The following is a 69,419-nucleotide window of genomic DNA, read 5'->3' on the forward strand; positions in this document are numbered from 1 at the left end:
CCAGGTTTCTCTAATGTGGGGACTAAAAGACTAAAGTTCCTAAGGAATGATCCTGCTGGGCCATTCTTTTTTTTTTTTTTTTTTTTTTTTTTGAGATGGAGTCTCACTCTGTCACCCAGGCTGGAGTGCAGTGGTGCAATCTCGGCTCACTGCAACCTCTGCCTCCCGGGTTCAAGCAATTCTCCTGCCTTAGCCTCCTGAGTAGCTGGAATTATAGGTGCATGCCATGATGCCTGGCTAATTTTTGTATTTTTAGTAGAGACAGGGTTTCACCATGTTGATCAGGCTGGTCTCGATCTCCTGACCTCAGCTGATTCACCCGCCTCGGCCTCCCAAAGTGCTGGGATTACAGGCGTGTGCCACCATGCCCAGCCAACCTGCCCGCCCATTCTTATCTCACTTGGATAACACATATAGTAAGGCCCCCTTCAGTGCAGCCCACAGACAGAGCCCTGCACTTGGAAGGGCCCAACCAAGCTTGGTTGAATGCACTAGGACCAAGCAGTACTTTGAAATTCTTCGTAATTTAACTTTGAATTTGTCTTTTTTTTTTTTTTTTGAGACAGAGTCTTGCTCTGTCACCCAGGCTGGAGTGCAGTGGCGCAATCTTGGCTCACTGCAACCTCTGCCTCCTGGGTTCAAACGATTATCCTGCCTCAGCCTCTGAGTAGCTGGAGCTGGGATTACAGGCACGTGCCACCATGCCCGGCTAATTTTTGTATTTTCAGTAGAAACGGGGTTTCACCATCTTGGCCAGGCTGGTCTTGAACTCCTGACCTCAGGTGATCCACCTGTCTCGGCCTCCCAGAGTGCTGGGATTACAAGTGTAAGCCATCATGCCCGGCCAAATTTGTCTTTTGTAAGTGAAGTCCAATGGGGTCATGTAGCACGTGCTGAGGGCTTGGAACCTTGGCCTGAAGCATGGTCATGCCTCCTGCCACCTCCATGCTTCCCTGGAATGAGTTCTTGGCTATCCACTCCCTCAACCTCTGGTGCCCCAGTGCCACCCAGCCCCCTTGTCACCCCTGCCCTGCAACACTGCCACCCTTTGCTCCCTTGAGGGCCTGGGTGGGGGTGGGTGCGCCAGGGCCGAGTACATGCACCCCACAGTGTCAGAGCGGACAGGTGGTGGCCGTCCTGTCCCAGGCTGGCAGCAATATGCCATGTTCAGTGGGTGGCTTAGGGAGGGTGAGCCTCTCTCCACTCCCATCCCAGTCCCTAGTGCCTCCTGGCTATGAGGTTGGGACATAGTTGGGACTGTGGGCCTTTAGGAAGGGAAGATGCCTGCTTCTACTTCCCAATAAGTCTGGTGGCTGCTGGAAGGGGGAGCCTGGTAGTTACTAGGTTCCACATGTGCCACCTCCCCGATCTGTGAAGGTCCGCTCTTGCCCTGTGCGTGTCCCGAGCTGGAGGGAGTAAGAACATTAAGTGTAAATTACCAAAAAACGCAACACCATGACAGGTTGTGAGAGGCATCATGGAAAAAAGGGAAGACATTCCCCCATGCATTTTGAACAGGGAACCTGCAATTTCATTTTGTATTGGGCCCTGCAAATTATGTAGCAAATCCCACAGGCAGTGCTGTGTTGTGGCCTGCCAGCTCTCACTAGGTCACAGTTCACTTTCTGTGATGTCATGTTGGTAGCTTTGAAATGGCCATGGTGGGCCGGGCGCGGTAGCTCACGTCTATAATTCCAGCACTTTGGGAGGCCGAGGCTGGTGGATCATCTGATGTCAGGAGTTCGAGACCAGCCTGGCCAATGTGGCGAACCCGTCTCTACTAAAATACAAAAATTAGCTGGGTGTGGTGGTGGACGCTTGTAGTCCCAGCTACTCAGCAGGCTGAGGCAGGAGAATAGCTTGAACCCGGGAGGTTGAGGTTGGAGTAAGCCAAGATCTTGCCATTGCACTCCGGCCTAGGCAACAAGAGCGAAACTTGTCTCAAAAAAAAAAAAAAAGAAAAAAAGAAAAAAAGAAATGGCCATGGTGAGTATTAACAGCACGGAAATAGGGCAAACACTTCAAAACAGAACTTTTATTTTATTTTATTTTATTTTAGATGTAGCCTCACTCTATTGCCCAGGCTGGAGTGCAGTGGTGTGATCTCAGCTCACTGCAACCTCTGCCTCTCAGATTCAAGTGATTCTCCTGTCTCAGCCTTTTGAGTAGCTAGGACTACAGGTGCGTGCCACCTTGAACACCCAGCTAATTTTTGTATTTTTAGTAGAGATGGGGTTTCACCATATTGGTCAGACTAGTCTCGAACTCCTGACCTCAGGTGATCCACCTGCCTCGGCCTCCCAGAATGCTGGGATTACAGGCATGAGCCACTGCGCCTGGCCTAGAACTTTAAAAAAATGTATGTAGAGCTGGTTTTTAACATTTACCAGCATAGCACTGTATAGAGTACCCAATAAAAGTCGGAAACTTCTTATCCTTGTTAATTTAATTGGTTAAATAGGGCAGGCCCAAACTTCTAGGAAGACAGTGCAGAGGCATGGAAGGAAGGCTAAGGAAGAAAACAGCTTAGTAAGTGCCAGGCACTGGTCCAAACCATTTCACCACCTTTTCAGGAATGAGGAAATAAGCTCAGAAAAGTAGTGGGACTCAACCAAAACCACACATCAGGCCAGCTACTGAGCTAATATTCGGACCCAATGTCCTAGCTCTTCTCACAGCAAAAGGAGAGGTTTTCTTTTTAAAACTAGAGATAGGGTCTCACTATGTTGCCCAGGTTGTTCTCAAACTCCTGGGCTTAAGCAATCCTCCTATCTTGGGCTCCCAAAGTGCTGGGATTACAGGCATGAGCCACCATGCCCAGAGAGGTTCTTTAGAGTCACATGTCTCTCTCTCTCTTCCTTTCCTTTCTTTCTTTTTTTCTTTCTTTCTTTCTTTCTTTTTTTTTTTTTTGAAACGGAGTCTCACTCTGTTGCCCAGGCTGGAGTGCAATGGCACAATCTCGGCTCACTGGCAACCTCCACCTCCCAGGTTCAAGCAATTCTCCTGCCTCGCCCTCCCAAGTAGCTGGGACTATGACTATAGGCACATGCCACCACGCCTGGCTAATTTTTGTATTTTTAGTAGAGATGGGGTTTCACCACGTTGGCCAGGCTGGTCTCGAACTCCTGACCTCAGGTGATCCACCTGCCTCAGCCTCCCAAAGTGCACAGGGCCTAGCACAGGGTTCTGAACTCCAGGAATAAACTGGGGCTCAGAAGGAGTAGGCAGGAGGGGGGCTGGCGAAGGACCTAGAAGTTCCCACCCTGGGCTCTTGATCTCTTGCAGTAACTTCGCAGCCTGAGGCAGAAGCCTAGATGAATGAGAAGCAGGACAGAATGTTCCAGCAGCCACCAACTAGAGCAGAGACACAAATATTTACTAAGCCTAGGGGCCTCCCCAACATGCCGGCAGAGTTGGAGGGAACAAGTGTATGAGGCCTCTCTCTGTAAGGGCAGGGAATACATGGCAGGGAGAAGCCCCATGGAGAGGTCTCCCCTGACTCCAGCCTATCCGTCACATTGGTATATGAGTCCCTCACACCCTCAAGTATGTAAAGCCAGTCACAAAGCACCTTCTCAGCCATGGGCAGCGTGGGGAGCTGATCTCCATCTTATAAATGAGGAAACTGAGGCCCACAGAGGGAAGATAACATACCCAAAGCCAGAGGGCTGGGAAATGCTAGAGTCTGCAGTGGAAGGCTGGACTGGAAATGCTGCCCCCAATACCAGTAGTCTCCAATCCTGCATCTGCCCAGCACACCCCCTCCCCAGGAACTTCTCTTGACCCTGGCTGGCCTCCTCCCTGACTGACCCCCAGACCCTCTTCTTTGGCGAGATCTTTTGCCCCCTTACTTCCTGCAGCTCCCGGGCTGTTCTCTTCCCAGGTTAACCTCCCCTTTCTTCTTTTTTTTGAGACAAGGTCTCACTCTGTCACCCAGACAGGAGTGCAGTGGCACGATCATGGCTCATTACAGCCTTGACCTCCAGGGCCCAAGCAATCCTCCCATGTCAGCCTCTCAGGTAGCTGGGACCACAGGCACGTGCCACATTTTTTATTTTTGGTAGAGATGGTGGTCTCACTATATTGCCCAAACTGGTCTGAAACAATCCCCTTCCCCAGCCTCCCAAAGTGCTGGGATTACAGGTGAGTGCTATCCCACCCAGCCCATCCCCTTTCTTCCTATTTCCCACCTCAGAGAAGCCTTCTCACCTCACACCTCTCTCTCCAAATCGTGCCCCTCCTCCCTCATCTAGCTGAGGCCTGGCCTCTCATCCAGAAAGCCCTCCTGGACTGCTCCCAGTCACAGGGCTCTTGGGCTCTCAAGATTGCATGAAGTATGTTCATATTGTACTGTCCATTAAAAAAAAAAAAAGCGCGTGAGAGACTAGCACACAGGGGTTTAGGTCCTAGTTGCAGCTGTCGCCAACTTCCTAGGGTGACCTCAGGCTCCCCTACTCTCTCTGAGCCTCAGCTCCCTCATCTGTAGGCAGCCTGCCTGCCTCACCAGGGAATGGAGAGTCTAGATGAGAAAACCCTGGCAGTGGGCACAGGTCACAGCTGTTGGGGTTTTTGCTGGCATCAGCATTGCACCCTCTAGATCTGTTCCCATCCATTACCATCTGGCCACACACTGCCTTGTTCTTGCTCTCCCCTAGGGGTGGGAGGCCTGTGTCTGGCTGGAGAGCCCAGTTCGAGAGGGTGCTGTGTGTGCAGGGAGCCCTGCTTTTCCCCACTGGCCCCAGTGAGCCAGGCCTTGGCTTGGGGCTGGAAAGAGCCCAGTACTGGGAATCGCTGCCCTAAGTGAGGAGCCCCAACCCCTAAGCAGTTCTGCCCTTCAGCCCTCCAGGGTGTTAAATTTGCCTAGCCAAGAGCAAACTCTCTTTCTCTGTGCCAGGAGTAGTAGAGCCCCTGGGAAATGCTGTTTTTGTCCCCTGAGGCAGACTTTTGGGGAGTCCAAAAAAGGGCTCCCCACGGTGCCGGCTATCACAGAACAGGAGACAGGAGCAGGAGACAGGCCGGGAAGATGCGGCGACTGGGGGACCGGATAGGAGGGCCCTTGTCCTGAGGCTGCGTAGGCATAGCAAGCTCCGGGATTTTACTTCGTTGGAATGTTCTTTTGAGCTACTTTGGGGGCCGTGACTGAGAGAGCTCGTGGGGGACTCAGGCCCTTTCAGAGTCACCCGTGTGGCTCGGCCACTGCGCCAGGTCTTGGAACATCTAAGGCAGAAACAAGACCAACACCCGCAAGCCTCCAACAGCCCCTGGGGCTCCGCCCAGCCGTTGGGGTGGAGGGGTTGGGGGGAGGTGCAGGGGCGGGCACTGTGGGGGGTGGGGCGGGGCCGGTGGCCGCGACTCCACCCCGCGCCCCTAGTCGAGTAAACAAGCCACGGGCGGCGCCTGGGGGCCGCTCCTGCAAGCCGGGGCGCTGGGTTACATCACGGTTCCCTGGAGACTCCCGCCCCAGCGGCCGGGTCCCTGAGGCCCGCGCCCGCCCGCCGCCTGTGTCCGAGAAGCAGAGAGCTGGCAAGGGCCCGCCAGGGCGGGAAGGCTCCCACGTTTTCTCCGGAGGCCCCTGGGACTTTGTTGCAATTGGGTTCAGCCCGCGCATGGGCTGAACGTGGACGCGCGGGAACCGCGCCTCGGTTTCCCCATCTGTGAAACCTGGAGGCTGTATTAGGATTCTGTGCCTCCTATTAGGATTCAGCTGGGGGAAGGAGAGCGGCAGCCAGGGCCAGGGCCAGTCCCAGGCAGGCTGTGACTGGAGCCGGGCTTTCTACGTTAGGGTTTTGGTGGGTACCCGCTCAGCCACGTGCCAGAATGCACCCTCCCTCTGAGGGGACATGGAGACCACTCGCTGGGCCAAGGCACAGCAAGGACGACCTTGTATCCTAGCATTCTCCTGTCCCCACTTGCTGCTGGACACGGACCCTCTAGGTAAAATTCAACAATAGTTCCTGCCAGCCACCCTCACGGCGGGTTTGTGCCAGTGCTTTGGGAAAGATGTTGGGTTGCCCACTTAGGCGGGAGGGAGATTTCTGCTCAACATCAACAACTCAATCTACCACGGAGCCTGAGCCACTGGTCTGGAGGAAGCTGCGGGGGAGGCAGGGGTCGTGGGCACCCAGCTTGGGAGACACTCAAGCAGAGTACGGGCTAGGCACGGGGAAGAAGGTGGCAGAGGGCATGCTTGCCAGCGTCTCCAGGAGCTGTCCTGCCCTGGGGTTCCATTATTTAATGATTCTGCACCTGCACCATCTGATAAGGTAGCCGCATATGACTGTTGAGCACTTGAAATGTGTGGGAACCCACTAGGAGCCCCAGAGTTGGCATAAATATTATTTTAAGCTGAAGACATTTGAGATTCAACAGACACAGAAAAAAGCCTCCTAGGAGCTTCCTTTATCTGACAAAAAGCAGTAACTTCTGGGAAGTAAGTCTACCATAAACTCTGTCATAGGGGTAGTTTCATGGCCCCAAGAAGACAGAGCGACCATTCATACCTATATAGACAAATATTTCACAAACTTTATCACCTGTCGGTTCTCTTAAAACCCCATTTGTCTTTGCTAAAGAAACCTATTTGTTTTTCCCACAGAAGCCCTTTCTTTCCCCTCCCTTTGCCCTACTAAGTTAGGTATATAAGCCTTCAACTCTATGTAACCAGCCAGCTACGTCCTTTGTTGGTACGGTATGCAGACATAATAAACTTCTTCTCCTGTTAATCTGTCTTTTGTCAGTTTAATTCGAAAGCTGCAATCACAGAACAAGAGAGTGTAGAGGAAAAGTTTTTTCCTCTCCTGCAGGGGCTAGTACACATTGATATGGGCGGTAAGTGTAACATATACACAGGATTTAGGAGACTTAGCATGAAACAAAAGAATGTGAAATATCTTAATAATTTTGTATATGATTAAATATTGAAATGGTAACACAGGGTTCCATTAGATAAATTGGGTTCTCTTAAATATATTGCTAAAATTGATTTCATCTGTTTCTCCTTACTGTCTGCTAGAAAATTTCAGATAACATATGGCTCCTATTTTATTTCCATTGAATAGCATTGCTAAATGTCAGGTGACCTTGTGTCTTTGGGTTGGCTTTTCCCAAGCAACACCACCACATCGAGATTAACTGAATGCTCTTGTGTCGAGTCCTGAGCAGCGTGGGCAGTGGGGAGTGGAAGAGGAGGGGGCGCAGTGCCAGCCCTTGGGGAGCTGCCAAGCCCCTCTTGGCTTCCAACTTGGTCTGGCCACATCCTCCTGCAGTCCTGCTTCCCCTCCTCCACAGGACAGTCAGGCCAGCAGAAAGCTGGGCAGAGGGTTCTGGGGCTGGCCAGGGCTCTGAGAACTCAAGGAGGGAGCTCGGTGTGGGCCAAGGATTCAGAAGACAGTGTGGCCAGCAGCCAGGAACTATGACTGCACCGAGTGCTGTTCCCATGCCCAGGACCAAGATGCATCCCGGGCCTCACTGCCGAGCACCTCCCGGCTTAGTGGCCACAGAGTCCTCTTCCTGCTCTGCCAAGCACCATCTGGCTGTGGTGGAACAGGCTCCCCTGCTCTCCCATCCTCTCTGCCATCTCCCATTCCCTAGGCCTTGCTGGATTAAAACATTTTCCTGATAATCATTCAGGGATATAGGCTGAGGTCTGAGAAAGTAAGCTACCCTAAGGCCCCTGAAAAAATAAAACAAAATAACAAACTGTAGGTGGTATTTCTGATGAACAGCCCACACCTGGCAATTTAGAGGGATGGTCCTGGTTGGTGTGACCCAGGTTTAACCCCTGCAGCTGATATGAATGTGACAGCTTTACAGCCCTGTAAAGCTAACCAGACCTGTACATAGTTAAACAACCTTATCTAACATTCCTCCTCCTTCTCCTATATAAACTTGCTCATAACAGCCAACACTCACATCATGCTTATTGTGTGCTAGGCACTGCTTTGGGGATCTTACATGCTTTTTTGTGTGTGTGTTTTTTTTTTTTTTTTTTTGAGACGGAGTCTCGCTCTGTCCCCCAGGCTGGAGTGCAGTGGCCCGATCTCGACTCACTGCAAGCTCCACCTCCCAGGTTCACGCCATTGTCCTGCCTCAGCCTCCCGAGTAGCTGGGACTACAGGCGCCCGCCACCACGCCTGGCTAATTTTTTGTATTTTTAGTAGAGAGGGGGTTTCACCGTGTTAGCCAGGATGGTCTCCATCTCCTGACCTCGTGATCTGCCCGTCTCGGCCTCCCAAAGTGCTGGGATTACAGGCATGAGCCACCGTGCCTGGCCGGGATCTTACATGTATTAATTCATTTAAGGCTGGGTGCGGTGCCTCACGTCTGTAATCCCAGCTACTCAGGAGGCTGAGGATGGAAGAATTGCTTGAGCCCAGGAGTTTGAGACCAGCCTGGGCAACATAATGAGACCCTGTCTCTACAAAACATAAAACATTTACCTGGGTGTGGTTGAGTGCATCTGTAATCCCAGCTACTTGGGAGGCTGAGGTGGGAGGATCTTTTGAAGCTGGGAGTTTAAGACCAGCCTGGGCAACACAGCAAGACACTCCCCCTACAAAAATTAAAATTAAAATTAATACATGTAGTTTGGATTAAATTGGATTTCAGGCACAACAAAACCGTGAAGTGAGTGCTATTATTATCTGCTGTTCACAAGTGAGAAGCTGAGGCACGGAGAGGTTAAGTAAACTTGCTCAAGGTCACACAGCTACAAAGAGGCAAAACCAGGATTGCAACCCAGGCCATCTGGCTCAGTATCCGTGCTCCAAATCACTGCATGACACAGCTTTTCCCGCAATGCTGGAGGACTCGATTGTGTTTTGTTTTCCTAAACTTGTTCCCTTTTGTTTTCCTAAACTTGTTCCCAACTTATGATAAACCTGTGACAGGTGTTCATGATCCAAAATGTGTCTGAGATTGGCTTTAACAAATTAAACATGAGATGGGAAAGTGACCAAATGCATGAGGAAGAAGAAAAAAATTCCAGAAGAATAAATCTTTCTACCATCCTTTGTCCATGTGTCTGTGTGGGTGGACAAGGGAATACTGTGTAAGAATGGTTGCAGCTTGTTCAAAGATAAACTGTAGTTGAAAGTTGCAGTCTGCATTGATAGTTGCCCCTAGTTTAGCAAGCTGCCTGAGTGGGCTCCGAAATGGAGACATATCTGATTTGCAGAGGCAGGGCAGGAGGGCTAAATTGCCACAAATAAGAATAAAAGAACAGGCGTTTCAAACAGGAATGGGGGTGGGTAGAAACCCAAGAAGGCGTCAGCAAGCTGTGACCTGAGTGGGGTGTAGCAGCACAGGAAACAGCTCTGATGGGTTTTCAAACAAGGACGGCTACTGTTTAATCGTCCCCGTTGCTTGTGCTGAGCTGCGATGTCATTCTTCTCAATCTCCTGACCTTTGGTCAAAGCCTGACATCAACCCTGCTTTATGACCATCCGTGCTGAGACAGTCAGTGCTAAGGGGTGAGGGGGCATGAAGCCTGGGGAGGACCGGGCCTGGAGGCCATGAGCACTGGGCAAGTTGCTGAGTGGGGAGTTGGCCTGGAGAAACATAAGCCCCTTTGCCATCCTCAGAGTCACTAGGGGCGCCGGATTCCTGCCAGGCACAGGATGTCCAGCCAGAGTAGCATCTAGCTCCTGAAATCCAGCACATGCTCTCCTCCCAAGTCAGGTGTCCTGGCCCAGGGCTCTGTCTGCAGAGAGTGGTGCCTTTGGGCTGGCAGTGGTCCTGCCTGGATCCTCTGCTGAAAGCTAAGGACCTTGGGTCCCAGGCACAGGGCAGGCCCTGGGCTACTGCTCTAGACTTCCTGAGTCAGAGAAAGCCCCGCTGGACCTCCCAAGGCCTCATCCTGGCACCTGAGTCAGCCTCCTCCCTCTTTCTGAGCCACCCTCGGCTGACCTCCCCCAGCCAGCCTGCCTCTAAAAGTGGGGCTTCATAGGGACATTGTAATGGGGGAGCAGACTCCAGATCTAGTTCATTTATTTATCCATCCTTTCCTGTTGTTTATATTGACCTGTATGCCAGATACATAGGTTTTCTTTTTCTTTTTTTCATTGCACTCAGGCTGGGGTGCAATGTCATGATCTTGGCTCACTGCAACCTCCGCCTCCTGGATTCAAGAGATTCTCCTGCCTCAGCCTCCTGAGTAGTTGGGATTACAGGCACCTGCCACCACACCCAGCTAATTTTTGTATTTTTAGTAGAGAGGGGGTTTCACCATGTTGGTCAGGCTGGTCTCAATCTCCTGACCTCAGGTGATCCACTCACCTTGGCCTCCCAAAGTGCTGAGATTATAGGTACGAACCACTGCACCTGACTGATACATAGGTTTTCTAATTTAGTCCTACAATGCACCATTATAGGTTGTGTTTTTGTTTTTTTGAGACAGGGTCTTGCCGTGTCGCTTAGACTGGAGTACAGTAGCATGATCACAGCTCACTGCAGCCTTGACCTCCCAGGCTCAAGTGATCCTCCAACCTCAGCCTCCTGAATAGCTGGGACCATAGGTGTGTGCCACCGCACCCAGGTAATTTTTAAAATTTTTGTACAGATAGGGTCTCACTATATTGCCCGGGCTGGTCTCAAACTCCTGGGCTCAAGAAGTCCTCCTGTCTCCCAAAGTGCTGGAATTATAGGCATGAACCACTGCACCTGAATGGTATTTTTATTCTTTTCTTTTTTTTTTTTGAGACAGAGTCTTGCTCTGTCGCCCAGGTTGGAGTGCAGTGGCATGATCTCGGCTCACTGCAACCTCTACCTCCTGGGTTCACGCCATTCTCTTGCCTCAGCCTCCGGAGTAGCTGGGACTACAGGCGCCCGCAACCACGCCCGGCTAATTTTTTTCTATTTTTTTCTAGTAGAGATGGGGTTTCACCATGTTAGCCAGGATGGTCTTGATCTCCTGACCTCGTGATCCACCCGCCTCAGCCTCCCAAAGTGCTGGGATTACAGGCGTGAGCCACCGCGCCCAGCCGGCATTTTTATTCTTAAATTACAGATGAGGAAACTGAGGGGCCAGGGGTAGCTGGGACACAAGTCCTGTCTGAATTGTGCTGGTCTTCCAGCTTGGTGGGGTGGGATGGAGGCAGCCTGGGCTGGGGACCTGAAAGCAGAAGAGGGGATGAAGGGAACTGGGTAGGCTTGTGGACCACAGGCCCACATGGGAGCCACACCCTGGCAAGAGAGGGGATTGTGAAAGAGAAGGCAGGTGGGGTTCAGGACAAAGATGGGAAAATGGGGGCAGGGAGCAAGAGACCCTCCAGGCCTTGCAGATGCAGGAGTTGAGCAGGTAGAGGATAGATGGGGTGGAAGGGAGGTGGGTGCCCAACAGGGATGACCCTGCAGGTGAGGTCCCAGGCAGTAAGCGATGAAACTACTTTGAGTGGGGGCAGCCCACCCAATACCTCCTCCTCTGGGCTAAAGAGGAGGGAGGGGAACTAGCTGGGCTATCTGTGCATTCAGCCATCCCTAGGGGCTGTCCAGGGGCACTTGTCCCCAGAGAGGAAGGCCAGCTCTGTCCTTGGAGGATGAGAGTGAGTAAGCAGACAAGCACCGTGCTAGTTGCGTTTCATTCAAGATCTTCCCACCACACCCAGTAAGAAAGGCATGACACTAGGAGTTTGAAACCAGCCTGGGCAACAGAGCGAGACCTTGTCTCTACAAAAAATTTTTAAAAATTAGCCAGGTGTGGTGGCACATGCCTATAGTTTCTTTTTTTTTTTTTCGAGACGGAGTCTCGCTCTGTCACCCAGGCTGGAATGCAGTGGCGCGATCTTGGCTCACTGCAAGGTCTGCCTCCAGGGTTCACGCCATTCTTCCACTTCAGCCTCCCGAGTAGCTGGGACTACAGGCACGCGCCACCACGGCTGGCTAATTTTTTGTATTTTTAGTAGAGACGGGGTTTCACCATGTTAGCCAGGATGGTCTCGATCTCCTGACCTCGTGATCTGCCCACCTCGGCCTCCCAAAGTGCTGGGATTACAGGCGTAAGCCACCGCGCCTGGCCAATGCCTATAGTTTCAGTTACTTGGGAGGCTGAAGTGGGAGGATCACTTGAGCCCAGGAGTTCAAGGCTGCAGTGAGCCATGGTGGCACCACCACCTCCAGCCTGGGTGACAGAATGAGACCCTGTCTCTAAAGAAAAAAAAAAGGCATGACAGCCCCATTTTAGAGATGAGAAAACTTTGGCCAGCCATGTCCAATGGCCTGCCTGAGGTCACAGAGTTAGGCTGGAGTGCAGCCAGGATGCAAACTTGCCTTTGCTAGTCTGGTGAAAGAGCTAGGTATAAATAGAAACCCCAAAGCAGTGGGTGCCAGGCACAGGACTGGAGGCTATGAGGGGAGCAGGGGTGACTGAATACCCCCACCCCAATACTACCCCCAAGGCATCTGCTTATTCTGGACCCAGAAGGAGAGGCTGGGGGCATTTCTAGGTATCCTGTGGATACCACAGAGGTTATGCACACTCTGGCATAGTAAGCCAGGCAGAGTAGTCTGAGGGAAGGGAGTGGGGATGGGGGAGGGGGTAGAAGAGAAGGTAGGGAAGGAAGTGGGAGGAGGGACTGAGGGGGAGATGGAGAAAGGGCGGGGGAAGGAGGGAAGGGAGGGAGGGAGAGGGGGAGGGGAAGGGAGGAAGAGGGGGAGGGGAGGGAGGGAAGTAAGAAAGGAAGGAAAGGGGGAGGGAGGGAAAGAAGGAAGTGGGGAGGGAGGGAGGGAGGGAGGGAAGGTTGGTTGCCGGCCATGGTTGCACGTGTGTGCCTGGCTGGTTCTGTGTCCCTCTGTGTGTGTGCATGCATGTGTTCGCATGTGCATGTGTACATGAGTGCAACAGTTTTTTCTCCTTGGTCCTCTAAGCTCCTGTGAGTCCTGCTGGGCCAGGAAGTCTCCATTTGGGGCATGGCATTGGGATCCCAGTCAATAGCCCTAGACTTGTCCACTGGCATTGGGGGTGGGCAGGAGGGTTGGACAGGCAATGGGGAGGGGTAGGAGCCGTGAAGCCTTCAGGCTTGGGGTGGCTGGGAGGGGCAGTGAATGCCCCAGGCAGGCCTATACTCTGGGGGGCTTTCTTGGTTGTTCCAGGCCAGACAGTCCCCAACACGCATGTGTATTCCAGGCTGCACGGACCAGCTGGGATCCTTCCCCACCCCTTAGGCTTACTTTCTCCAGAAGCACTGGGCATTGCTGTGCCCATTCTACACTGGGTTCTTCATATTCACAGTCAGTTGATCTGCCTGATTATCCCTTGATGTGGTTAATGGTTATCCTCATTTTTTTTTTTAAAGAATATCACTGTATTTATTTTCCTACAGGTAATTTTTCTATGGCTTCAGCATTTTCTCTTCAAATCAAAAGAAAAATTTCCCAAAGTTTAGAACTGGATCACTTGGCCCTTTCTCTTATCTCCTTCCAGTTCAAAATGCTTGCATCTCTTAATGGCCAGCATCCTCTTGGATCTGCAGTTAGGCTCAACACATTCCAGCCTTAGCACAACCTTCTTTGTGGTCTTAGCCTTCTTCCAGAAAATTGGCTTTGTCTGCCCACCATGGCTACTCTGCTTCCGATCATAGCACCTCTTTCCCTGGGCATACAAGGAATCCTTGCTCTTCTTATACTGTGTCACTTTGTGAGGCTGATGCTTGCCACACTTCTTACAGAAGGCTCTTCAGGTCTTAGGTACATTGACCATCTTTGCAGCACGGCTGTTCTGTCTATATGATGAAAACAAGAAACGGCGTCTGAGACCCTTACCTTGCACAGCTCTCCCCTAACAGGAAAGGGCCCTCTTTTTTTTTTTTTTTTTTTTTTTGAGACAGTCTCCCTCTGTTACCCAGGCTTGAGTGCAGTGGCACAATCTCAGCTCACTGCAACCTCCACCTCCTGGCTTCAAATGATTCTCCTGCCTTAGCCTCCAGAGTAGCTGGGACTACAGGCACGCACCATCATGCCCTGCTAAGTTTTATATTTTTAGTAGAGACGGGCACTCCATGTTGGCCAGGCTGGTCTCGAACTCCTACCTCAGGTAATCCACCCACCTTGGCCTCCCAAAGTGCTAGGATTACAGGTGTGAGCCACCACGCCCGGCCATCCTCATTTTTTTTTTTTTTTGAGACAGTGTCTTGCTCTGTTGCCCTAGCTGGAGTACAGTGGTGTGATCATGGCTCACTGCAGCCTTGACTTCCTGGGCTCAATGATCCTCCCATCTCAGTCTCCTGAGCTGGGACCACAGGCACATGCCACTACCATGCCCAGTTAATTTTTTTTTTTTTTTTTTTTTGCCAGGGGGAGATGGGGGTCTTGCTATGTTGCCTAGGCTGGCCTTGAACTCCTAGGCTCAAGCAATCCTTCCACCTCGACCTCCCAAAGTGCTAGGATTACAGGCGAAAGCCATCTTGCCTGGCCTTATCCTTTTTCTTTTTTTTTTTGAGACGGAGTCTTGCTCTGTCGCCCAGGCTGGAGTGCAGTAGTGCAATCTTGGCTCTCCACAAGCTCTGCCTCCCGAGTTCACGCCATTCTCCTGCCTCAGCCTACCAAGTAGCTGGGACTACAGGCGCGAGCCAACACACCCGGCTAATTTTTTGTATTTTTAGTAGAGACGGGGTTTCACTGTGTTAGCCAGGATGGTCTCCATCTCCTGACCTCGCCTGATCTGCCTGCCTCGGCCTCCCAAAGTGCTAGGATTACAGGGGTGAGCCACCGTGCCTGGCCCTCATTTTTTATATCTGTGTAAACTGAGCCCCAGAGAGATGAAGTGACTTGCCTATGGCAGCACAGCTAAGAAGTAGCAGAAGCAGGATTTGAACCCAGGAAGACAGGGCACCAATCTCAGCCCCCAGTCCCTTCAGCATAGAGTGAGGGTCCCCTGCCTTCTACTCCACCCTACCCTCCCAGCCTCAGGAGCACATTCACAAGTACAGGTTGGGCCCCTCTTCTGTTCTGTGAGGCCTGTATCAATTTGTCATGGGGTGGAGAGCCCAGCTCCCTGGTGGAATCACATCAGGTCATAGTGACAGAGTCCCGGCTCCCCAGGGACTGACTCCCAGCCACAGCACTGGGAGCTGGGATAGCACTCTACCCCACTGAACCTGCAGCACAGGGCCAGCCAGTCATGGAGCCCCTCAAATCCATTGGTGCACTGGGGGCCAGAGGGCTTGCAGGAGTGGATGAGAGGTGGCTCAGCCTTCAGTAGGCCCTGGCTGAGAAATAAAGAGGCTGTTCATAAGCGCAGATGTGGTTCTGGTCGGCTGGGCCCCAGGGATCCTGAGCAGGCCTTTCTTGTCTGAACCCAGATCTACTTCTTGGGTTTGTCAGCATTCCCTACCACCACCCTCAGCCCCACAGCCTGGCCGAGCAGTGGGCGCAGTCTCTCAACTTGCCCTGAATGCCTTCGCAGGCCTCTTGCCTTCAGGAGTTGCATGCTGCACCTTCTGGAAACAAACAGGGACCATGATACCAGGTGGGGCTAGGCTGCCACTCCTGCCCTCCCACTGGCTGCAGTCAGATGTCAGCACACGGCGCTGGGGGTGTGGGTCACAGGAAGGCCCTGTGGGCCTCTGGAAGGTTCTGCTCAGAAGAAACATCATGGGCAAGGAGGTCTGTGCAGGGGCTGCAGGGCCTGCAGTCACCCCTCCGATTGCCTGTTACAGATGGGGAGCTGTGGAGGTTTCTGTGTCCCTTCCTTTTAACTGAACAACCCCAGCTGGACACAGTGGCTCACACCTGTAATCCCAGTACTTTGGGAGGCAGAGGCGGGTGGATCACCTGAGATCAGGAGTTCGAGGCAAGCCTGACCAATATGGTGAAACCCTGTCTCTACTAAAAATACAAAAAAATTAGCCGGGCAGCTACTTGGGAGGCTGAGACAGGAGAATTGCTTGAACCTGGGAGACAAAGGTTGCAGTGAGCCGAGATCTCACCACTGCACTCCAAGATGGGAGACAGAGTGAGACTCTCTCTCAAAAAAAAAAAAAAAAAATTTGAACAACCCCTTTCCAGGCCTTTTGTCCCCATTAGGAGTGTCCTGTTGTGGTCCCTGGCTACTGCCCCAGACTTAGGAATGGGGACAGAACTGGGCCTGGGAGCTGGGATTAGAATGGGCTGGGATTGGGATGAAGATGGGCTAGTCTGGGCTGGGCAGAGCTTGGGATGGGGGTGGGAGGCTTGAAAGCAGAGGGCTTTACTGGAATGACTGTTTATCCCCTGCCCACTCTGCATTGAGCCTGTCAACCTGAATGATGAGATTCAGGCAATATGATTAAATACTGAGTTTATTGGAGTGCAAAGTTTGAGGAAGGCACAGTCTCCAAAAAAATGGGGTCCAAGGTGCTCTGAAGTAGAGAGATTTGAGGATCATTTATATAGGCAAGGATGTAAACAGGATTACATCATTTTTCATACATAGTTACAGCAATTGATTGGTTAAAGGCAGTGTTTCTTTTTTGGGAAAAGTATATTTGACATTCCACATAAGGATGTAATAGTTAAGGGGTCTTTCATCTCAGTCAAGAGGTCTTCTATCTTAGGGCCATCTGGTCTAAGCCAGGAACAAGGAAGGAAATTAATTTATAACAAAAGTTCAGTAATTAAGAGGTCAAGTTCTGTGACTCAGTCTCCAAAGGCAACCTTCCTCAGAGCCTAGTAACTGTTATTTTTGTTCTTGTTGTTTTGTTTGTTTTGTTTTTGTTTTTGAGACAAGGTCTTGCTCTGTCTCCCAGGCTGGGGTGCAGTGGCGCAATCACAGCTCACTGAAACCCCGACCTCCTGGGCTGGGCTCAAGCAATCCTCCCACCTCAGCCTCCTGAGTAGCTGGAACTACAGGTGTGCATCATCACCCCTGGCTTTTTTTTCTTTCTTTCTTTTTTTGGTATAGAGAAGGTCACATTATGTTACCCAGGCTGGTCTCAAACTCCTGGGCCTGAGCAATCCTCTAGGTTTGGTCTCCCAAAGTGCTAGGATTATAGGTGTGAGCCACTGCACCTGGCCCCTAATAACTTTTAGAAGCCCTAAACAGATGATCCAGTTCCTTTCACAAGCCTGTGGAAAAATGGCAGACTGAGGAGGTGGTTTTGGCTCTCTGGCCTTCACAGAACTTCTTCCTAGAGAAGGGAAAGCAGACTTCAGCCCCATGTTGTTGGGAACAGGCCCCCAAATCTGGCCATAAACAGGCCCCAAAACTGGCCATAAACAAAATATCTGCAGCACTGTGACATGCTCATGACAGCCACGATGCCCATGTTGAAGGTTATTGTTTTACCGGAATGAGGGCAAGGAATACCTGGCCCACCCAGAGCGGAAAACCGCTTAAGGCATTACTGAACCACAAACAATAGCATGAGCGATCTGTGCCTTAAGGACACGCTCCTGCTGCAGATAACTAGCTAGACCCATCCCTTTGTTACAGCCCATCCCTTTGTTTCCCATATGGGATACTTTTAGTTAATCTATAATCTATAGAAACAATGCTTATCACTCGCTTGCTGTCAATAAATATGTGGGTAAATCTCTGTTCATGGCTCTCAGCTCTGAAGGCTGTGAGTCCCCTGATTTCCCACTCTGCACTCTATATTTTTGTGTGTGAGTCTTTAATTCCTCTAGCGCTGCTGGGTTAGGGTCTCCACGACCAAGCTGGTCTCAGCACCACATCTTCTCAGAGTCCTGCCTGCTTCCTAGGAATTGGCCTGAGGAAGGAGGAACACGGGTTCACTGAGGCTCACTGCCTGCCGGGACTGATCCAGTGGCATTAGAACACTGGGCACCTGACCCTACCACAAACCCGGGGGCACAATTCATCATCCCACAGTCAAAGACCCTGGAGCTCAGAGAGGTTAAGAAGCTTGCTTCAAGTCCCACAGCCAAGAGTGGCAAGTTGGGATCTGGGCCTGGATTAGGTGGCTGGTGCTGGTTTTGTCACCAGAGTATCCCTAAGAAGGCAATACTAATCCAAGCAAAGAGACACTAACAGGGGGTGTCAGCACCAGGAAAGTGATGCAGCAGTTTCCCAGCAGTGGGACTTTTCTGGAAGGAGCTGGAGGCCCATTCTGGGGTCAAATGCTGCTGCAGCCAAGCCTCCTCCACAGCTGCAGGGCATTTGCCTGGCTCCTGCTGCTGGGGTTCTAATTTCATGCCTGGCCTCGGCTCAGGGTCAGCCCAAGGACACCTCTCAGTCTGGGGGCTGAGGTCAAGGCTGACTTCTGGCCTGTCTGGGTAACCTGCACCTCTCACCTGCACCGTTCACACTGGTTCCCTGGGCCTGACCTGTGTTCCCTTCACCAAGCCCGAGTTATACACTATGGACTCCCACCCCCCATCAAGACCCCTCTCCCTGGCCAGTGCTGCTCTATGTCAGGGAGGGAGACAACAGGGGGCTTCCCTGGAATGCTCACCTTCTGCCCTGTGCCACCGCTGCTGGCTTCCCACCACGTTGCTCCATTGCTCACCACACTACCCACCTCTTGCCATCATCTCCGGAAGCTGGGGGCTGTGACCATTCTTGTTCCAATGTTAAAGATGGGGAATCTGAGCTCAGCAAGAGGAAGCCTTGACCTCCCCTTACTCCTGAGCCACTCCACTGTGACACGGTGCCCACACGTCCCCTGGCAGCACCTCACCTCTCCTTTCCTTTCTTGGCTGGAGGCTCTCTCTGACCCCACCACATAGGCTGTCCCCTACTCCCCACTCTCAGCTCTGGCAGCCTTTCTAGCCAGAGCCCATAGTCCGGCCACTTGCAGCCTGACCGTGGGCTGGGCTGGGGGGCATTCTACTCTCTTCAAGAGCTGAGGGACTGTCAGGTGAAAGATGGATGCCAGGGACTGAGGGGTCATCAGGGGGTGATGCCCGAGAGAGCCAGGAGGCCCCGGATGGAGGCCTGAAGGGATAAGCCAAGCTTCTTTCTAAATCCCTGGCTGTGCCAAAGCCACCCATGGAGACTTTCCCTTACTGACCTGACCTCAGCTGGATTTTGGCATCCTCCTGGCTTCCCCAGCCAGCCAGGGCACACTGACTAGACAGAGATGGCTGAGGAAGGTGTGTGTGGAGCTGACACAGGGGCCCCGGAAGTGCTGGAGAAGGCTTGTTCTGGGTGTGGACCCTCTTCTCCCTGCCCCTTACCCAATTCCCTGGGGGATTCTTTGGTTCCCCTGCCCTATGCTGGGGTGCAGGGAGGCCACCTGGGGCCTTGCCAGCCTGGACTTGCCTGAGCTCTGGGCCCTGAGGTCATGGAGACCTCCTGAAACCCTCCCCAGGGGAGCTGTTCACAGGCAGACAGGCCCAATGAGGTGCTAATTACTAAACTCATTGGAGCCTGAGCTACAGATGACCTGGTTGACAGGAGGTGGGGACTGCTGGAGCAGAGGGGGCTGCGGAATAGGGTCTGGAGGGACCCCAGAGCTGGTGCAGGGTGGGCTGTGTTTGTTCAGGAATTGTTGATTTATTAGCAATGATCAGCTCTTTGAAATGCGTTCTGGTCTTCTCCATATCTCTCCTGACCCTGGGTTTCTCTCTGGGAAAAGATTGGTGTTCTGAAGCCACTGCTTGTTTGGAGGGGTTCATCAAGAACTTGGGGGCAGAACGTTCTGCTCTGGGGAGTGACTCGAGCCGGAGGGAGGCCCACAGCCTGTCCTGAGGATTCCAGGCCTGCTGCAGCCAGCAGACGTGGCACTGGGTGGTCTTGGAGATGGCCTGCAAGAACAGAGTGACACCACTGAGCCGGGTCACCTTGGCGGGTTCTGGGGCTCACCCCACGCCTGGCTCTTTTGGACCTTGGCCTGCTCCTGCCCCTCTGTGAATAGCTGGTAAGGGGCCAGTGACTCTAGAGGCCTCACAAATTGGAGATGACACTGTCTGCTCCCTGGAATGAGGGCAGGGGAGCTAAGGAGTCTACCTTGCTGCATCCAGAAAGGAAAAGCCTAGTACCCTCTCCCCTCCCCGAGACTCCCTTCTTCACAGCCCACCCTTCTGGCACAAGTCAATCTCAGCACCCTGGACCCAGGGAAGACTTTGGCCACATTGGGCCAGACCCCAACTCTCAGCAGGGTAGCATGTGGCTGTCACTCACCCATCTCTAGCCCCATTGTCTCCCCAGGGCTTCTGGCACACTCTGCACTTTATCTGGTCTTCAGACCTTTGTCTGGCTGCCTCCAGCTCTGCCCCCTGGGCTGCTTTCTGCCTAGTCAAGTCCTCTCCACTCCACAGGCAGGCTCCAGGTCCATCTGCATAGCAGGCTGAGCAGTGACCTTCTGCCTGATCCTCTGCAGCATCCCCTGCCCCCGCCCCTCCACACTCCACACGCGGCCCAGGACCCAGACTGTTGGTTATGAAAGCTGGGAGGCTAACCCCCTACCTGCTCTGAAGGCTTGTCCTCCTCACTCCCAGAATGCTCTGAGAACTGAATGAAATGACGGATAAGAGAGGACCGTGGCAGTAACTGTGACAATTGCTCCAATTGTCTGAGTGCCTATTTCTGAGCCAGGCATGGTGCTATGTACTTTCTGCACAGGTCTCATAGCAACCCTCCAGGGCTGGAAGTTTTCCTATCCCCACTTCTCAATGAGGAAACTGAGGCTCAGAGAGGCCAAGCAACTGATTCAAAGTCACACAGTTCCTAAGTGACAGTTTGGGGACTCCAAAGTCACCATCTCTCACAATGGGAAGGGGGTTGTTGTTATTTTTTGGCCAGCCTGCTTCCTTCCCCCTTTCCCCTCCCTCCCTGCCTGCCATCATCTGCCTGGTGAGTTTGCATCACTCCTAGGGCCCAGGGGTCCAATTAGGGGACTCCCCCAGGGAAGCTGACTGAGGCAATCCATGCCCCAAGGGGGCCTCCCTGAGCTGAAGTTTTAATTAGCCATCACTGCTCTCCCTGAAACTCTGACCTGCCCATGGCTCTACCATCCCAGGCTGGCCTTGTGGCAGGAGGCAGGAGGCAGGACTGGCGTTCAACCCAGCTGCGCAGCAGAAGCTGCCCTGGCAGAGCAGAGAGATGTGGCCAGGCTTTCCTCCCACACAGCTCTCTGCATCCACCTCAGCATCACCTCATTTAGTCCAGTAAATGGATTACAAAATAAATGGACTAAGCGACTTCATCCATTAAATAGATTAAATACATTAAATGAGCTAATATTTGTGAAGCATTTTAAACAGTGCCAGGTACATAGTAAAGACTAGGAGTGTTTGTTAAATTAAAAAAACAAGTCAGCAAGGATGAGGGGAACAAGGTACCACATAGGGCCCAGAACTATTCTTGGACATAAAGATGGCACATTCCTGGGTCACTTGGCAATGGTGGGTGGCCCATGTGTGGGCGGTCAGCATCTGTAATCCTGCCCCCTGCAATGTGGGAAGCTTGGGGTGTGGAGGGAGGGAATGGATGGGTATGTGCCAGGCACTGCACTGAGCATTCATGCCCTGCAAGCCATCTTAAGAGATGGGTTACCATCCCATTTTTCAGAGAAGGTGGTCAAGGTTCACAGAAGCAATCAACATGTCCACAGCTGGCACGGTGGCTCATGCCTGTAATCCTAGCACTTTGGGGGGCCAAGTCAGGAGGTTTGCTTGAGGCCAGGAATTTGAGACTGGCCTGGTCAACATGGCAAAACCGCATCTCTACAAAAAAACAGAAAAATTAGGTGGGTGTGGTGATGCACACCTGTAGTTCCAGCTACTTGGGAGGCTGAGGTGGGAGGATCACTTGAGCCCAGGAGGTGGAGGTTGCAGTGAGCTGAGATCGCACATTGCACTCCAGCCTGAGTGACAGAGCCAGACTCCATCTCAAAAAACAAAAAACAAAAACAAAAAAAACCATGTCCAAGAAAGCACAACCATGAGAGGCAGGGCAGGATTTATTGTTTATTATCATTATTATTTTTGGTTTTCTTTCTGTTTATTTGTTTTTGTTTAGGGCAGGATTTAGATCCAAAACCTAAGCCCTGCACACCAGAAAATCCGACTCCTTGTGCCCCTCCCACCCCTACTCAGGGTAAGAAGGCCACAGGGCCACACCCCCAGATGCAAAAGGGAGAAGGGTGCCCTTCTCTGCTCCCACTCAGCTTCCCCTCAACCTCCAGGAAACCTGAGGGCTCTGAGTATGGCTGTTTGTGTTGAGGACCCAAAACCCCTTTTCTGGGGCCAGGCTGTGAGTCTAAGGTGAGATGATAACAGGGAGTTTCTGAAGCACTGTACCCCTACTCTGGGGAGCAGGAGGCCTCCTGACCGTGACCCCAGTCTCCCACCCTGCTTGGCTGCTCACCTCCCACCTCAGCAGCAGCGCCGCTGTGCCAGCCCTGAGCCAGAGCCAAGCCCTCCTTGGACGCGGTTGCCTGGTAACCAGCCCTAAGTGACGGCAACCCCAGCGGGCCGCTAATGAAGGGGCAGCAGCCAACCACCTGGCCAGACCCAGCCGCCTCGGCCAGCCTTAGAAAGGCTTCCATGATAGTCCACCTGGCCTGCCCACGGTAGGAGGGGAGGGTGCCCCAGCACTGGGGGAGGGGACATGGTGGGGCAAGGAGGAGCTGGGTTGGCAGCCCCCCAAAACCTTTGAACTGGGGATCTGGGGGAAGGTGACTCCCGATGAAGGCCAAGGCTCGATCAAAGCGAGGGGCGGGCACTGGGCTGGAGTCAGGGCTGTGGGTAGGGCCCGCCCAGGCCCAGGCCCAGGCCTAGGCCCCAACCACCACCCTGGAAACAGCTGTGATGGCTCTGCCCAGGGCGCCGAGGCCGGGGGAGGGGATCTCCAGGGAGAGGCCCTGGATGGGGAGAGGAGGTGATGAGGGTGGCTGGCAGGAGTCCAGGCTCTGGGTAGGGGAGCAGCTCCTGCAGCACAGGGGGAAATGCATCAGCCCCTCCCCTCTTTGCAGGGGTCCCCCTCCTCTTCTCCTCACACCCCTACCCCAGGCTGATGGCCTCCAAGGAGGGGGCTGCAGGCAGCATGAGGCAGGCAGGTGGAGCTCGGCCAGGTGTTTTTCCATCCTAGGTCTGAGAGGGGAGGAGGGGATAGAGAGGCAGTGGCAGAACCAGGAGGAGGCCTGGTGTATGGACTGGACAGGCCTTCAGGAGACCTGGGTTCTGGAGCTGCCTGCCTGAGACCCCAGGCAGGTAGCTGGCCCTCTCTGCGTCTCATTTGCCCCATGTTGAAATAGGGGCTAGAAACAGGCTACTGCTGGTGTCATGGGTCCTAAGAGGCTGAGAGGGGGAGTCCAGGGGCTTTAGGGGAGCTCTGGGCAGCAGAGGTTCCTTCAGGCTCTCATCTCTGGGCCTGGGTAGGTTTTTCTGCCTTTCTTCCCTTTCAGATGTGCATAGCCCTCCTTCACCATTAAACCTTCACTCCATAACTACAGCCTGACTCAGCCCTGTGGTGGGCACTAGAGTCACAGCCCAAGGGCAGACCCAGGCCCCACCCTGGAGGAGGTCCCTCCCCAGTATAAGAGAGAAGCCAGGCTTATAGCCAGGCAATTTCAGCACAGGGAGCTGAGGCTAAAATGGAGGTGAGTTCAAAATGCTCTGGGACCTCAGAAGAGATGACCAAACCCAGCCTGGAGCTCAGGGAAGGCTTCCTGGAGGAGGGATCCCAAGCTGATTTTTTTTTTTTTTTGACGGGGGCTGTGTCGGGTCTTGGTTTGCTGCCCAGCCTGAAGTGCAGTGACCTGATCACAGCTTAGTGCAGCCTGAACCTCCTGGGCTCAAGTCATCCTCCCACCTCAGCCTCCCGAGTAGCTGGGACCACAGGTGTGTGCCACCATGCCTGGAAATTTTTTTTATTTGTCCTGCTCTGTTGCCCAGGCCAGTCTTGAACTCCTGGGCTCAAGTGATCCTCCAGCCTCTGCCTTCCAAAGTGTGGGAGGATTTCAGGCATGAGCTACCGTGCCCAGCCTCTGAGCTGAGTCTGAAAGGCCAACAGGAATTAGCAAGGAAAGCCAGACAAGCAGCCAAGGCAGACGGAGAGCATATTCCAAAGTGTGGAGGTGTGACCTGAAAGGAACCTTGGCTGGCTGGGGAGACAATCGGGACAATCAGGAGACATGCCAAAGCCAGACTGGGGAACTGGAACCTGAGGCCACTGAGGAACCACAGGAGACTCCAAGCTAGGAGTGACCAGTTAGACACAGGCATTAGAAAGCTCTCTGTGGAGGCAGGCAGGGAATATTTCCTGCTGCCTCCAGCACCAAGCCTCCAATGGCTGGGCTTTGGCACAGCCAGAGTGAGACATCACAGTCCCACCCTCCCTGAGTCCAAGGCCCAGCAGTCCTGTTCCTGAGGCCTGTCTCCCACTGTGGCAGACCCACCTCCACACAAGCACCCATCTCACTGGAGGCAATGGTCTGTTTGAAGTCTGGGAGACAGCACTGGGACCCATCTACTGCTGTACCCTCAATGCCAGCATAAAACCTGGAGATCCTCAATATGTGACAGAAGGAAGGATGGGAAGGAGAGAAGGAAAATCAGCCCATCCTAGCTGTTAATTAAAGAATGTTCCCCTCCTCTGCAGGAGTCCCTAAATTTTTTTTTTTTTTTTTTTTTTTTTTTTGAGATACAGTCTCACTCTGTTGCCCAGGCTAGAGTGCAGAGGCACGATCTCAGCTCACTGCAACCTCTGCCTCCCGGGTTCAAGTGCCTCTGCCTCCTGAGTAGCTGGGATTACAGGCTTGTGCACCACGCCGGCTAATTTTTGTTTTTTAGTAGACATGGGGTTTCCCCATGTTGGCCAGGCTGATCTCAAACTCCTGACCTTAAGTGATCTGTCTGCCTCAGCCTCCCCAAGTGCTGGGATTAAAGGTGTGAGCCACTGCACCTGGCCAGGGTCCCTAAATTGTTGTGCATGGTTTTTGGTTGTTGTTGTTGTTGTTGTTTTCCTAGCCAACAGGCCAGCAGATGCAGTCTTCCAGAGGTGCCCAGTGAAAGCCTGCCCCACTTCTCAGTCTTAGGGCCTCCCCTCTGAGCAAGTCTGATTTTCTCTGGAGGTAGTAGGGGGGCTCCTTCGGAGTTTGAGAGGCTCCCACTCCCTGCTCACTGTGGCAAAGCAGCAGGCTGCCCCCACCCCCAGCCTCCCCTGCAGAAGGATGCCCTGATTTCCCAGTACACCTTTGGAAAGTGGCTCACCTCACCTCAATCAGACCCCATGGCCCTGTCCTCCTGCCCAGGTCCTATCCAACCCAGATCCCTACGACGCTCTGAGTCCATGCTGATGGCCACTGACGCAGCCCAGCTTCAGGCTCTGCTTGCTTTAGTGGCAGCGGGTTCCTGAACAACAATTGTGTCTGAGCCCTCCCTCAGAAGGCACTGGAGTCACACAGTCCTCCAGGGACAATCCTAGCTCTCCATTTCTTGGCTATGTGGACAAGTGGCCTCCTCCTCCTCCTCTAGGGCTACTGTTACTGGTTGAGGGTAGTTGCCCAGGTTCTTGGTGTTTTGAACAAAGAATTGGACAAAAGGCACAAGCAAGGCAGCAAAACCTCCAGCAAGAGGCTCAGGAGCACTGGTTACAGAATTTTCTGGGGTTTATATACCCTCTAGAGGTTTCCCATTGGTTCACCCTAGTGGCCCGCAACCAGTCTGATTGGTTGAAGAGTAGGCCCACGACCAGTCTGATGGGTTGTGGGAGGGGACCAATCAGAGGCACTTTCATTTTCCAGCTGCCACTCAGCAACTGCCATACAGCAAAAGGAGGGATTGCAACTACCATGCAGCAACTGCCACCTTGAAAGAGAAGGGGTTGAAGAGTAGTCTGTAATATCCAGCACCAGTTGGCCTTAGGTTCCCTGCCTCCAGACCTTATTCTCCTGCAACATCACCACTGGTTGAAACCTTACTACAAATCAAGCTGTGAAGTCACTGGAGCCCTGTAGCAAGTCATGTCCCTGTAACGATGAGTGAGCTGAGAGCTAAGGGGCTTGCCTAAACCACACAGGTCAGTGGATCAAACCTCAGTGTGCTTGTTTTTCAAACTCCTGCTTCACATGGTTGTAAGAATTAAATGAGATATCAATTATCTCATAGATAGATGTAGGAGCTCCATGCCCAACCACTGACACTGAGATATTCCTCTTCTGGGAGGGGAGAGGGAGCAATGAGGAAGTAGAGGGCAGACAGGGCAGCAAAAGCAGTCTGAGGGGCCTCTCTGGAGGAGGCAGTGTCTATAGCTGGGTCTGCAAGGATGGAAGGGGGCATTGCTGTGTGTCTTAGGGAAAGGTGCCATACTTCTCTGTTTCTCTGCCTGTAGAGTAGCTGCCAGCTCCACCTCACACGCCTCTGGGGTAAGGGAGCTCCTCCAAGGAAGGAGATTTGTAAATAGCAGGTGTGGCCTCATTAGAGGGAGCACCATTGTTATTAATAACCATAAAATAATGAGCCAAGGCTCAGGATCTGACCTTTTACCTTGCATTCCCAGGGAGCCAGGAGAAGTAACTGGTGTCTGGGGTGGGGTGGAAGAGGAGTGTGTGTGTTGCATGTGAAACCTGGGCAGACCTGGTAGTGGTGGGGGTGGGGTGGGGTGAGAAGAAACCTCCTTTTTACACTACTTTCTTTTTCTGTGTTAACTCCACTCGGGAAGGCCATATAAGGACAGACTGTTCCCTTCTCTGCTTTTATTCACACTATTCCTTCTGATTAGAATATCACATCTCTGCAAGACCACAGTCCTGATAAAAACATGTGGAGCTCCCAAGGCAGTTATCTTGTATTGATTGCCTTCATTCTCTATAGGCTCCACAGACGACCATTGGTATAGGGAGGAAAATGGCAAGGTCAGAGCCTTCAGGAGCTCATAGTCTGGGGACACTCTATGAGCTTCCTAGAGTTTACAAGCAATTTCCCACACTGATGTTGGCCGACACCACAGTTGCTAAGGCAGGTCTCTCACTGCTCCCTTTTTGCAATGAGGAAATTTGAGGCTCAGAAAGTCACAAAGTAGCTCCCAAGTCCCCCAGTGTTGCCTCCTTTCTTTGGCAGTCCAGGGTGTTTAAGTGATGCCGAAAAGGAACAGACATACTGTTGAGTGGGGCTGCTGTCTGTGTGAGGTGTCCCTGAATTAACTAACACAAGGCTCAGCAGTGCTGCAAATCTTAACTAGCCCCTATTGTCTCAGATGGCTGCTCATCCTGGCCTGGTTGGGTCCCATTCCAACTCAGGGAAATTGGAGAGACCACTGGGCACATCTGAGCACACAACCTGAGCATCCTAGACCCCAAGGGCTAAGAACACAGCCCTCCTTCCACCCCACTAGCAGGGCAGGGACAGGGTCGCCGGCGCAGTGCTGGAGGAGGAGGGGCGAGCAGAATTGGTAAGGGGCAAGAGCAGTGAATAGCCTGTGACCCACGGGGCTGCAGGCTGGGGTTAAGGGTATGATGTTTGGTGTGACCCCTAGCTGTCCGCACGCAGATGTATTTTCCTGACGCTAAGGTGTGGCTGCAGGAAGGGCCCCAGGCTGGGAGCCAGGAGATCTGGGATTTTGTCCCAGCCTGCTGTGTGACCTGGGGAAAGCCCCAACCCTCTCTGAGTGTCTCTCCCTATATGGTTCCCGACTCTATTTCTAAGGTCCTTCCAGCTCTAAATGAAGTGACACTCTCCCCCCACCTCCCGCCCCCGCTCCCCAGGTGACCTCACTTCCTCTTCCTACCTGCAGCGCCCAGCCCCTCCTCCTCAGCTCCAGCTGCTCCAGCTGCTTGGTGATTCTTGGAACCTGCAGCCTCAGGCCTGCTCTGCTCTGACTCAGGCAGAACTTACCTTTGGGATCTGAGGGGATAGTTTTGCTTCCTGAACTGACTCTGACCTTTGGCATGTCCACCTGCCCTCCCCTTCCCCACTGCACACACCTGTTCCCAGTCCTCGGGCAGCCCAGGAGCTTTGACGGACCAGATTCCTTCAGATAAAGTAGCAGCACTGAGGGGCTCTCATCCACAGTCAGATGGTCCAGGGAGAGGCACCCCTTCCCCACCTCCAGCCTCTCTTTGCAACACACCATTCCTGGCTGGGCGTGCTCCACTCCACCCGCCTCACAGGCTGCGCGCCGGTCTGCCTCATGGAGGGAGCCTCACCCAGGCTACTTTGCAAATCCCCCAGCACCCTCATTCCCGGCCCTTCCAGGGATGGGGAGATCGCCGCTTCCTCAGACAGTTGCCGTGCCCTAGCAGGAGTCTGGAAATTGCCCTCATTGACTACAACGAAATGAGGGGACAGATCAAGGAGCCCTTCTCCAGCCCCCTAATACACTAGTGCTGGACAGGGGAATACCGGCACCTACTGTGTGCCAGATATTTGCAAACACCCTTTTCCAAGCTTACACCGCCACCGCTATGAGGAAGACAGAATTCCACTTTTGCAAATAAGGAAACTGAAGCTCAGCGAGGTCAAGTGGCAGGCGCAAGGTCACATCGCAGCAAGTGGCAGTGAATGAACGATCTAAGGGAGCGACTGAGGGCGCGTGACGGGCCCGCCGGGCACTGGTTCGTGGAGCGTGGCGGTTACGGGCGGTGCACAGCGCCCGCGGCCCGCTCCTGGCGAGCTGGCCCCACGCGGGCCCTCCGCACCCGCTGCCCACAGGAGCGCAGGCTCCCAGAGGCGGGGCCGGGCTCTTCCCCAACCCTGCGAGTCGCCCCGCCCCCGCCCCGCCCCCAGCCCGCCCCGCCCGGGACCGCAGACGGCGCCCAGCGGCGGCGCGAACGGCAGCGAGGAGGGTTGCTCCGGGCTTGGTGCTCACTGCGACTTCCCGCGCAGGGCCCGGTCGGACTAGGACCCGCGGCCGGAGAGACGCTGGAGGATGCGGACGCGGAGGCCGCCTGGGGTAGCGGCGGCGGGAGTCCTGGCGCTCTGCAGGTAGGAGCTCGCCCGCTCGGCGGGCGCGGAAACTTGGGCCGAGTTTGCGGGCGGCGCGTGGAGAAGGGGCGGGTGGCGCTGCCCCAGGGCGCCCCTACCGGCCGGCCCGGGGACTGGGCGAGCCGCGCCTGGGCCGAGGGGCTGCGGCTTCTGGCTGCCGCCGGCCCCCCGCGAACGGGCTGCGGGGCAGGGGTGGCGCTGCTGCTCCGACTTTCCCCGGACTTCGAGGCTCCCGGGACCTGGTAGCGCTCTGGGTCTCCGGCGGAGAACAGGCGCCTAATCTGGCGAGAAGGAACTCAGGCCGAGCCCTCCGGCCTCCCGCAGGACCCTGTCACGTGGATTGCTGGGGGATGGCGTTGAGGGGGAGGTATGGGGACAAGGGGGCACTGGAGGGCTGGGCCTGGGGGCGCCGGGCGCTGAGGCGCCGCGGGGCCCTGGACGCGCCCTGCTGGGATGGGACGGCCCTGCGGTTTTCTCGCCACCTCTTGACTCACCCCTCTGGCCTCAGCCCAGGCTGGCGGGATCGCCCTGAGGCGGAGGCTGCCCGGACCCTGTCGCCGGGCCGCCCCTGTTCCGGGACCTCCCGCCGGTCCTCGGGCGTCGATGTGGGGCTGGGTGCGCGGGCCTGCCTGCGTGCACACGTATGCCCGGGGCCCGAGCGAGGGGAGAGCGCAGTTCTGGAATGGCGTGTGTGCAGATGTGGGCCACGCACGTACGTGCAGGCACGGGTTTGCATGCGTGGCGGCGGCCTGTGTGTCAGCCTGCTGGATGCACGTGCGTCTCGGCGCCGCCGGGAGGGGCTTGGGGACACCCGGAAGCCCGCCAGGTCGGGTGCGGCGGCAGCCTCTAAGCGAAGTCGGCTGTGGGCCCTAGGCACCCGAGTTATGCTCAGGGCGGGTAGAGGAAAGGGGATAGAGACCGATCCCGTTCGCTTTCCCCTCCACTGGAGACTTTGGGCTGCCCCAGGTTGGGTTGTAGCGTCTGGAGAGCCCAGAGCCTCAGGTAGGGAAGGTGGGAGATGGGAGAACACTCGGCGAGGCCCGATCCAGCCCTCCAGGAGAATCCAGATGCTGGCCACAATTGGGCAGGAATCGCGCTCTTCTTCCTGGTCTTTGCCATCGGCCATCCCGAGGCCCCTAGAAGGTGAAAGTGGGAACAGAGAGCTGTTTCCTTTCCCACTGCGTAAGGCAGGGGCGGTGCTGCGGTGGTGGGCTCTTCTCCGGGACCCTGGCCTGGGTGCTGGCTGAGTGACGTTGGAGCTTGGCAGAGGATCAACAGAGCTGCCTCTCAAGGATGACCTGAGCCTGCTCCCTGGGCATCTGCCCTGTCCGAGAGCTTGCTTGCCTCAGTATGGGTCAGGGAAGGAGGCACCTACATTTTGGCAACTGTCTTGAGTGGAGGAGGAGTCTCCCTTGAGAGAGTGTATCCTGGGCTTTCCACCTCCTACTGGCAGGAGATCAGGTCATTCCCACACCCCTAAGAGTTCTCTGTTGGCTCCCTGAAGCCGCCACCCCTCCCACAAAGACTCCTGAGGGTCCCAGGTGGTCTCCTGTCTATTGACTGGGTCCCAGATAGGGGCCTCAAGAAGTCTCCAGAGCAAAGGGTATTCCATGGGCTGAGACCCAGGAGAGAGGGACTCCTGGGGTGGGGGTGGGGACCCAGCAGACCCCAAGGAGCATGTGGGGGAGGTGAGACCAAAGTCAGTACTTAACCCAGAGTGTCCCAAGGGTGGGGGTGGGGAGGATCCACACTTCAAAACCCTACAGTTCCTTCTCACAGCATTGCTGTGGAGTGAGATGGGGGCTTTCACCCCTCGATAGCAGGTTTCTATCATAGGACACTGCTGTTGGGACTGTCACCTGTGTCCTAATGGCCCCTCTGTGTCTTCTCTAGGCTGGCCTGAGGTGTGGGGTTCTGTCCAGGAGATGAACCAGCTTGCTTTCTGGGTCTGCCTTGGTGGAAGTGGGCATTGGCCCCCACACTAGCCTTGCGTTTTCTAACCCCAAAATGTGCCGGTCTAACTCAGCCTGTGACTGTCATTGGCTCCAACCAGAAGAGGCAAGGAGAGGGCTGGTCCTTGCTTGCCAGTCACTGAAACCTGTGACACTTTGCCCTAATCATAGCAAGATTGAGCTAGGTGGTCCTTTCTAAGCTACTGAGAGTTTCCAGGAGCAGGGTGCTGGCTGGGGGAGGTAGAGGTAGGTCAGTGTGGCCCCAGCAGACGGGCTTCAGATGAGCCCCTAATGGGTTACTGGGTGCCTGCTGCCCCGAGGGGCCTCAGTCCCCATCCTTCCTTGGTCTTGTCTTAGAGCTTTGTCTTTTTTCAGCACATAGTTTTTCCATCAATACAGTGGGAGTAGTGGCTAAGTAGCACTCTGGCCCTTGGGGCCTCCCTCCCTGGACTTTTTTCTTTTCTTTTCTTTTCTTTTGTTTTTGTTTTTTGTTTCTTGTGTTTTTTTGAGGTGGAGTCTCGCTCTGCTGCCCAGGCTGGAAGTGCAGTAGCACAATCTTGGCTCACTGCAACCTCTGCCTCCTGAGTTCACGCAATTCTCCTGCCTCAGCCTTCAGCGTAGCTGGGATTACAGGCATGCACAACCATGCCTGGCTAATTTTTTTGTATTTTTAGTAGAGACAGCGTTTCACCATGTTGGTCAGGTTGGTCTTGAACTGCTGACCTCAAATGATCCGCCCACCTCGGCTTCCCAAAGTGCTGGGATTACAGGTGTGAGCCACAGCACCTAGCCACCTCCCTGGACTTTCACACACACCCCTGACGCTGTCTTGCCCCCGCCCTGCCATGTGCCTAGGAATCGCCATCTGCAGCTTGGGGGCTGGGGGTGGATCCAGGCGCCTCATGCTCTGGGACCTTCCTGCTGGTGCTGCAGCACCATCTGCTGGGCTGCCCTGACTCCTGCGGAGGGGGAGGAGTGGGGCGAGAGGGGTGTGGCTTGTACAGACTGATGTCCCCAGTTACCTCTCCTAGGGGACTGCTCTCCAGAGCCAAGTCCAGTATCTCAGCATTGGCTTTGGGCCTAGGGACCTGGGCTGGAGGCCCAACTCTGCCATTTTTGACAAGATCAGCAGGTCAGAGGAGTGTCACAAGAAATCTGTGAATTTGTAGACAATACTCAGATTCCATGTTTTGGCTGCAGTGGGTATCACTGTGGCATCTTGGAATAGGACCCTGTGGTGGGAGGCAGGAGGCCTGCTTCTCGTTGTGTCTATTTCATTGGTGACTTTGGGATGAATGGGTCTCCTTATCTGTATATGAGGGGGTGGCGGCAGGGTATGTCAAGTGACCCTGAGACCCAGTGCCCCTACAAATTCTGAAATCCCAACAAGGAGGGGATCTTGGGAGTTGTATGGAGGAAAATCGAACAGAAGGGGCTCCTGGAGTGGGGATGGATGGGGTTTCTGTGTAGAATAATTCATTAAACAAAGGGTTCTGCAGCTTAAAATATACGAGTTGGGGTCAGGTGCAGTAGGTGGTTCATGCCTGTGATTTCAGCATTTTGGGAGGCCAAGATGGGAGGATCACATGAGTCCAGGAGTTCAAGACCAGCCTGGGCAACATAGTAAGACCCTGTTTCTACAAAAAATACTAAAATGAGCCGGGCGTGGTAGCAGGCACCTGTGGTCCCAGCAACCTGGGAGTTGGGAGAATCACTTGAGCCCAGGAGGTTGAGACTGCGGTAAGCCAAGTTCATGTCATTGCACTCCAGCCCGGGCAACAGAGTGAGACCCTGCCTCAAAAAAATACATACACGAGTTGGAAACCTCTGTCACGTGGCTCATGCACTCACAGTCTTAACTGAGCATCAATTAAGCGCCAGGTTCTTAGGTGTAGCAGTGAGCTGATGAGAGCAGCAGCCCTCTGTTGCTTTGCCTGTAGCCTGTTTTCCTGACAGCCCCTGCCTTTCTCTCTCTATCCCAGGTCAGAAGTTGAGTAGCAGGGGCCTAGGAGGGCTCGAAGCCTTCACAGCGATGGCAGAGAAGCGACCCCTGAGAACCCTGGGGCCTGTGATGTATGGCAAGCTGCCCCGCTTAGAGACAGACTCCGGGCTCGAGCACAGCCTGCCCCACTCTGTTGGTAACCAGGAGCCCTGCACCTACAAGGGGTCCTACTTCTCCTGCCCCATGGCGGGTACTCCTAAGGCCGAGTCTGAGCAGTTGGCGTCCTGGACCCCATACCCACCCTTGTACTCTACCGGTATGGCAGGACCCCCACTTCAGGCGGACAACCTGCTGACCAACTGCCTGTTCTACCGCTCGCCAGCAGAAGGCCCTGAGAAGATGCAGGACTCCAGCCCTGTTGAGCTCCTGCCCTTCAGTCCCCAGGCTCACTCCTACCCAGGCCCACCACTGGCAGCACCCAAACCTGTCTACCGCAACCCTCTGTGCTATGGGCTCTCAACTTGCCTGGGGGAAGGAGCAGTGAAGAGGCCACTGGATGTTGACTGGACTCTGGTGACTGGGCCCCTGTTGCCCTCAGCTGACCCACCCTGCTCTCTGGCCCCAGCTCCTAGCAAGGGCCAGACTCTGGATGGCACCTTCTTGCGGGCGGTGCCAACTGAGGGGTCCAGTAAAGACTCCTCAGGGAGCTTCTCCCCATGCCAGCCCTTCCTGGAGAAATATCAGACCATCCACAGCACGGGCTTCCTGGCCTCCAGGTACACAGGTCCTTACCCTAGGAACTCCAAGCAAGCAATGTCTGAGGGGCCCTCAAGTCCTTGGACCCAGCTGGCCCAGCCCCTGGGGCCACCCTGTCAGGACACCGGGCCCACCCACTACCCACCACCCCACCACCCACCACCCCACCTTCCACAGGCCCTGCCTTGCCCTCCAGCCTGTCGCCACCCAGAGAAGCAGGGCAGCTACAGCCCAGCACTCCCACTGCAGCCTCTGGGGGGCCACAAGGGGACCGGGTACCAGGCTGGTGGGCTGGGCAGCCCCTACCTGAGGCAGCAGGCAGCCCAGGCACCTTACATTCCCCCTCTGGGGCTGGACACTTACCCCTACCCCTCTGCCCCTCTCCCAGCACCCTCTCCAGGCCTCAAGCTGGAGCCGCCTCTCGCTCCACGGTGCCCATTGGACTTTGCCCCCCAGACACTGAGTTTTCCTTATACCCGGGATGACCTCTCTCTCTATGGAGCATCCCCTGGGCTTGGAGGGACACCACCTTCCCAGAACAATGTGCGGGCTGTGCCACAGCCCGGTGCCTTCCAGAGGGCATGCCAGCCTTTGCCAGCGAGCCAGCCCTGCTCAGAGCCTGTGAGGCCTGCACAGGAAACCGAAGAGAAGACCTGGCTGCCCAGCTGCAGGAAAGAGAAGCTCCAGCCCCGGCTCAGTGAGCACTCTGGGCCGCCCATCGTCATCCGAGACAGTCCAGTTCCCTGTACCCCCCCAGCACTGCCCCCCTGTGCCCGGGAGTGCCAGTCTCTTCCACAGAAGGAGGGCGCAAGGCCACCCAGCTCTCCACCAATGCCTGTCATTGACAATGTCTTCAGCCTGGCCCCCTACCGTGACTATCTGGATGTGCCGGCACCCGAGGCCACAACTGAGCCTGACTCTGCCACAGCTGAGCCTGACTCAGCCCCAGCCACCAGTGAAAGTCAGGACAAAGGCTGCAGGGGGACCCTGCCTGCCCAGGAGGGCCCCTCAGGGAGTAAACCCCTAAGGGGCTCACTTAAGGAGGAGGTAGCCCTGGATTTGAGTGTGAGGAAGCCCACAGCAGAGGCCTCCCCTGTCAAGGCTTCCCGTTCTGTGGAGCATGCCAAGCCTACTGCAGCCATGGATGTGCCAGATGTGGGCAACATGGTGTCAGATCTGCCAGGCCTGAAAAAGATAGACACAGAAGCACCAGGCTTGCCTGGGGTGCCAGTGACCACAGATGCCATGCCAAGGACCAACTTCCACAGCTCTGTGGCCTTCATGTTCCGAAAGTTCAAGATCCTCCGTCCAGCACCTTTGCCTGCAGCCGTGGTCCCGTCCACGCCCACCTCAGCTCCTGCTCCCACACAGCCTGCACCCACCCCCACATCTGGGCCCATTGGACTGCGGATTCTCGCTCAACAGCCCTTGTCCGTGACCTGCTTCAGCCTGGCACTGCCCAGCCCTCCAGCCGTAGCTGTGGCCTCCCCTGCCCCTGCTCCAGCTCCATCCCCTGCTCTGGCTAGAGCTCAGGCTCCAGCTTCAGCCCGGGATCCAGCTCCAGTTCCAGCTCCAGTTGCAGGCCCTGCTCCAGCATCTACTTCAGCCCCAGGGGACTCCCCAGAGCAGCATTTTACAGGACTACACGCGTCCCTGTGTGATGCTATTTCTGGCTCCGTCGCCCACTCTCCTCCAGAGAAGCTTCGCGAGTGGCTAGAGACGGCTGGGCCCTGGGGCCAGGCTGCGTGGCAGGACTGCCAGGGTGTGCAGGGGCTGCTGGCCAAGCTGCTGTCCCAGCTGCAGCGCTTCGATCGCACCCACCGGTGCCCCTTCCCCCATGTGGTGCGAGCTGGTGCCATCTTCGTGCCCATTCACCTGGTGAAGGAGCGGCTCTTCCCTCGGCTGCCACCCGCTTCTGTGGACCATGTGCTGCAGGAGCATCGTGTGGAGCTGCGGCCCACGACGCTGTCGGAGGAGCGGGCACTGCGGGAGCTCGCCCTGCCAGGCTGCACCTCACGCATGCTGAAGTTACTGGCGCTGCGCCAGCTGCCCGACATTTACCCCGACCTTCTCGGCCTGCAGTGGCGCGACTGTGTACGCCGCCAGCTGGGTGAGCATGGGGCAGCCCCAGTGGCCACCGGAGCTGTGTGAGCAAGTGACAGGTGTGTGTGCTGTGTGAGTGCGTCACAGCTGGGGCTGAGTGATTCCAAGGACTCCTGCCCGGGTAGGGGGCTTTAGGATGGGCTCTAGGTACCCCCACCCCTTGACCCTCCAGACAATCAGTGAGCACCTTCATAGCCTCTTTTGTAGGCTTCTGAACATGCCAGCTGCTCTGTCCCCATGGAAACTCCTCAGCCTCCCCTGGTGCTGCACCTTCTTGGATTCCCTCCTCCTCTGCCTGTGCCTTCTCCATCTTTGGTGCAGTGTTTCCGGCACTCTGGTTAGGCCCTGTTTTCTAGCTGAGATAATTTCCCTGATCTCCAGCCTAGCATCCCCTTTGTGAGCTCTAGCCCTAAATAACCCACTGCATGCTGGGCCTCAGCCCCTGGGTCTCTCTCCCACACTGAACTCATCCCAAATCACACTCCCGAGCCTTCCCCTCAGCTCACTTCCCACCACCAGTTCTTTTCCATGTCAGTGAAGGGCACCCCCTTTCACAAAGCTCCTCATGTTCTAGACCTGGTGAGGGCCACAGCTGCCTTTTTGAACGTGTAGTTTTGCAGTCCTCCCCGGCCCTTACATACACAGAAGTGTGCCCATAAGTCGCATTGTTTTGTGGTTTGCTTTTCCTCTACTAAATGATGTCTCGTGCCTGCTGTTCTCCAGCTTGTTTTCTTTTAATGTCCTGGAGGACCACACAACTGCCGAAGTGTTGTGTGGCGTGTATGATCACACTTCTTCAGCTAGGGATCTGGTGATGGGACCAAGTGGATTCTGTTATTGCCCCTCCTGCGTCAGTACACCTGGCATTGCAGCCTGAGGCCCCCTCTAGTTTTTCTCTCCCTGCTGCCTCCAACTCCACCCTCTCCCATTTCCACCGCCCAGCCTCTTCCCTGTAGAAACTGTTCCTAGTTCCATCCCCGTAGTGGCAGCCTTGCCCCGGGCCCTTACCTGGTTGGGATGGGGAAGGGCCTGTGGCAGTGAGGTGCAGATGAGCTTAGGGGCTGGATGACCAGAATCCCTGATCCCTGAATACTTACAAAATTGGAGCAGATGCCTTAATGGGATGCAAAGGAAATCCAGACTCAGGCGATCTGTTACTGAGTGAGGGTCCCACATCACTCAGGGCTGGGCTGCCCAGCTCAGTCCTCTCCCCATACAGTTGGGCTGTCTGGGGCCCAGAGAGGGTCAGGTCTGTTTCTCCTGGGCTGCCTGATCGGCAGTGGAGTCTGGGCACTCCACACAGTCCGAGGTGCTCTGACTGGAGCTTGCAACAATCGGGGGTCCTGGGAAGGAAGTGATTGAGACCAGGCTTCTGGCCTCTGGCTGAATTTTGTTGCCCCTGTCCTCACTCCCTCCCACCTTGGGAGCCGTTTTTCTCTGTGTGCCCCTAGACAGTTATCCCTGCCTTCCTTTGTTGTGGGTGGGTTCCTGTGCTCCCCCAGCATGGCTCTTAGGACAGTCCCTACCTGGGCTCGGCCTCGGGCTTGGGCTTGGTCTCTGGGGCTGGTATGGCAGAAACATGATGGCTGTCTTATATATGGCAGGATCCTCTGTTCCCATGCTTCAGTTTTCCATCTGAGCAATGGGTATTGGACCAGGCCAATAGTTCCTGACCTGCTGAGCCCCTTTGCTCTCATCCTTGTACCCAAACAGCCTCTCCTGAGTGGTGCCCTCATCAGATAGAGTTCTGGTGTCACCTGGGGAGAAGCACATCTTTTTTGCTTGGATGGTCTGGCCAGTGGGCATGTGTGGGGAAGAGTTGTGATGCCAGCCTGACTTGGGGCAGAGCAGAACCACTGTTTGGATGGCTTTGGAAGCCAGGAGGTGGGACCTGAGGGTATGGGGTCTGCAGGCTGACTATGTGTTCGTTTTCCAGGTGACTTTGACACTGAGGCTGGAGCTGTGTCCTCCTCAGAGCCCACTGTGGCCAGAGATGAGCCAGAGAGCCTAGCCCTGGCTCGGAAGTCACCGGCCCCCAAGGTCAGGAAGCCAGGCAGGAAGCCACCAACCCCTGGCCCGGAGAAAGCAGAGGCAGCTGCTGGGGAAGAGTCCTGTGGTGCCTCCCCTACCCCTGCTGCCAGTGCCAGCCCACCTGGCCCCACACTGAAGGCCCGCTTCCGCAGTCTGCTGGAGACCGCCTGGCTCAATGGCCTGGCTCTGCCCACCTGGGGCCACAAGTCCTCAAGACCAGACCGGCCCTCACCCTGCCCACAGCTGCTGGACAGCCAGAGCCATCACCTGTAGCACTGGTTGCCAGTGCTGTGTGTATAGCAATCACTCTCCACCCTTCCCTTCTGCCTGCCCAGCTGCCCCGGGGCCACGAGTGGATGCTGGGGCTGTGGCTGCTCCCCTGGAGGGGTTCCATCTCTGACCCTGTGGCCCATTCAGGGTGGGCTGAAGAGCCCTTGAGCTTTTAACGTGAGGGTCTTTATTGGATAGGACTACTCCCTATTTCTTGCCTAGAGAACACACATGGGCTTTGGAGCCCGACAGACCTGGGCTTGAATCCCGGCTCGTGTTCTTGCTGCAGGACCTGGGCAAGAAACTTCACCTCTGCTGAGCCCTCATTCCCCATGTGTAAAATGGGACAACGCAACCTACCTCACAGGGTTGTTGTGGGGATGCTGCCTGATACATACCCTGTCACCATTTGGTCTCTGCTTCCTCTCTGGGACAGGGCCTAGAATTGGAGGCAGAGAACCTTCCTATAGAAAGTCTTCGTGTGTCCTAGGACTTGGCTATCGTAGAGTGGTACCTTAGGCAGTGGATGTGACTCACACTTTCAAGAGTCATCCCCCAGCATTTGGGGTTGGGTTGGCCCTACTCCAGCCTGGAGCTCCCTGAGGGAGCCTGCACTCCCTGCTCCCAATCCCCGCTACTGGTGCAGGGATGCAGCCTGGAGCTGGCGTCCTTGTTCTGGGCCTGCTGCTGCCACCCCAGGAGGCCCCAGGCCTGTCCTGAATTGACATCAGTGCTTCCCTGAACTGCCTCCCCTACCCCTGGCATTATCCCAGGAAACTTAAGTTTTCTAGAAGCTAAGCAGCTGCTGGGACTCAGGGACTGGTGCAGGTAGGCTAAGTGGCAGCTCAGTCCTAGAAGGTCTCTGAAGATCTGGACTGAGGACCCTGCTGCTCCCCAAGCCAGAGCCCATCAGCCAGGCCTGCTGTGAGCCACCTGCCTGTGGAGTGCTGAGCTGAACCAAAGGCTGGCAAGCTCTGGGCCTCATTTAAGGGATTCTGATGAGCCGATGGGCCCTGGAGGCAGCCCATTAAAGCATCTGGCTCGTTTTTGGAAGTGGGGCCTGTCCGTGTGTTTGGGGATGGTGGGTTTCATGTTCCGTCACTGTGTGCTTAGCCCTTTGCTCGCAGGCTGCTCTCCCTGCTCCCAGTCCAGAAGGTGCTTCTGCACCCTCGTGCAGATGGCTGTGGCTCTGTGGACCCCTCTCACACACATACTTGCTTGCTCTGGGAAAGCCCTCTCTCCTGAGACCCCGTGGGTCCTCGTGGTTGTTGGTCTGTGGGCTACTGCCTGGTGAGAAATGCTGGTCATTAGACCCAGCACGTGCCTCTCTCCCAGGGCCAGACATGTCTTTCATGGTCTGGGTAGAACTGTTACAGCCTCCCCATTGCTGGTGACCATGCATCCCACTGACCTTAGCTTGGAGGGTGGGGGGTAGTGTGCTGGGCCCACCCTCTGGAGACCCTGCCCCTGCTGGGCTCTATTCCCCCAGAGGCTTGTTCTCAGGGCAGCTAAGGTGGCTTCCTGGGCCTGTCTTCCCACTCCCCCTGGGCCAGGGGCCAGTCCACTGGGGCTTGCTGGACCTGTGTGGCATCCTGGTGGTGGTCACAGCCCAGCTGCACTGTCCCTCCTGTGCCAGCCTGGCCTTAACACTAGGCTGGGATTTGGAGTGGCAGCTGCCATTGTCCCCTTCCATTGTTCATATAGGCCCAAGAAGAGCTACTAGGCTGTGAAGGGATAGGTAACCACAACACATTGTGGCTGCTGCAGTGACAACCAGGGTGGAGGGTCCTTGGGTCCCAGAAGAGGTGATACCTGAATTGGACCTTGAAGACAAATACAAAATCACATGCAAAGTGGGGTCTGGGTAGAGAGAGCCACACGTGCAGAGTCTTGGTGAGTCTGGAACAGGAAAATCCCCAGGCAAGGCTGGAGCTCCCAGAACCAGAAGGGGCAGGAGCAGGGCTTGGAAGCCTGGCTAGAAATCCAGCAACCCAGGGACTCAGTCCCACAACCTGAAGAATGGGGGTGTGAGCCATGTGGAATCATTTGACACTACTACAGGGAGGAAAGAATTGCAGTGGAGGTGGAGTTTCTGAACTCTGGGCCCCCCAGGCCCTGGGCAGCCATGGGCACCTCGTCAGCCCCATCAGTCACATCCATCTCATCGTCAGCACCTTAATGGAGTGAGCACTTTATTCCTTTTCCTTCGGTCCTCCCTTCCCGCCATCCTCTCCTCTCCCTCCCCCCCTTCACACCTGTGCCCCTGCTGTATGCCTGACACACATCTTACCAATGGTGACCAGGCAGAGTGAGGGCTCAGAACAGGTAGGGCTTCGCACCTGGGTTCCTCTGTGGCCCCAGAGGACTCAGAATGGTGCAGAGGCCAGCCTGGGGTGGTGGAGAGCCAGGCCTGGCTGGAGTGAGGTGCTGCTCTGCGACGACAGCTCTATGCAGGGAGGCCCTCTCTTCCCCTGCTCCAGTCTGAGGGAAGAGACTTAACCCGGACTTGGGAGTTCTAGTCTAAGGAAGGAGATATGACAGTGTCCCAGGGACCCCCAGTCTGAGGTGGTGGGGGCAGGAACCGGACTCTGCCCAGGACTCCTAGTCTGAGGGAAGCAGCGCCCTACCTAGGGCTGCCACCCCTAGGGCAAGGAAGGAGTGAGGGCAGTGGAGTGTGCTGACCCCGCCCCCACCCCCAAGGAGACCCGAGCAGGTCCACCTAAGAATGGGGCTCAGGTGAGACCCAGCCTCACCATGCCCCACCTGGCACCCTAGCCCAATACAAAAGGCAAAGGGCCTGGGCGGCAGGCTTTGCTGACAGGAGTGGAGCTAGCAAGGTAGTGAGTGGGAAGGATGACAGCCCTGTCTTGGGGGACTCGGAGAGTAGGAGCTGGGAAGGGGAGAGGGGCTCCCCGGACAGAGTCGTCTCATAGGGAACAGCACCTCCAGCCAGGCTCAGCACTACACCACCCCAACCTGGCCTTGGCAGGGACCCTGGTGCTGAGCCCTGCTTGTCCTGAGGCCTCATTCTGCCCTGTCGCTGCTGGCAACGCCCATGTCTGGGGTGTTATCAAGACCCCAAAGCCCCTTCGTGACTCCAGACGCCTCTTTCCCTCTGTCATTCCTGGCCTCATTGATGTCCCTCATCCCGTGAGTTTATTCTCACTAAGGGGGTTGAGTTGAGCCAGCTGAGTCTTCCCTCAAACCTCCTTTGGGGATCCTCGGAGCAGGACCCGACTCTGACCTGACTGGCTGTGACTCTTCTCATCCTGCAGTTCCGGTGCCAGAGAAGGGAGGGCCGAACCCCGAGCCCAGCCTGCTGCCCCAGCTGGTGGTGGGAGGCGAGCCGTGGGGACGCTTTAGCCCGTGGACATGGCCTTGCTGCTGGCTATATGCTGTGCTCTCTCCATGGGCAGCTCCCCAAGACCTCACCTCCAGACACCCCCTCAGTGGGGAGCGCCCAGTGCAGCTCTTCTGGAGCCCTGTCTGCCCCGGAGATGGGAATGGGGAAATGCTGCCGAGCCCCTCCTGTCTCTCCTGCTGCACATGGACCCCTTTTCCAGGGTGACGGGAAGCTGGGGGCCTCCTTGAGGATGCTGCTGCCTCCATGGGGACTCCAACTCTGGATGTTCTAGCTATGGCCCACTCAGAGGTGCCTGTGTCGATGAGCCCTCCACCCCTCCTGCCACAGCCCCTAGCCTCAGCCTGCCTGGCCACTGTTCCTCCCACACCCTGCCTTTGTCCAAGAGGGGCCCAGCTTCCAGGTCCCTGTGATTTCTTAGGACAATTGGAACCCAGGGTCCTAGGAAGGGGTGCTGAGCCCCTTGGAAGGACCTCAAGGGGCCTCTTCTATGATTTCTGGGTTTGTCAGGGGATCCCTTGCTTCTTCAAGAGCCTCTGATAAGGCATCTGCAGACCCTTTTCCTCCTCAGATTTGGATGATGGGACCAGGGCAGGCCCCTCCTGTATCCCCTAGCTCCTCTCCATATAATTCAGAACTTGGGGTCCCAAGCTTGGTGGCTGCACCTCCTCGAACCCTGTAAACCTCTTAGACCCAATCCCACTACACCCTCATAGGGGCTGGGGCTTCAGCTTGGGCCCTACTACACAGAATGCTAGTGCTTCTCTGCCTCCTGCTGAGGCCTTGATGACTCCTCAGTGAGGCCTGGGCTCCCAGCTGCCTTAAGTAGGCAAGAGACCCTGGAGACAGCCCCTACTCAAGGAGGCCTGGGTTCTCCAACAGACCTGGGGAGCCCGCCTGCCTTTCCACAAGGCTTGGTACCTCCCTTGGGCTAGATCTGGGGTATCCCTGTCCATCCTTTGCTGCCACCCTTCCGCTTGCCACTTCCTGGCCCCGTGGACATACCAGGACCCTAGCTTCCAGAGGCCAGGTCTTCCCCAGCCCCACCCTGCCATCTGCTGCCACCCTGGCATCTCTAAGCCCAGCAGGCCACAAGAGTCCCTAGCTACTAAAAGACTGGTCCCCACCAGATCTGCCCAGTGCTTCCCCAGAGGCCAGTGAGCATGCCCAGCCCCCAGCCCTTGGTAGCCCAGCCCCTTCGGGGTGTTGCCAGCTTGGAGCTTTCTTCTAGACCTGTGGATGCTATCCTATCTGGAGTTAGCTTAGACCTCTCCCCTGGCCTCCTGGGCACTTCTGGCCCTAATCCCCTGGCAGCCTGTTTTCCAGCATTCCTGGGACTGGTGGGGAGGCCTCTGCCAGCTCAGCGGGTGCCTCTCTGCACACCAGACTTGCTTTCCTTGCAACCCCAGCAGGAAGCCTCATTCTTTGTGGCGTCCAGCCCACCCCTCTGATGTGGGCCCTAAACCTCCAGCTGGCCCAGCCCTGCAGAGTAGGTGCCCAAAGGTATCTTCAGCGGTTCCTGTCATGCTGGTCTCCCCCCAGGGTCCCCTTCTGGAGCCTGGCACCATAGATCTCGGCGGGGTGGGGCGTACAGCTCAGTCTCCCTTCCCCCTCACACCACTCATAGGGGGCCCTGTCCACCAAGGCCCCTGACTGCTGGGGGACCCACACCCACAGCCCCCTTCTTTCTGACTGCTGGCCCTTCCACAGCCTGAATACTCGAGCCCTGGGCAGAGGAGTAACGATCCCAGGACTGTCTTCGCAAGCAGAGAGGCTACTTGGCACCAGGCCCTGACTCCTTGGGCTGAGTTCAGCAGCAGGCGTGTCACCAAGGCCCCCTGGGCAGAAGGGGCTCAGCCCTGAGGGCCCATCACTTTCCCAGCTTTCCCACATCTGCCCAGCTTTCCCCCTGCCCCCAGCTGCTGGCAGCCCCATCTTGACTCATCCAGGGTTCTGGAGGCCATGCCAGGAAGTACCCTGCAGCTGGAAGAAGCATCTGGTGTTTCTGCATCGCCCAGGCTGGAGTGCAGTGGTGCGATCTCAGCTCACTGCAAGCTCCGCCTCCCAGGTTCACGCAGTTCTCCCGCCTCAGCCTCCTGAGTAGCTGGGACTACAGGCTCCCACCACCACACCTGGCTAATTTTGTTTTTGTATTTTTAGTAGAGATGGTGTTTCACCGTGTTAACCAGGATGGTCTCGATCTCCTGACCTCGTGATCTGCCTGCCTCGGCCTCCCAAAGTGCTGGGATTACAGGCGTGAGCCGCCGTGCCCGGCCTCTGCATCTTTTTTTTTGGAGCTGACTTGGGTGGGAGGGGCTACAGACTCAAGGGAGACTGCAGGCCACCCGTTCCCCACTCCCTGGCTGGGGGGGCTTCCAGCTCAGGAGTCTGACTGGAAGGATGGGACCGTCCTGTCACAGAGGCAGGTCTGAGTAGTCCAGGCCCAGTTTTACCCTCCAGCAGGGCCCCTTTCATTCATTTGTCCAGCTGGCTTTGCCCAAAGCACAAGTGATGTCTATGTGGACTGTGTCCCCTGTCCCCAAGGGGAGTCTGGCTCCAGTCCTGGCCTGGAGACCTTAGAATTAGAGGCCACATCTGGCAGGGTGGACCAGCCAGGGCAGGTACCATGTTGGCAGCCCCAGATCTGACACCACGGCTCCCGTGTGCCCTCTCCACTTCCGTCCTGCACATCACCTACACTACGTGCTGTCCCTGATGAATCCAAGCTGTCAGCTTCCATCAGCTTGGCTGGGAAGTCAAGCTGACCAAAGGGGAATGGTGCAGCCTGAGTTGGGGGCTGAGTAGGAATGGGCCTGGTGTGGGGTGGGGGAGGTGGGGGTGAGGCGGGTGCCTGGCGCCTCTCTGCTTATCTTCCCTTGCCCATAAAGGAGGCATCTTCTCCATGTCCCTCTGCCACCCTGGGGACATAAAATACTGCCCCAGGTCTGTCTTCCCTTGGACATAGCCCACCTACCTTCCTGTGGGACTCAGGGCTTTGTTTTGTCCTGTGGCCCACATGAGAAGCAGTTATCCCTGCTCTGCTCAGCTGAGAGAGGACAAACTGAGGCAGAGCAGGGGAACAACTCTGTCATAGTCTGGCTGTTAATGGCAGAGTCAAGACCACTGAGTGTCTAGTGGACCACCAGGTCCACTGGACACCAAACGTGGAGGCTGTATTAGCCCGTTTTGTGTTGCTCTAGAGGAATACCTGAGACTGGGTTATTTATTTATTTATTTATTTATTTATTTATTTATTTTTGAGATGAAGTCTAGCTCTGTCACCCAGGCTGGAGTGCAGTGGTACGATCTCAGGCTGCTGCAACCTCTGCCTCCTGGGTTCAGGCTATTCTCCTGCCTCAGCCTGCCGAGTAGCTGGGATTACAGGCATGGACCACCATGCCTGGCTAATTTTTTGTATTTTTAGTAGAGGCAGGGTTTTGAGAGAGTTTCGCTCTTGTAGCCCAGGCTACAGTGCAGTGGTGCAATATCGGCTCACTGCAACCTCCGCCTCCAGGGTTCAAGCAATTCTCATGCCTCAGCCACCCAAGTAGCTGGGATTATAGGCGTGCACCACCATGCCTGGCTAATTTTGTATTTTTAGTAGAGACAGGGTTTTACCAGGTTGGCCAGCCTAGTCTTGAACTCCTGATCTCAAGTAATTTACTCGCCTTGGCCTCTCAAAGTGCTGGGATTACAGGCGTGAGCACCGCTCCTGGCCCTGAGACTGGGTAATTTATAAAAGAAGTTTATTTGCCTCACAGTTCTGCAGGCTGTACAAGCATCTGCTAGGCTTCTGGTGAAGCCTCAGGAAGCTTTTACTCCTGGCGGGAGGCAAAGAGGGAGCAGACGTGTCGCATGGTGAGAGAGGGAGCAAGAGAGAGGAGGCATCAGGCTCTCCTGTGAACTAATAGAAAACTCACTCATTGAATCACTTGAACCCAGGAGGTGGAGGTTGCAGTGAGCCAAGATCGCGCTACTGCACTCCAGCCTGGGCTGTGAGTGAGACTCTGTCTCAAAAAAAAAGGAAGGAAAGAAAGAGAAAAAAAATTAGAAATTAGAAAACTCACTCATTACCATGGGGAGGGCACTAAGCCATTCATGAGGGACCCCCCACCATGACCCAAACACCTCACACTATAGGCCCCACCTCCAGCATTGGGGATCACATTTCAACACGAGATGTGGATGGGACAAGTATCCACACTATGTCAGAGGCCTCCCTGTCATCAGAGTCTTCTGTCTTCAGTTCAGGTGCATGCTGGCCTCCATGCCTGGCTTCCTAGGAAGTCATCTTGGCCCCATGGGGTTGGGCCGGGCCACTAGGCTGAGGGTTGGAGCCCTATCTCTCCTAGTCCCAGCCTGGGTCTCCATCACTGACTAGCCCGCTCTGCTTGCTGCATTCTCTCCACACCTGCTCCCTGCAGCCCAGGGGTCAGTCTGGGTGCAGGCCTGGGTAGAGGTCCAGGAGCAGATTCTGCCCCCCAGCTCATACCTCCTGTGCACCATGGCAGCCAAAATGCACCAGCATGACCAGGAGTGCTGGCTTGTCCCTGTAATCCTAGTGTTTTTGGGAGGCTGAGGTGGAAAGATCACTTGAGACCAGCCTAGGCAACATAGCCAGACCCTGTCTCTACAAAAAATAAAATTAGGCATGGTGGCGTGTGCCTGTAGTCCCAGTATAGCAGGACAAGCCGCAGACAAAACTTCTTAGACACCGAGTTGTAGAAGAAGGGCTTTATTCAGCTGGGAGCATCGGCAAGCTACTGCCTTAAAATCCGAGCTCTCTGAGTGCACAATTTTTGTCCCTTTTAAGGCCTCACAACACTAAAGATTTCACATGAAAGGGTTGTGATTGATTTGAGCAAGCAAGGGGTACGTGACAGGGGCTGTATGCACCGGGGGTCAGAGTGAAACAGAACAGAGCAGGGAGTTTCACAATGTTCTTCCATACAATGCCCGAAATCTATGGGTAACATCGGGTTCTAAGTCATGAGTTGATTTTTAACTACTAGATTTAGGCCAGGCAGGCCCAGGCCTGGCTTTGGGCCTGGCGCTGGGCTGCCTGTCTTTGATTTCACTTCCTTGTTTTTTTCTTAAAACAGGTACTGAGTATAAAACAATATGAGAGGGTCTCTCTCTTCCCTCACCAGCTACTTAGGAGGCTGAGGTGGGAAGATTGCATGAACCCAGGAGGTCAGGGCTGCAGTGAGCTATGATTGTGCCACCACATTCCAGCCTGGGCAACAGAGCAAGACCCTGTCTCTAAAACAAGAAACAAAGTGCACCAGTGTGTGGATTCCAGCTTCTCCTGGTGTGTGGACCTGACCTCACTCGGCCCCATCAGTGAGTGGGAGGCTGCCTGCTGTCTTCCAGAACGTTCTCATCACTACACCTGTGTTCCTCCTGCATTCTCTGGCAGGCTTTGTGAGGGGACCTGTCACCTGCCTCTCTGGCTGCCCTAAGGCCCAGCTCAAACCTTCCCTGCCCCTGAGAACCTTTTCCTGAAGAGTCTTTTCCCCACTGGCAGGCCCTCTTATTTCAGAGCTTTTGGTGGGGTGAGTACAAGGATCGACTCTCTGCTACCAGCCTGGGAGGAATTGTCCCTAGGGTTGGGTCTCTGGATGGCATATGAGGGTCTAGACCAGGACCCAGATGCCTGTAACCTGAAGGGCAGGCCCTCAGCTGCCCCAGCTTGACACAGCCCCTTGTCCAGCCTGACCTTCTGGGACAGGCCCGACCCCTGCATCCTTTGGTCTTGGTCCCTGCAGGGAACTCTGGTTACCCTGGCTTACCTACTTTGACTCCAAAGGCAATGCTGACATCCCCCGTGAGACACAGTGACAGACTGAGACTAACGTAGGGTTACCTGGCTCAGAGTCACCATGGCCAGGCAGAGGTCAGGTCCTGGCCTGGTTCAAGATCTTCCCCAATGCCCTTCTAGCTCTGGTGCCCTGCAGGGTCTACCTTGGAGCACCTAGAGCCCGAGAAGCTGCCCCTCACCTTTGTGATCCCAGGGACCCCCTCCCTGATCATGATGAAGGCGGAACCAAACCCGCTGAGGTGCCTGAAGGCGCAAGGGTCAGCCTCTGCCTCCCACGGCCTCTCCGATGGGGAGGATGTTATCGCAGCAGCGTGAGCTGGGAGCAGAATCGGGAGGATGGGGGTTTTCTCTATGGGTAGCTCTGGGCTCCAGGGTGGATCCCTTTTAACCTGGCCCCTCCCCTGTGACTCTCCTTGGCCCCAGGCAAAGAAAGCAGCTTGCCCAAGGTCACCTGACAGGAAGGAACAGAGTGGGACCTGAGTTCTTTCTCACCCAGCTGCAGCTCCCCCGGCTTGCCCCACAGCCCCTTCCACCAGGTGACACAGAACCTGGCAGGCTGTGCCCCATAGAAGAGTTCACTTTCCTTCTGGTGAGGGATGGGAACCAGCTTGGGGCGGGAGGGATGAGGGGTCTGGGGGCTCTCCCAGCCCTGCCTCACATTTGAAGGATGGCATCTGGGTGGCAGCATGGTTTAGGCTAGACAGGGCAGCCCCGAGGTTTATAGCCTGGCCTCGGGCGGATGCTGCCATGCCACCTTCTCTTTTGCACATCCTGACCTGGCACCCTACCTAGTTAAAGGTCCTCAGGTCTCCTGGGCATTGCCCCCACTCCCTGCCCAGACACAGCTGTCCTTGTCCTGGACTAATCTTCAGAGATTCTTGTCCAGCCCACAGCTTTGCTGGACATCGCAGGCTGGGCCAGGCCCCCTGCCCAGCACTAACATCTCTTTGTGAGTCTCAACCAGACTGAGCTGTAGCGTCAGGGTCAGGGTAGGCTCTGACTTAATTGATGGTGTCAATAAACCCCCAGGACAGGGGGGTTTATTGATGGTGTCACATCTGCTTACATTCTTGGCCTCTATGGTCTCTTTGGAGCATGATACCCCTCTGTCCCATGCTTAGGTGCCCACATGTGGCCACAAGTGCCTTTCCTACCACTATCCCTACTTGAGGCCGGTGTCCAGGAACCTGTGGCTCCAGGCAGAAGGCTGAGTGCAGAGCCAGGCCTGGGCAGACATTCCGCAGGGGCTGCAGGAGCTGACAGCCCTGACCACCCAGCCCGTGGCCATCCATTCCCCTTCACCGTGGCTGGCCCCTCATCCACCATCCTTCCAGGGGCCAGGCCTGGGCCCAAACTGACTTTTGCCTGCCCCAGTCCCCATCGTGTTCTTGGCTGAGTGTGATGGTCTTGCCTGTTTCCTTGATTATCCTCAATCAGAGGTTTATAGAGCCACTTGGGGACATCACATCTATCTACCAGGTCCTCACCAGAGACATGACTGCCTTGGGCCGGGCCTGGGATAGTCAGGGGTCAGACTCACCTGTTGGGACCTGGCTTCAGCGGCTTCAATGTGGGCAATGGCCTGAGGGGCGGCTGCCCCTTCTCCTCTGCTTGGGGGAGGCAGGAGAGGAAGGTCAGGGAGGAGATCTGCTTCCGGCCCACCTGACGCTGGTTGGAAGCAGGGCGCCCACCTGTGCCTGTCTCACCTTGCTGCAGGTGCGTCGGAGGCTGAACCGCTCTCCTGATCTCCTGCAGGTGCAGATTCCACATTTCCAGTGGGTGTCGGGGTGGGCTCCAGAGCTCTCCTGGCCCTAGGGAACCCTGGGCTCTATGAGGCCTTGGCCTAGCCAGATTGTTTCCCACACTGTCACCTCCCCACACCGTCACCTCCTCAAACATGGGGCTGCATGCTCTGTGCCCTGGGTGGGACATTGGAAGGAGTTCCACCTTCCAGATTTGGATCACAGTAAAGCCTCTGCCATGGGGATGTGCTGGCCGAGACAGATGGGGTTGAACCAGCCCTGTCACTTTGGCCTTGGGCAAGTCACCTGTGCCTTGCTTCCCTTTCCCCAGCAGCCGGACGGGGATAATAGCACCCATTTCACCCGTACTCAGGTGCTCACTTGTTAGCGGGAACTGAGTCCCAGAGGAGGTGCAGGCAGAGCCATCGAGAAAGCACTGCAGCTGGACCTGGGTCTGAGTCGCAGTTCCTGGCTGTGAGATGCGTCTCTCCCTCTGTTTATTCATCTGAAGGACAGGGCTGTGCTGTTCTGGGGTCACTGTGACAATTCAGCTGGCCTGTGTGAGTTGGTAGTGGCTTCCTGAGATGGTTTGAGGTGGGCTGGAGGTGTGTCTTGAATGCCCCCTCGCCTCCATGGGGAAGACCCACTTAGGGAAGACTCGTGTCTGTATGGAGGAACCCACGTTCCCTGCCCCCCAGCTGTCCTCTGTCCCTTCCCAGCCCCCTCTGCTGTCCTGCAGTCTCTGGCAGTGGCCATCCAGCTTGTTGGTCATCTGGCTGGTCCACTCTTCCAGGTGGACCCTCTCTCCTCATGTGGTGCAGGTCCCATTGCACCACCACCAGACAGGCCACGCTAGCCCCAGGGCCCCCTTTCCCTATTACCCAGCCCCCACCCCCAGCTATGTGCCCCCTCCCTAAAGCCCACTGTGTCCACCAGCTGTGTTTGAACTGTCTGTGTGCAAGACCTCATGCAAAGCCTGAAACAGCCTGGCTTGTAGACAGCCAGGAGACCAAAGCTTGAAGAGAGAGTGATGGTCTCCCAGAGCCCACTTAGCCTCAGCCCCAGGGCTGTGTCCATGCTGGTCCTGGCTCCATTGAGCCAATTCTCTCCCATGATGCCTGTAAGGGCTCCAGTGGTGATGGAGGTAGCTGGAGAGAACAAGGCTGCCATAACCCTCCCTCCCTGAGAAGGCCCAATGGGGAACGTTTTAGGCATCAGGGCATTCTGGGGGCATCTTCCAGGGACCCCTCCTATACCCTGCCCTGCCCTGGCTCTCTAGTGAGAAATTGCAGTTGCTTGGACAGTGGGGCTGACTCAGGACAAATGCATATATTGGGCTGGTTTTTGGGGTGCTGGGGTGGGGGCATGGGCGCTTCAGGGATAGGAAGGAGAGGTCTGTGTGTTCCAGAAGTACAGAGGAACCTGGTGCCGGCCACAGTCAACCCCGATGTGATGATCTTTCTACCTGCCCTCTTTGATGTCTTGGTGCTGGCTGCTGTCTTTGGCCACATAAGCTCATGGTCTGGGCTCCTGGGGTCCCCTCGCTGAGCCTGCCCACTGCCTGCAGGTAGAGGAGCCTTCAGGCCAGGACTATCCTTGGCTCCCCTTTCCAGGTCATGGGTTCAAAGACCATTCCTGGGTTCCACCACCGCCAAGCCTCAATGGTGTCCTGATGGGCACGGGAGCTGCTGGGGCTTTCTGGGTTAAGACCCTTGCCTATCCCAGTGTTCCCCCCTGCAGTAGGGGGCTGCAGGAGTCAGCTTCAGTCTCTGCCCTGGGAGCCTGCTTCACCTTGGCCTGGCGGCCCCACACCTGCCCTGGAAGACTCCCCACACCCAGTGGCTCTGATCCACTGTAGAGCAGCCAGGGTCCCCGTTGCTCACACCCTCTGGCCTGAGGCTGACTGGCTCTGTGGCTGGCTTTGGGGGTCAGGGAGGGGGGTGGGCCTTGCCCTCAGCAGCCCCCATTCCCACTCCGACCCCTTTTCAGTCTTCCTCCTCTTGTGGGCTCTACCCTGGGGCGCCCCCAGCTCCTCACACCATATGACCGTCTAAGTATCTAGAAATCAGTTTTTTAAATACCAACTTTGGATTGCTTCCTGACTTTTCCATACCCCCAAAGGGCCAGTGTTTGTCTTAGGACTGACAGTCCCTCCAGCCCTGCTGGGCCAGACCAGGCGGGCGTAAGGGTGCCCCTGCCCCAGCCCTCTTTGGGGCGGGCTTCTGTCCCCTTCCTGCTGCCTCTGCAGCTGAGTTCCTGCCCCAGGGAGAGAAACTTAACCCAGCTCTGTGGGGATGAAGGTGCCCTGCAAAGCGCCATGGGAGGGCTGCCAGGCTGCCGTGTTCTGCTGTCTGAGGCCCGCCATGCTGGGCCACGCCCAGAGCCGGCCTGAGTGCCCCCACCTCAGTGGGCTTTGTGATGTGTATGTACAGGATCACACCTTGCCCTTTCCTCCGGTCTGACCCTTCCCTATCTCCCCGCCTCAACCCCATGTCCTGTGTGTGAGCACCCAGCTCACTCTCGTTCCTCCCTCTCCAAAGTGTGGTCCCTGGCAGCACGAGTGGCAAGAGGGTCAGCAGAGACTGCGGACACCCGAGCTGTGCCTAAGTCCTCTGTGTGGTCTAGTTGTGTGTGCTGGGGGAGGCTCTTGGCCCCACCATTTCCCCCTCTGTAAATGAGACCGATACCTGTGGCATGGAGGGCGGGAGGCCGGTGTGAGTGCCAAGCACTTGGAGCAGGGCCCTGAGTGAGCATGGACGTGGGAGCAGGGGTGTTTCTCAACTTTGTGCACCTTGGGGATGGGAGTGGGGCTCCCCGCGTGGGTTGACAAGGCATTGCTTTCCCCCACCCCACCTCTGTCCCAGCCCTGCAAGTCCAATCCTTGGGGGTTTTGGAGGGAAGAAGCCCTGGCTGTGTGTCCTCGAGCTGGTCCTTGGCCCTCTCTGGCTCTGAGTTCTGGGGAAAGTCAGTGGTGCTGGAACTCCGCATTCATTCCTCGGGGTTGAGGCACTGTCTGTGGAAGCCGTGGGGCAAGGTGAAGGCAGGGAGAGGAGAGGTTTGGAGTTTGGGTTTCAGCAGAGGGAGCAGCAGCATGAGGGGTCACCTGTGTGTAGAGGAAAGGGAGTGAAGGCCAGGAGTGGGGAATGAGTCTGAGTGCACCCAGGACGGTGCTGCGTCTCCTCCCACATCCACTTGGCCCCAGGGGAGGGAGAAGAAAGGCCATGAGACAAAGGGGAAGCTGAGTTGGGTCCACACATGTCCTTCCAGGACCTGGAGGTGCCACTGTCTGGCCCTCATGCAGTGGGAAGTAGGGGAAGATTCCCTCCCTATACCTCCTGTTCTCTGTCCCAGGTCTCCTGGCCTCCTGTGCTCCTAAGTTCAGTCTCTGTCGGCCCCCAACATCATTTCTAGTGTTGGTGGGAGGGAGCTGGGAACAGGCGAGGGGTAGGTGGGGCCTGCTTGGGGGAGTCTGCCTGACGGCCTGGGCCACTGCCCACAGTACTGGGGAGCTTTTCTGGCACACCAACTGCACCACCCAGGCACTGCCAATGACAGCCCCCGGGGAGTGTTTGCAGAAGGCCTTGGCAGGGGGCGCGGTGGACCCCACCCAGAACAAACAATTGGGGTGGGGTCAGGGAGAACCGCCCTCCACTTACCTGTCTGGAGAGGGTCCTCTGTACCACACTGTGTGCTTCTACACACCCAGGCTGAACACCCCATGGGAGGCCCTCCACTTTAGCACCTTGACAAGAAGGGTGGGGACACTGGGATCAGGCCCAGCCCCCTGGCCCCAAACCGTGCAACCCCAGCTAGAGGATGAGGAGATGCTGGGCTTGGGTGGGGGAATCAGGGGTGTAAAGGGGCCTGCTCACCCCTCAGCTTGGCTTAAAGGCTCAAGAGGTCAAAGGCTTAGCCTGCCCCTCAGGAAGGCGCCCGGGCCCAGCCAGACACTCACCAGGACAAGGGCCAGTGTGACGAGCAGGAGGCCCAGGATGAGGAGAGCCACGGCATAGCCAGGGATGGAGGCGTCCAGCGGACTGGAGACTTCAGGGCTGGGGGTGCCTGGAGCAGAGCAAGAAGGCCATGGCGAGGCGGGGCCCTGCCTCCCAGACTTCTGAGAAGGCAGAATCTGGGCTCAGAAGGTGCTGCGGGACCAGGGAGCTGGGGCTAGGAGCACCTTGGAGGGCTCCATGAGGAGGGGAGGCAGGCTTCAGATCAGGGCATGTGGAGGCAGCGAGCCCAAGGGAGGAGGCAGATGGACAGAGGGAGGGGGCCTGCAGAGGGAAGGAGGTACTGACCGAGGTCTGGGATGACCGTCTCCACCAAGAGGCCCTCTGCCTCCCCCAGGGTGTGCAGACCCTGGCGCAAATGGTCCCACACGAGAGCCTGGGCTGGCGCCGCCCTGAAGAAGGTAGCACCCATTCTGGCAGTCAGTGGCTCCGGCCTGGTGGGAGGATCATCACAGACTTCAGGGGGCTGGGCAGCCTTGGGGGACTAGGGGAGGTCATCTCTTCCAGCCTCCTGCCCTCAACCCCAGAACCCAGGTCTGAGCCCTGGGTCACCCAGGGCCACCCTGGACCCACCGGAATTCCTCCACCACCACTTGGTCAAAGTTCTGCAGAGATCTGAGGATGAAGGTCAGCTGGGGGGTCAGGAGAGGATGAAGAGGGTCACAGCTCTACCAAAGTCTTGTCCAGTCATCCCCCATCTTCCCGAGGCCTCTTCCTCGACCCCCCACTTCATCCCGCCACTTCACCCATCTCGTCAGCTGCCCTTGAAGTGCCCAGAACTCAGGGCTGGTTTTGTCCTCCAAAGCCTTGGTGTAGGGCTGGCCCAGGATCTGCAGCCAAACTTCATACAGCACCAGCTCTGCCTTCTCCCCTAGAGTGATGGGGGTGGAGGTGGCATCAGCCTGCATCCCCTCTCCTGGAAGCCCTGGAGTGGGACACACACCCAAGCTCTTATGCTCCATCCAGGGGGCAGCTGCCACTGGTCTAAAAACCAAATTTCTTGCTGCCTGTTTTTGTGTGGCCCATGAACTAAGAATGGCTTTTACATGTTTAAATGGTTGAAAACATGGAAAGTGGAATCGTATCTTGTGACACATGAGAAGTACGTGAGATGCAAACTTCCATGTCCATAAAGAAAGGTTTCCGGGAACGTGGCCATGCTCATTTGTTGACATGTTGCCTAGGGCTGCTTTCTTGCTAAGAGGAGGGTTTGAGTAGGTGGTGACAGAGACCCAGTGGCCTGCAGAGCCTTAAAGAGTTCCCATCTGGCCCTTTACAGAAAACGCTTGCTAACCCCTGCACTGATCCATCTAATGGAATACACTGCCCACTCCAAGAGTTGATCCTAGTAGGAAATGTTGCTGATAATTTAACAGCTGCTGCTTTTATGTTTTATTTTGTCCCTGATCCAGTGGGAGACACGTAAGAAAATTCACTCCCTGGGAGGAGGTCATGGTGGGGCTTGTGGCCATCAATGGTGAATCCTCTTTAAGAGGACACATGGGGAGCTCTACCATCTGTTGAGAGGGTTGTGAGGGGCCCTCTGTGTTGAGGAATGAAGAGGGAACGCTGCCTGTCTGCTGGGAGCTGGCTTTCTGGGGAGCAGAAGAGATGGTGGTTCGGGCCTGCGGAGGCAGAGGCCCAAACCAATCTGGTCTCTGGGGCTGCCGGCAGGGAGAGTAGTTGTGTAGGAGTGGGTGCAGGGGCAAAGCCCGAAGGAGGGCACCCCTGAACGCACCCCCGACCGCACCCCCAGGAGGCTGTGGTGGTGGGGGTGGGGCAGCACTGTAGGAGGACCAGCACCTTCTGTGGCTGAGGGGTCCTCGGAGAGCAGCTCTGGGCTGTGCGTAGCTGGAGGGGACTGATTTGACCCAGCGCTCTCCTAACTTGGGTGTGGAACAGCTCTCCCTGTTTGAATGGCAACGAGCTTGCAGAAGTCATCCTATCAGGAGGCCCCAAGAGGAGATATGGGCTTCTTGCAGCCCCTGCACTGGGGCAGAGCTGAGGGCTTTTGCCCCTGACTTGGTGGGACAGATCTTGTCATGCATGTGAGGACTCAGTGAGGTCCTGGGCAATCAGGGAGGTGACGGGACCCTCTCATCCTTCTGATCTTGACTGCTTCTTGCCTCTGTCCAGCTCCTTGCTAAAGCTCTATGCCCCATTCCTCTCTGTGGCCCCAACACATGAGCAAGTATTGTCTGAAGGAAATTCTGCCCATTCTCTAGAAGGGGAACACCAAGGTTTAGAGAGGAAAAGAGCCTGCTGGCCCAGAGACACACAGGGATTGCAGCCCCGACTCACCATTGGCCACGATGCTGGATTTCTGGAGGATGGGATCTGTTATGTTTTGGGCCAAGTGATTAGCCAGGCCTTGGAGGTGGGTAGTGATGGGAGTCTGGAACTTGTATTCGATATAAACACCCACCCACTGGTCCACATTGCTAGAGAAGCACAAGGGGAGAGTGCAGAGGTCACAAGCTCTTTGCCAGCACATTTCTAGAGCAGGTAGAGTCCCCCGAAATGCACACCCTCTGGCGTGGGGGCCCCCTACCTTCTAGGCAGAGCTAGCTTACACAGCCAAGCTACAGCTACCTGGGGCAAAGTCCTTTCCCAGCTAGCCCCAAACCTACACCCCCACATCCTGGTTCTGGGTCACAGAGCTGCCTCCTTCTGCCCCAGGGCAGCCCCCAAGAGAGCAGCAGGGCAGGCTGAGTGGATGGGAGGGGGACTCGACCCACCTGAAGAGGAGCAGGGGCCTCTCCTGGGGACTCGCCTTGTAGAATCCTGACACCACCGATGTGACCTGTGGGAAACCCTGGAGGTCAGGGCGGGCCTGGGAGCTGTATCTCCTGAGACCCAGTGTGGGATGGGGACCAGGTGAGGTGGGAGGCAGGACCTGGGAGGGAGCGCACCCTTAAACACGGCGTCCTGGGTAGGAGTGTCTGCTTACAGAGCCTGGCTGTGTTCCCATTCGGACAGTCACCTCCTCCTTCAGAGAACCCTCTCCCCCAGGGTGTGGTGCCCTCTATGACTGCCTTCCGCCATAGTGCCATGGCTGGGTGCTGCCTCCATGCGGGGAGGCCTGCTTCAAGGGAGGTATAGTGAGTGTCCTCACTATGCCACCTCACCTGTTGGAGGATCTGCCTTTCCAGCAGGACAAAGGAAACAGAACCCGGTACGAGGAGCTGCGGCAGGAAGGACCTCATGGCTGTGAAGCGGATGCTGATGGTCTCCCGGGCCAGGGTGATCAGGTCGGCCCCTGTAGAGCCATGGGTGGGAGTTCCGGAGGCGCCAAGACTCTCCTTACCCACCGCACCACCAGGTGCTTCGGGGTCAGGGCAGAAGTTGGATCCCTCCAGGAAGTCCACCCAGTGCTCCCCCTGGGCAGGTGAAAAGGCACTGCGGTAGGGGCGGCTGGGGATGGGACTCACCATCAGAGGTGAGGCTGTTCTCAGCCAATGAGAGGTTCCCCAGCATGTGCCCTGAGGTCTTCACTTTGCGATACAAAGCCCAGAGGAGTTCACAGGGAGAGGGGCCTGGGGCATGGCCCCCAAATACAAGGGAGGCGTTCACCGCTACAGAGCCAGGCCTGTGGGGGCAGAGCCACGTCCTCAGCCAGGGCCAGTGGGGGCATGAGGGGTCCTGTGCACCCGGTGGGGGCCAGGCTGGTGCACGAGTTGGCATCCCAAGGGAGGGAAGTCCACAGGGGAAGTCATGGGTCACGCAGAGAAGAGCCTCCCTGTGTAACTCAAGGCAAGTCACCTCACCCCTCTGGGCCTTGGCTGCCTCCTCAGTAAAAGGGAGATAATGATCCCTTTCCCAGAGGATTGCTGTGAGGCCTGAATGACTCAGCCACCAGCATCCAAAGCAGGCACTCAGTGAAACTGAGTTCCCTTGGACACCCCAACAAGCCGGCTGTCATGGGAATACCATGAATCCCACCCAGGGAGCTCCCAGGGCAGGGTTACTCAGCCAGGCTGCAGCTGGCTGTGAGCTCTCAGGATGATAATCTGGGTCACACTGAGAAAAACATCTTTGGCTGCATCACAAGGAGCAGGGGCTCTGGAGAGAGGGAGATGACAGGCCTGAAGAATCTCTGAAAGCCAGTGGGAGATGGACCAATTGCCCATGGCCTGAGGAGGTACCCTGGCCTCAGTAAGGCACTGAAGGAGCTTTCGGGGAGAGACCAGGAAACAAATAAGAATCCAGAATAACTTTTGTCCTTCCCCTGAGCACTTGCGTGCTGTGCATCTTGGGGGTGGGGAGAGAAAACTTCTCTTCAGGCCCAGGGCAGGGAAGTCATAGAAGGCTTCCATTTATTAAAAGGGAAAACTGTCTGAGCAGCTCAGGAGCATGGCCTGGAGAGAGAGTGAGCTTCCTGTCACTGGGAGCATTTGAGCCTTTAAATTACTTACAGGATTCAAAGCCCACAGTGAGCTCACAACTCAAGTGGGGCTGCAGCGATTTGGACCTTCTCAGCCTTTCTCATGACATGGCAGGGCTGCTCTCCGCTGGCAAATATGGTCTCGGTCTCCCTCAACATCCTCTTCCCCCAGACGCTTAGAGTGGAGGGCCCTGCCCAAGGGATTTGCATCCCTTTGCATGTCATTTACACGCCTGCTGCCCTTGCTGCCTCTGCCTTCCCCACTGCACTCAGACAATGCCTGATGTTCCTGCCCACATCCTGCAGCTGGAATCAGGGCTCAGGGCAGGCCAAGGGGCATCTGAGGTCACACAGCATAGCCAGTGGCAGAATCAGACGTGGGCCTCCTCCCTGCCTGTCCAGGGCTCTTCCTGCCTCTGTCCCCAGGTGCTCCTGAACAGGGGGTGGGACGGGCAGAGCTAGGCATCTGGGACAGTGCCTTTGTGGCCGAGAAGGGTCAGAGCAGCTGGTGGGTGATGGGTGGGCCCTGAGAGCCACGTGCACTCACCTGAAGACCAGGACACCGATGCCCTGGAAGCCGGGGAAGGCCTCGTGGTAGAGGGGCTGGAGCTGAGGATGGGCAGAGGCATGGAAAGCCGGCACGTGCCACCCCCCACCTTCCCTCCTGCCCTAACCCACCCCCTCTCTGACCCTACCACCTACCCTTGTCCACCCTCCATCATCTTGGCATGGTCCCTGCAATGGTCCCTCACAGACCACCTGGGATTCCCAGGCCCCGCCCAAGCTGTTCCTCACACAGTGGCCAGAGATAACCTGCCAGTCATCCTCTGCTGAAAGCCTCAAGGTCTGTCTGGGCGTCGTGGCTCATGCCTGTAATCCCAACACTTTGAGAGGCTGAGGCGGGAGGATAGCTTGAGCCCAGGAGTTCAAGACCAGCCTGGGCAGCATGACGAAATCCCTTCTCTACCAAAAATACCAAAATTAGCCCGGCATGGTAGCGTGTGCCTGTAGTCCCAGCTACTCGGGAAGCTGAGGTGGGAGGATGGTTTGAGCCCAGGAGGCAGAGGCTGCAGCAAACACCCACCCTTCCTAGGTTTTTTCCTCTCTGCCGTTTTCTTGAAAATCGCTCTCCAATGCAGTCATTCTCAGCTCTGCATTGGACAGCTGCCATGTTGGCCTGCCATCCAGACCTCTCTCACCTGGACGACTGCCCTGCTCCTAACAGGCTTCCCCTTCTCCCTCTCCCACCCCTGTTCCAAATGCTTCTCTTTACAGCCCCTCTCCCTGGTGTCCCTCTGCCTCTGCTGCCTCCAACCACCTCTTCACCTCAGGGTCATCACAGGTGCTGTTCTCTGCCTAGAAAGCCCCTCTGTGTTTCATCTGGCCACCTTCGGTGTCCCAGTTAAAATTCCCAGTTCTCAGAAAGGTGTGGTCTGGGCAGCCCCCTCTCCCTAGCAGCCCCCTCTCGCTGCTATCCTGTCTGCACTTCCCCTTTCCATAGCTTATCACAACTACGATGACATCTGGATTCGTTTGATCACTCCTTGTAGGGCTGTCCTCTCCTCCAGACTGCAGGCTCCCTGAGGGCAGGGGCCATGCTTGCTTTGCTTACTGTGGTGTTCCCAGCACTTAGCACCATACCTGGTACAGTAGGTGCTCAGTTAGTGGTAGGAAGAAATGAGTTGGTTGACTAAATGAAGGGATGAACTAATAAATTAATGGACAGAGACTCAGAGTTCCCCCTGGATGCCAGTCAAGAAATGGCACTTGCTGGCTAGGGCACCCATGGTTCCAGAACCAAGGCGGAGGCGGATTTGGTTTTGGCTGCAGGAACTCTGCCTCGCTTTGCCTTACTGGCCACCTGCATGCTGGAGGAGGGGCCCTCACCTGGTGGTGGATGATCTTACGCAGCAGCTGGTGCTTCCAGGAGGCAGGGTTCAAGAGTGCAGCCGAGAAGGCTTCATTGGTGATTGTGAAGGTCACGGAGCGGGTCATGTGACTGGGTCCTGGGGTAGAGGAGACTGAGTCCTGGAATGAGAAGGTCTGGCTGCGATGAGGCAGGGTGGAAGACTGGATGGGGTCAGCACCCCCAGGGACCCTTAGGGAGCTGGGGCTGGGTGGGGCAGAGGGAAGGCGGGAGGAACATCTGAGAGGGAGGGTGGCTGTGGTGGCTGGGCTGGCAGGGACCCCTGGCCCAGGCTGGACTGTCCCCTGAAGTGTGGCTGGCTCTGCAACCATCAAGGGTGGTAGGGTGGGTGGGAGGCTGGAGGATCAGTGGGAGAATCTGTGCTTGTGTGTGGGAATAGACACAGAAGGGTCTGCAGAGGTTCTGGCTCTAGTACTTACAGGGGAAACTGGGGCCAGGATTGGGGATAGTGATGCAGTTGGTGACTGAAATGGCCATTGTGGTGGGGAAAGTGACAGTGACAGCGACAAAGATGGAACAATGTGTAGTGGGGACGAGGACGGGGCCAACACAGGTGAGAGGCATGGGGAGAAGGACAGTGATGGCTGTGAAGGTGGTGCTGCTGAGGGCGATGGCAACGTCAAAGGAACACTGGGCCCCGGGCCCCGGCTGGAAGCCACAGCCTCTCTAGGTGACCCTGAATCCCCTATGAGGACTGGGGAGGGACCTACAGGGGTAAGAGGTTCTGTGACAGCCAACGTGTTAACGATCGACGCAAGCACAAATGGGCTGGGGGGTTCTGAGGACACAGCCTTCCCCGTGGTCCCTGGAGCCAATGTCAGCGATGAGGAGGCTTCTGGGCCAAAGCTGCTAGCCCCTGACGCAGGCAGCATCCAGGCATGGGGACTGAAGGTGTGCCTGCTTGGGAGCCAGGGCATCCGCGGTGGGGATCCCAATATGGGTGCCGAGGTGTTGGGGGCAGAGGATGTTCCAGATGGCTGCTGGGTAGGTCTGGGGGTGCCAGAGGTCCTCAGGGTTGCAGGGGCGGGAGCATGAATTGTCACAGACAACTCAGGGGCCTCACTGGACTTTTGCCCAGACCCGAGATGCCTTGGGCCAAGAGAAGCTGGTGGTGGTAATGGGGCAGCAATCTCTGGAGATCCAGGGACCAACATCTCCTCTGCAGGTCCAGCCACAGATCCAGACACAAGTCTGGCCACAGAGGACACTGGCTGGGATTCAGGGGTTCTGTGGGCTGTAGGCCAGGCCAGTGCTGATGGGGCTGGTCCAGGTGGGGCCTTGCCTGGGACCCCAGCAGTTCCTGAAGGGACAGCCTGGTCCGAGGAGGAATCCAAAGACAAGGCGAGAGGAGCTTCCTGGTCCCCAGATACCTCGGGAGAGAGGGCTTCTGCCCTTGTGCTAGGAGCCTCCCCTTTCCTCTCCGCTGAGAGAGAGACTCCATCAACGATGGCTGGCAGGATGTTCAGTGACAGGGGTGTCTTCTTGCTGTTGCCTTGCAAAGCGGACGTGCCAGGGGCTGAGGGAGGCCAGCCGGGGTCTTTGTGAGTAGAAGGAAGGTTCAGGGCGGAAGCTGAGACCATCCAGAGAGCTGCAAACAGGAGAGGCCTGTTCTGCCTGCCACCCGGGGGGCTGGGGGGTGGGACTGCCCACACCCTGTCAGATGCCACACCTTCCCTGCCACCTCCCTCATTTGGGAAGGGGCCTGCGGAGATCCAAACCCTGGCCCAGCTCCGGCCCCAAACCACTGAGCTACCCCAGGAAAACGTGCTGATCCTAACCCACCAGAGCTGAGGGAAGCAGGAGGGGACACTGACACTCCTCAAGGACCCCTCCCTATGCCTCCCACCCCAACACCACCCATCGCAGGGTCCCTCCCCAAGGGCCTCAAGAGCTCCCCAGGGCGATGCTGTCTCCAGGCTGGGGGCCCTGGACTGTTCTGTTTGAATGACCTGTGAGGTCCACGCCAGTCTGAGGGTGCCAGGAAGTGCTGCCCAATCCTCATCATAAGACAAGGCTGTTGCCTTATCACATCCTCAGAACACAGCAGGCTGACAGCTGGACCTTAAAGTATTTTGTGGGGAGGGCGGGGGCCATCTCTGAAAGCCCTGGGGGCTAATTCCACACCTACCTGCAAGTGTACACTGAGATCCATGCGGGGTCTGCCCTGTGCCAGGCTCCCCAAAGCTGGTCACCCTGAGTGCCCTCTGGGAGCCCCAAGCCTGGGGGGCTGAGGAGTGGACCCTGGCCATGTCTTGGTATCCCCCAGGCTGTTCATGGCCAGACCCACATGAGGACAATGAAGGCCAACCCAGATGTGGAAATTGATTGAGAAAGAGGACCCCTGGTCCAGGCCCAGCCCACCCTAATCCCTTACCGGCCAGGAGAATCCCTTACCAGCCAGGAGAATCCCAGCAGCCAGAAGCCACTGCACACCCATGCTGAAGGCTCTCTAGGCTTCTAAGGCTTCAGAAGCAGGCGGCAAACACGAAGACACTCTCGAATTTCCCTTCAAGAAAGGACTGATGTTGCCCAGCCTTTCCCACATTTCCACCCCTGTGGCTGGGGGTGCAAGCCTGGCTGCCCTAACTCGCCAGGTGCCCTTCAGCAAAGCCCTTGACCTCTGGGGCTGCAGAGTCTTGAATGGGGGCAGCCTGTGCCTGCCCCACAGCCTGGGAGGTTATGGGCCTGAAAACACATTGAGGAGGAGTTCAGAGTCCTATCCAGTCTTCAAATGGAGGTGGTGACCATGCCGGTGATGGGGGTATGAGTGTGGGTTTGGGTGTGATGTGGAATGACTGTGGTGAGTGTAGTTGTGAGGACAGTGGCTGCAGGGATGCCGGAAGTGCTGATTGTGGCTGTGGTGGGAGCTCTATGTCCAGGTGTCATGGAGCTCACTGGGGAGGGGTGGTCCATGTCCCATCCCCTGGCCAGCTCCTGTCCCGGTTTGGTCCTGCTCCTATTCCATCGGGCTGCGTGGGGGTTTGGAGAGGGGAAGATCAGAAGAGAACAGTCCTCCTCCTGCAGTGCTTTTCCCGTGTGGAATCCTGATCAGAGCCCTGGACTGGGCAGGGTGATTGTGGAGGTGGGCGCGCCTGGATAGAACCATCCTTCTCGGGTCCCCTGTGCATTCCTCTCATGCCCCTGCCCCCTCCCCAGCCTCTGACACAGGAGAGGGCCATGGCAGCCCTAAGAGGCTTAGACAGCTGCCAAAGGACAGGCAGGGCGGGAGGCTGGCGCCTCGTGGGATGGCTCAGGTCTCAGATCTAGCCTCCCACCCCACCTGCTGGGGTCCTGGGAAGTTTCCAAAGCCTCTCCCACCAGGCTCCTGGCATCTGTGTGACCCTGCCATGATTTGTCCCAGGTCACCAGAGCCTCCTCTGGTGGGAAGATAATGGCTGGAAACCTTCAATAGGAAATCAGACCTGGAGAGGGCCTTGGCCAGACTCCTGTCCTCCCCACCCAGCTCCTTCTACCTGGATACCCCTTCCCCCATCTCCTGGGTCCTCATCTCCTGTCCCCTCCAGATCAGGCTGGTTGGAGCCAAAGCTGGGGGGCAGGGCTGTCTCCCCTCCCCGTTGGAGCTATTTTCCAAGGGTTGGGGAAAGCAATCCTCCACAAGCCACCCCTCCACCGCAAGGCCTGTAGCCCAGGCTGTGCACACCGCCCAAAGCAGCCCTTCTTCCTCCCAGTTCACCACAACTCATCTGTTTGGAAACCTTGCATCCTCCGCTGTTTCCTGGCTCCTCTGGGAGAAGCTGTTAAGGGGCCAGCCTGGCCAGGTCGGGGTGGGGACGGATGGCTTCCCAACGACAGGGAGGGAGGCTTGGGCCTTTGGCAACTTCTACCTCGAATCCCGGTTTCATTGGCCCCATTCTCCCCCAAGCCCTTCCACGGGCCACCCATCTAGGGTCCCGTGACCCCATCTCCAGGCCAGCCAACCCACTCTAGCACCTCCATTCTGCCTCTCTTCCCTGTGCCCCCAGGATACCCAGGTCTCACCTGGTGGACCTGGTGCTGCTGAGAAGCCTCTGTCTGTGGAGGCGCTGGTGTCCCACAGAGGCAGGGTGAAAGCAGCATCAGCACCCTCTGCCCAACCCCTGCTGGGCCTGGAAGGGCCACCCCTTTCCCTGGCACACTCAGGGCCAGGAAGATCTGCTCTCTGATGGCTCTGCCCACACCCTAGGACACTGGATCCTCATCTCCTGTACCCTCCAGATCAGGCCGGCTGGAGCCAAAGCTGGGGGGCAGGGCTCTGGCATTGCTGGGCCTCTGCTGAGAGTCTGTCGGTGCTGAGGCCTGCTTGGCAACAGTGGGGAAAGCAGCAGCTCCCTGGGACATGATGAGTGATAAGGGACAGAAACACACCTGAAGACCATTCCATGCCATCAGGCAGAGGGCTCAGGATCCAGGAGTGGGGAGGTGATGCAGGAAGCCAGGCACACGCTCCCTTTTCCCACCAACACCCTGTCCTGACCAAGGACAATTTTGGAGAAAACTCAACCAAGAACTGGAGATCCAGGCTCTCTGTGGGCCAGGGTCAGGGTTCAGTCTATGTCTAAGATCAGGGCTCAGAGAGTGGCCAGGATCAGGGCTGAGTCTGTGACAAGTGTCAGGGCTCAGTGTGGGGTCAGGGGTAGGCGAGTCTGGAATTTGAATGCTTGCCAGGCTAGACCTAGGCTCTCTCTCACACTGTTCTTCCCCTGCCCTACCCTCTCATCAGAGGGCATCCGAAGACCTGAAATAACCCATCCTGATACCTGAAATAAATTGGATGGGAACTCTGGCCTCACATCAATAAATGTTTCAACAATAATACTTTGAAAACAGCCGCAGTGTCCAGGACAGGATGGGGGTTGGGCCCCGAGGGTTGGGTGATATTCCTTCTGTCATGAGCCAGCTTCAGCCCCCTGGGCCAGGGCCTCCCTGGTCCTCTAGTCCACGACAGCATTCCCCTTCTCCTCTGAGCTCCAGAGCCTTGCTAGGCCTGCAGTCCAGCTGCAGTTACACCCTGCTGTTCCATGGTAGAGTCCTGCCCCTCTCCACACCCCTCCATGCGCCTCCCTGCACAGCTGAGCACAGAGGGGACCCTTCTCCCACTGACCGTTCAGGGCCGTGGCTTCCCAGCTGCTCCATTCCACTTGGCTCCCTGGGGCAGAAGGAGGGGGCTGCACTAAGGCTCATCCTGTATCCCTCCCCCGGGGCCAGAGGAGGGGCTGTGTGGAACCCCAAAGGGTCCTGGAGAGTAGGGGGGGCAGTGGGCAAGGTGGGGCCCCAAGGGGAGGAGCAGGACAGAAGCAGGTCACTCGGGGCCTGAGCCAGGAAGACATTTGCCTAGACAAACGGGCCATGGGGCCAGCGGATGATGCACTTTGCCTGTGTACCTTCCAGGGCAGGCTTCCCTAGCTGCAGGGATGGGGGGCCAGGCTGGCCTGCTCTTTCCTGCCTCCCAGCCCAAGCTCCGGTGGAGGCGGGGTGGCATTCTATCTTACTCTCCTGTGTGGCCCTTGGCAAGTGCCTGCCAGATCCAGACCTATCTGTTACCTTACTCATCAGAGAGAAGTGCTCTGAAGGTCTGGGGGCCCAGGCCCCTTGATCAGGACAGAACCTGGGGCTCACAGGAAGAACAGGGAAGAAAGGGTTGGGGAACCTGGAACCCTGCACATCGTCTGCAAATTCTGAATTCTCCATGTGGCATTCAAGGCCTCGGTGCTTCAGCTGCAGCCTGCCTTGCTGACCTCAGTCCTGGGGCTGGGTGGACCAGGAAGTGCTCACAGTCCCATCTCTCCCCCATCCCTCTGGTCACATGCCAGAGCCCTCCAGTTCCCTCCCTAACCCAGGGACCCAGCCAAGGCTCTCTGAGGGCCTGGGAAGGGTCTTGGGTTTACAGCCCTGCTCACTGCCTCATCACCCAGATATCCAGAATGGATGTCACACACATCTTCCAAGCAGGTTGACAGGATCGGAATTGGTCTTTGAGACACTGTTGGGGGCAAGGATGAGTGGATGTCCCTGCTGAACTAGGCAGACTACCTGCCTCCCTGCCCAGCCTTAGTCCCACTGGCTGCCTGTCCCTTCTCCCTGGGAATAATGGTGTCCCAGGCAGGAAACCCGGCTCCAAAACCAAGACTTTCCCTTTATCTCCAAAGGCACTTCTTCCTGGTCAGGGCCCTGACACCCAATGTCACTCACTCCTCCTGAGCTCTCAGGCCAGGCTGGTATCTGTCCTGCTAGAGCCTCTGCCTGGATCCTCTATGCATGGTGTTGAAAGATCATTTTTTTAAGAAAGGAAAATCTTGATTCTCATATAGATAAAAATTGAACATATGTAAAAGATTGTATTTAACTCATTATTAACGAGGGAACCTGGAGATGTTACAACCGGTTCAAAGGAGAAGTCAAAGAAGCATATATTTATATGGAGTCAAGGAATGTTGAAATAAATTTACAAACAGATGTATAAAGCTGGCTTTTTTACTTGGGGGAGGGAGTCAATTTAACCTCCACTGGACCATTTACTTGCATGATTATAGAGATGAATGATTTTGCATTGCGATCTGTCATCTGCAAGGTACAGAGTTGTAAAACAGCTAGAAGGCAATGAAGGGCTAGAATCATTAGTCAGAAGGGTGGGCTCTAATCGAAACAATGCAGTTTTCCATTGGAGACATCCAATAATGTTTTTTTCTTATTCCAAATTTTCTTACAGTGGTCTGTCTCTCTGAGCTGTGGGGCAGAGGAAGAGGGACTTAGGAAGTATTGGAGATGTCAGGGCAGGCTTCCTCGAGGAAGAGAAGACAAGGGAGGAGAGGAGAGGGACTAGCAGAGATCACTAGTTGTCCCCAAGTAATCTTCTTATTAAAATAATTAATTGGGAGCATGACTGAGGTGGCTACAGTACTCTGAGTTCTTTTTTTTATTATTAAAAAAAATTGAAACAGGGTCTCGCTCTGTTGCCCAGGCTGGTCTTGAACTCCTGGCCTCAAGTGATCCTCCTGCCTCAGCTTTCCAAAATGCTAGGATTACAGGTATGAGCCACCATGCCTGGCCATAACCCCACTCATCATGAACAGCCATATCCTAGAAAACAAAATTTTACAAAATCAGAAACTGCCAACTAACCTCTATCTAGGGACTTCACCAATCGGAAACCACCAACTAACCTCTAACTAGGGACTTCACCAATCAGAAACTACCAACTAACCTCTCTCTAGGGACTTCACCAATCAGAAAACACCAACTGTCCTGCAGGGATTTTACCAATCAGAAACCACCAACTAACCTCTAACTAGGGACTTCACCAATCAGAAATCACCCACTAATCACTAACTAGGGACTTCACCAATCAGAAACCACCAACTGACTTCTAAGGACATTAAGGCCACTGCTCCACTTTAACCAATCAAATGTTTTCTTTGCCTTGCTTTTGTGTGCACCTTATACAAGCTTTCCCCTTGAGCTCCAAACCACTCGCTGTCTGGCACTGCCTGATTCTTGAATCACTGTCTGCTCCAACTCCTAAAATTCTAAGTGCTTAGGTCTTTCTTTCTTTCTTTCTTTCTTTCTTTCTTTCTTTCTTTCTTTCTTTCTTTCTTTCTTTCTTTCTTCTTTCTCTTTCTTTCTTTCTCTCTCTCTTTCTTCTTTCTTTCTTTTTTCTTTCTTTCTTTTTTTTGAGACGGAATTTCACTCTTGTCCCCCAGGCTGGAGTGCAATGACACAATCTTGGCTCACTGCAACCTCCGCCTCCCACGTTCAAGGGATTCTCCTGTCTCAGCTTCCCAAGTAGCTGAGATTACATGCATGTGCCACCACGCCCAGCTAATTTTTATATTTTCAGTAGAGGCGGGGTTTCACCATGTTGGCCAGGCTGGTCTCAAACTCCTGACCTCAAAGCGATCTGCCTGCCTCAGCCTCCCAAAGTGCTGGGATTATAGGCATGAGCCACCGTGCCTGGCCAGGTTTATCTTTTAACACATCCTTAATTAGTAACAGTGTTCCTGTTTTTTAACTGGGCACATGGTGCTCCAGAATAAAGACTATATTCCCCAGCCTCCCTTGTAGGTGGGTGTGCCTGTGTGACACAGTTCTGGCCATTAGGATAAAGTGTCATGAGGCTGTAAGTGCACTAGACATCCTTGTTAAGTCACCTTACCAATTGTGAACTGCCACCTTCAGACTTGTGTTGGTGTGAGAGAGAAATAAACTTCTCTCTCATTTGAGCCACTATTATTTGGGGCTTTCTGTTGTTCCCTGTCCTCACCTGAGTTATACATCCATGCAGGGCAGAAGTCTTGCCTGACACGCACCCCTGCCCCACCTTGGCAGCACTCAACTCAGCCAATGCAAGTAGGACTTACTCAGTGGAGGCAGAGGGCAGTCAGTGGGCAGGCATTCCCTTCCAGTCAGCCTACCCTTCCAAGCCTTCTTGGCCTTTCATAATTTTCTTTACTCTTCTGCATGTCTGGAGTGAACGCCCTTCACTCTAGATGAGGGGACCCCTCATTCTTCCCAGGCTCATTCCTACCTCCATGCTTTTGCTTCTGACCCAAGGAGCAGGCAATATGAATAGACTTAACCAAGGAAAAAAATGGGAAAAGCTGTGCAATTTTTACCTTTAATAAAAACTGGCTACAAAAAAAACCCCCAAAATCTGTTTGAAGGCATCAAAGAGTTAACACAATAGTGAAGAATTTCTAGACTAAGACACAGGAAGAGACAGCAATCCAGAGAGGTAACTCAGCACTTGGAGCTACTTTTCACATGCGGTTGTTTCCCACCTCTAAAAAGGCAGCTGAGAAGCTGGGCAGTACATGTTGAACAGCCTCTAGGTGCAACGGGGACAAAAGTTTGAGTCCAGGGACTGCCAAAGCCTGGGGCAGGGTGTTGTGTGTAGCTCTCATAAACCCACAGACCATAAGGTGGGGACAATGAAAGGCTGTACCTTGAGAGTTAGGGTATTCTGAAAGTAAACTGAACCTCGCAGAGACTGCAGTCCAGCTTTGAGTCGCAATTCCCCCAGTTTTTTATGTTTATTTTATTATTATTATTTTTGAGACAGTCTCACTCTATTGCCCAGGCTGGAGTGTAGTGACACAATCTCAGCTCACTGCAACCTCCACCTCCCAAGTTCAAGTGATTCTCCTGCCTCAGCCTCCCAAGTAGCTGGGATTACAGGCACCTGCCACCATGCCCATCTAATTTTTTTGTATTTTTAGTAGAGATGGGGTTTCACCATATTGGCCAGGCTGGTCTCGAACTCCTGACCTCAGGTGATCCACCCGCCTTGGCCTCCCAAAGTGCTGAGATTACAGGTGTGAGCCACCGCACCCGGCCTCAATCCCCAAAATTGAATTTAAAATTTTTGGATTGCTAGTGCATTCAGGTATGTGGAATGGGAAAACAGAATTGTCTCTGGAGGAAGACAACATTATCGTAAGCCTCAAAGCATTACAAACTGATTTTTAAAAAATGTTTGGCACACAACTAAGGTAGCTAGACTCAGTAGGACACAACACAACATGAACCAAGAACTATCAGAAAGAAGCAACGATAGAAACATGCTCGGAGATTCCAGATATTGGAATCAGACACAGGCTACAAAATAACTATACTTAATATGTTCAAGGAAGTAAAATATAAGATGCAAGAGTTTAGAAAACTACAAAAAAAAATAGCACCACAGGTATTTAAAAAGTAAATTCTAAATTGAAAAGTACAATAGCATTAACTTGGGGCTCAGTGGCTCATGCCTATAATCCCAATACTTTGGGAGGCCGAGGCAGGGTTACTGCTTGAGGCCCAGGAATTTGAGACCAGCTGGTGGTCTGTGACTATAGGTCTGGCTACTCAGGAGGGTGAGGCGGGAGAATCACCTAAGCCCAGAAGTTTGAGGTTACATTGAGCTATGATCGCACCACTACACTCCATCCTGGGTGGTAGAAGAAGGCTCTCTCTTAGAAAAAGAAAGAAAGACAAAATACAATAACTAAAATTAATAATTCCATTCATGGTTTCCAGAGCCAATTAGACACAGTTGAGAGAGAATTAATGAACTGGAAGATATTAAAAGTAATGGCTGGCCAGGCGCGGTGGCTCATGCCTGTAATCCCAGCACTTTGGGAGACAGAGGTGGGCAGATCACCTGAGGTCAGGAGTTCAAGACCAGCCTGGCCAACATGGTGAAACCCCATCTCTACTAAAAATACAAAAATTAGCCAGGAGTGGTGGCACAAGCCTGTAATCACAGCTACTCAGGAGGCTGAGGCAGGAGAATCGCTCGAACCCAGGAGGTGGAGGTTGCAGTGAGCTGAGATTGTGCCACCG

The 69,419-nt window shown here is 55.5% G+C and overlaps 1 protein-coding gene and 1 pseudogene across 5 annotated transcripts; one reads left to right on the forward strand and one right to left on the reverse strand.

The window, feature by feature from the left end:
* Positions 1-13,287: 13,287 nt before the first annotated feature.
* LOC100615852 (large ribosomal subunit protein eL42-like) lies at positions 13,288-13,710 on the reverse strand (annotated as a pseudogene).
* Positions 13,711-22,318: 8,608 nt separating this feature from the next.
* On the forward strand, positions 22,319-38,262 carry C15H15orf39 (chromosome 15 C15orf39 homolog). Of its 5 annotated transcripts, XM_009429552.5 has the most exons (5): positions 22,319-22,448; positions 25,623-25,897; positions 28,702-28,800; positions 32,735-35,560; positions 37,490-38,262. In XM_009429552.5, exons 4-5 carry the CDS (start codon positions 32,785-32,787, stop codon positions 37,855-37,857), a joined length of 3,144 nt encoding a protein of 1,047 aa, XP_009427827.1. In that variant the 5' UTR covers positions 22,319-22,448; positions 25,623-25,897; positions 28,702-28,800; positions 32,735-32,784; the 3' UTR covers positions 37,858-38,262. The 5 variants fall into 5 exon arrangements, with proteins under 5 accessions (XP_009427827.1, XP_063650278.1, XP_063650279.1 ...); XM_063794208.1 differs by lacking the exon at positions 28,702-28,800 and having other exon boundaries at positions 22,345-22,448; XM_063794209.1 differs by lacking the exon at positions 28,702-28,800 and having other exon boundaries at positions 22,348-22,448; positions 32,735-35,612.
* Positions 38,263-69,419: the final 31,157 nt, after the last annotated feature.

This window comes from Pan troglodytes, chromosome 16 (assembly GCF_028858775.2).
Source record: "Pan troglodytes isolate AG18354 chromosome 16, NHGRI_mPanTro3-v2.0_pri, whole genome shotgun sequence".
Taxonomy (NCBI): Eukaryota; Metazoa; Chordata; class Mammalia; order Primates; family Hominidae; genus Pan; species Pan troglodytes.

What these genes read in the sequence shown, in the direction of transcription:
- C15H15orf39 (XM_009429552.5), top strand. Translation starts at nt 32,785, where the DNA reads ATGGCAGAGAAGCGACCCCTGAGAACCCTGGGGCCTGTGATGTATGGC. An exon ending in CTGTGTACGCCGCCAGCTGG is followed by an intron (nt 35,561 to 37,489) that starts GTGAGCATGGGG and finishes TTCGTTTTCCAG; the next exon opens with GTGACTTTGACACTGAGGCT.